The sequence below is a fragment of the Cibotium barometz genome, chromosome 51 (assembly GCF_041138505.1).
Source record: "Cibotium barometz isolate CiBa-2024 chromosome 51, ASM4113850v1, whole genome shotgun sequence".
Lineage (NCBI taxonomy): Eukaryota > Viridiplantae > Streptophyta > Polypodiopsida > Cyatheales > Cibotiaceae > Cibotium > Cibotium barometz.
In genome coordinates this window covers 42,246,670-42,309,555 of record NC_141096.1, presented here as the reverse complement: position 1 = coordinate 42,309,555, position 62,886 = coordinate 42,246,670, and the positions used below count along the sequence as shown (strand labels likewise).

Here is a 62,886-nt window from a genome sequence, read left to right as displayed (position 1 = left end):
GGGATACATTTTTTTATTTATGGCATGGCACGTTTGGATCCTTGGAGGACATGGATCGAGCATGCTGCCACTTTCATTGCTATCACAATGGTGTTCGCATGGGCCTTAAGAGCTTCTACAACTCACCCACGACATCGACTAGCTATCATCTCATGGATTCTCATTTACTTAGATCGACTCATTCATTGTATTATGGTGGAGATGATGAGGATGATGATGTATTGCACACACATACACATGATAATAGTGATACACGTGCACATGATGCCACTGACACATATGCACATAATGATGATGTATGTGATATTGATAGTGAGAGTGATGTGTGTGAGTTAGATCATGTGGACATGATCTCGAGGGCAACGATGGTAGCGAGCATTACGAGCATCATAGAGCTACCTTCTTTATTCTTAGTGATCATAGGGATCGTTAGATGACCATAGTGATGCATTCCATGATCTTGATGGGCATTTGACTAGTCATGATCATTCGGCTAGTCATGCATCCCTAGTTACACATAGGATTGACACTTCACATGTTGTTGAGCACACCATAGACCATGAGGAGCATAGACCTGAGGTTCTAGTATTAGATGTGTTGGGCTACTCCTCTAGATTTGTTACATGTGGAGAGATTTCGGATACGACCACAACTACTAGTTTTCATAGCATTCCTGGCAGCATTCATGTGGATCAAGTTGTTGTGATTGAGAAGTCAAAGATGTGCATGAGAGTAGTGATGAGTTCGTAGAGGTGAGACATCATAGGAGCATGCGTATCGATCATATTTTTAGCATATCCTATGACATTGACCTCGAGAGCTTACATTTGATCTAGGTATTTTCTTAGATCGAGTGTTATATTGGAGATTGATTTATCATGGGATTTAGGTCATGTAGTAGGGACACCATTGATGGAGATTGTCCATACTTTTAGAGATGACCTTAGTGGCCTTGGAGATTCCATTGATAGTGAGTTATTTGATACCACATATCTCTCTTGCATAGACACTTTGTCAGTGCTTAGTGATGATGATCTTTATGATGATCCAGCTTTTATTTTCGAGGGACACACACATATAGAGTGTCTTGCACATGGAGATATTGTGCATGCGTCGAATTATACTCATATATACATTGATATGGTGGATCATGCCTTTTACGTTTTGAGTGGTGCTACATGTGATGGTGGCATGAGTTCACATTTGACTCTACATGAGGCTGACCTTGCGATATGTTCTTTTGGCTTCTACGGATGTTGACACGAGCCTATGTTCTTTGGAGCCATGACATTTTCCTTTGGATGCATTCTTTGTCATTTAAGGAGCATAGTTTTTGGATATGTGGCTCGACATTTGGATGCATGTGTAGGACCATTTAACATTCTGGCCACAAGTTTCGAGCTTCTTCGACGGATACCTTTTGTGCCAGATTCACACTGTGGTCATGAGGATGGGTTTATGAGTTTTCCTTTTGATCATGGAGCTACTATCTCTTTGGAGTCAAGCTTTCCTTTTGATCCAGGAACTACTACCATTTCAGCTTCGACGGTTCGGGATGTATACCATACATATCCCTTTGATCCTAGAGGATACTCGACTAGCTTCGTCGTCGACAGTGGTTCCTTATCCTCTCCACTTACACCAAATTATCATGAGACCATTGTCTTGGATTTTGTATGCCTCGGATTTCCTTTCGATCCAAGTGGTTGCATAGATAGCCTCATCATCGACGGGAGCCCTTTATCCTTTCCATATGACCCAAGGGGTCATATGATTCATGTATGGGTCTTCCACTACATCAACATTCAGTCATGGATGTGATTTTTGGCTTTCGTACATAGCCACTTGTATATGTCTTTTCTTTGGGCACAACCACCCTTCGATTTCGAGGGCGAAATCATTGTTGGAGGGAATGGTTTGTAATGAAGTAGGTTTGGGTGCACATGCACATGGGGAATGGGGACTATGCACTTAGGCTTAAGGACATTTACATGTGTACTTTTGGGGGCCTTGGGCTATATTAGGCATTGGGCTCATGGACATTATACCCTTTTGATGATATTCCCTCTCTAGACATTCATGTCTTCTTGGTGTTCATGCCCAAGCTTTCATGGCCTCCTTGGCTATTATTCTAGGATGGTGACCCACACCCATGTTGCCACTCCATGCTTTGAGTGGCCAACCCTAGTCTCTTGCACTGACCTTATAAGCGAGGGAGCTTTGGGAGAGTTCACATCGTCAAAAAGAGGGTTGTTTCGCACCAATTTACCCAAGCGTAGGTGCATAGAAATGTGGAACTGCTATGTAGAACCCCCCTATGAAAAGTAATCATTAATATTAATCATGTCTCTTAAGCTTGTGATTAACTATGAGCCACCATAGCTCATTACGCTTCCAGAATGCACTCTCACACAATGTGCCGATCTCTCCACTTTCTCAACTTGGTATCTTAGAGCATTAGTGTAGGTATGTTTCCTCAAGCCTTCCCCATCATTTCCACTCCCAATCACTTGCACTTGATTAGGTCATTAGCCCTTAATCACTATCATTAGGTGCACTAATCACACTTCACCTACCTTTCCTAAAATTGTGGATCTAGTTACCTAGCCCTTGGAGTGCTTAGATTTCTCCATCCACCAACACTTTGGCAACAACCAAACTCCATACGCCTCTCCCTCACATCAGGGCGCTTCCTCCTAGTAACTCACAGTAGCAAATATCAGTGGTACTAGCCCGACATTGAGCTTGACACAAAAAGGCACAGTTTTTGAATTGCAGGTGGTCGTACAGCTGGCATAGCTGATCCTGAGCTTTAAACGACGAGCCCCGTGAGGAGCAGCAAGCCCATGGGTCCCTCTTACTCCTTCTAACAGGGCATAGCATTTGGTTTTGTGCGCTAACCACGCCCAACCAAAAACCAAGCCCCTATCCAATGGCTGCAGCCATAGCCAAGAAAGCTTGTTAAGAGTGGTCATTAACCACTCTTAACAAGAAAGCTTGTTAAGAGTGGTCATTAATCACTTAAATTCTTGGCTGATCAAGGCTTAAGCACTTGTGTTTGAGTTCATTCCAGGTTTTCTCAAGAGTGGACCACACCAACAAGTCATGAGCTTGGACTCAATTCATCTTCTTCTTGAGCTACTATCTTACCAACAAGCGCAAGAAGACAAAAGCCACTAGAGTTGACCAATCCAACCTTGGTGCAATGTACTTCAAGGTATGCTCAAATCTTTTTACCTCCCTCTTGCGCTGGTTATTTGCGTTTTTGAACACAACCAATATGGCTTCAATTACTCATCAAGGAAGCCCCTTGCAAGGTGTACTCACTACTTTCTTATGGTTGATAGTTACATTGCTTGTTGGCACACTGTCTACAAGCTATCTTGCTAACCAAGGAAGGTCAAATCACGCCATCATGGTCTTGTGCGCTCTTTTTACACATGTTTACTTATCATTTGTACTTCAAGATTACATGTGTCATGCTTCAGTACAGTTGCACAATCATGTTTAAAGTCAAAAAGATCAAGTTATGTCTCACTTGTACTACACTCTACATTGTTGTTATGCATTCCTACTTCCTATCAGTTGTACAACATGTCATTTGTAAATGGGGACTAGACACTGGCCATGCCAAAAAGCATGTGCTAAGACCTCCCACATTGCAAGCCACAATGTGTCACAGCTCTATTGTCTTGCATATGTCCACTTTTGCACTCACATTCATTTCTACCCATCAAGGGGAATCAGGCATGAAGACAAAGACAAAGATACGTGACAAGTAGTGTGAAGAGTTGGATCGAGCCATGATCCAATTTTTTGGCAGAAGACCAAGAGAAGATCAAGAGATCTACTTCACAATGACCTTGAGCTTCAAGGCATCTTGAGGAACTTGGGCCTCATCTATTCATGAATTTGTAGCAATATAATACCCATTGACTTTATATGTATATACATATACATAAATAAATTCAATTATATCGACCCTCCAAGGTAACAAGAGCAAACTCTCACATATGTTCACAAGGGAAGCTGCTCCTCGTCTTAACCGTTCCTAACTTTCATCCAGCTCTCTCAGAGAATCCCTGCTTCCCTCCTCATGTATGCGTTGTCGAAAAGCCCTTCCACCCATTTATGAGTTGTCAAAAAGCTGTTTTCAGCCATATGCTTCTTGCCATCCGGATCTCCACGATCATATGCAAGATTAGCTTATCATTTCAAAAAAGCAGGAAGACGCACAGCAGAAGTATATGATATGACATTAATTAGGTAACGATACTCAATTTGCGAAGTGTAGTTTGTCAAGGAATTAAAAATTGAGAAGTCGAGGACCTGCACCTATATTCATATAAGATAATGCTAATGAAGTGGTTGAGAGAGTGCCAAGTGGTGTAGGTGGAGGCCGTTAACGAGCCAAGATCAATGGATGCACATAGATTGATGGCAGGGATACATACATAACTTACAAAGTTCCACGCAAAGTATAATTAAAAAGCCTCTATAAAGACATCAAGCACCTTTAGCAAATGTCATGGAGGTTGCAGCAGCTATGGAGTAATGCAATTTTCCATTTCAATATAATTAAATATTATTACCTTGCGCTCTCATTAAGTTTCCGTTAGCTCTTAGATGGGTCCAAGCCATATCATCCTTTTGCTGGTCACAAGTGCACACAAGGATCTGAAAGAAACAGGATCCAAGTAAGGATTCATCTGGTTCTTCGTTTTTACTTGAGCGTGCGGTGCAGGTTGCCAATAACTTGACCTGACAATTCTACATGAGAGAGACGCTTAGGGAGGTAGCATTATGCGTCGCTAGCCATCCTATTGAGTCCAGTTTGCCAGTACTTCCATTGTGTGCGCTTCATGCAAAACCAGTACAACCATGCAATTGCGTAAATAATCCTGGCATTATGTTGATTTTATCAACATGCCTTGTGGTAACACTCGTCACTAGTTTGCATGCCCTCCCATCCTTCTTCATAAGAAGCACATCACATGCTAAGCTATGTGCATAGTAGCCTTTCTGACTCTTTAAATCCCTGCACGATGTAAAGCAAAGCATTACCTCATAGCATTCATTTCTTGTTCTTTTTTCTTTAAAAAAATTCGGAAGCCCCTTTCGGGTGATGCAATGCACCACTCACACACACCACGGATGTCAGGGTTTGAACCGAGGTCCATTCGTTTGGGTAGGGTAGAATGGCCCGGGCTAGACCACTCAGGCTAGAGCCTGCTAACTTCTTTTTTATATTTTGAATGGGGTTTTGAGTGAGTTTAACGTAGCATATGAAACAGAATTCTTTTATAGAAAGGACATTTAAAAGTGACAATTGGCAAAGCTATTATTCTTATAGCACCTACAACAAGATGGAATAAAACCAAAGTGAATTGCACACAGCTTCTTTGATGCAAAAGATAATAAAATTTGGACTTCGCACATGGTTGATTTCACATGAATCTTTCAACAACCTAAGTCACCGAAAGAAGGTTGACTCAAGTCCTTCCCACTCGTGTTTAATGTTGCTTGGACTGTGGAGAGTCCCAGCAGTAAAGATCTGTCCTAAGACCTGGCAGCTTAAGGCAGAAGAGGGGTGCAGTCTTTTCCCCCCCAAAAAAGAGGTCCTTCTATTAGTTAAAAAGGGACCTGCCTAGAAGACAGAGTACAAACACTGCAACAGCAGTAAAAGGAACACAACAGGGGCATTTCATCCATGGCTGGCTGCTCTCTGCAGTAAGGCTACATTGTTAATACAAAAGTAGAAAGCGACACCAGGGGCCTACTCTGACTGTCGACACCTGTAGCATGGCTCCCAACCTCCAAAGAGAGAGTGAGTGGAAAGAGGGGGGGGAGGGGGGGAGGGGGGGGTGTTTCCTGTGAGTCCTCCGACATCCCAAGGATCCACAAGGATTGTCACATGCCTGGAAAGAGTGTCATCTCAAGGGCAAAGCCTCTCTACTAGACTATGACAAAATAAATCAATATCGAACCAGCATAGGGGGCCCCCTTTGCTGAAACCTCCATCTCCTTCCTAGAGGCCGAACCAACGAGGGCAACGGGTTAGCCTGAGGCTGGAGCCTGAGGCTGGGTCGTCTGCCTCCCCACTGGGTCCAAGAAGCTCTGGAGAGATCACGAGTGGGTGACTGGTCACTGAGTCTAGGCGGATGGGGTTTGCTGTGCCAAGGTGGAGGAAGCCCGCTGAACCTCTCTGAGGAAGGACCAGGATAAGGAGGCGGCGGGAGAGGCGGTTGGCCAGAGGAGGGGGACTCCTCGTGGGGAACTTGCTGCAGGGCCAACTCCAAGGGTTGGTCCCAAGGGAGGGTGTTGGAGAATGCACAGGTGGAAGCATAAACTAAACAAAAGTGAGAGTAGAGAGAGCTTGTGGACAAGATCGCCTTTTATAATAGCAAACAACTTTACAATGGTAATAACCAGCAATAGTGTTGAACAATGTGCAAGGGATTGGATGGATACAAGTAAATATGAGGACCAGCCTTATATAGTAGAGATGTAACCTAGCTGACTGCCTTTGGAAACAGGCCGACTTGCTCACGACTCACTACACGAGAAAAATACATAAATGCCCATAAAATAGGGACAACCCAATAACACTGAGATGCACAAATTCTAACACCCCCTCTGCAGCTCATAGTGTGCAAGAGTCTGAAGAAGATAAGTTGACGAAGATGCAACCATGGATCCTCCAGCACCGCGAATACTGGAATCACCTCGGAGAGAGCACCTGCCATCCTGTTTCCTCGAAACAAAATGCCACCACAAACAGCAAGGAACTTTGCATAGCTATGAATTCCCACACAAGTGTGCAGTGAACTCCAAGAATAGATGATGAGCTGTTGGACACAACACGCCCATAATCCCCAACAGTGGATGGAAAACACATCACGTCCCAAAAGCCTCTAACAATGAACTCGAAACAAATCCAGTTCATAATTTCTGCTATAGATCCAGTTCATAATTTTTGCTACACCAAGGAAAACCATGTCCTGCGAGATGTCTAATGCTTGGAACTACGAATCACGGTTCCCATGTACAAGTAAGTGGAGCTACAATCAGCCCCCTCTCCCACCCACCACAAGCCTCCTATGGCTGGAAGCACATGGGGAGAACTGCATGTATACTAGAGAAGTACACCATCTTGGTCCTCCCGAGCCGAAAGTGCCCTGGGAGCCCTAGATGTGTCACTAGAGAAATCTATATCATTGATGTTTGTCGGGTCTTTGCCCTTGTTCTAAGATGAAGACTTGCCCTTGGTCTTGTCCTTCTTCTTAGAAAAACAATCCTTGGACAGATGTCATCTCTTCCCACAAGAGAAGCAGAAACTCCGACCTTTCTTCTGAACTGTGGAAAGCGCTTGGTAAAAACTGCTGAGAGACGCTTTCATCTTACCCTATGAGATGAGGACGGACTCTTCCTCCAAGAGTAGGGAGCTAAAATCATCAAAATCCAACTGAGTGGTTGTGACCTGGCACCTCAAAGCTCGAGAAACCACATCATACTTCGGGTTAAGCTTGGTGAGATAAGTACATCCAGTTGAGTAGAGGACAAAGCAGCACCCATTGCTAGTAATTGGTCATGGATAACCTTGGCCTTCATGAGGAACGACTGCATGGAACTGCCTGCAGGAAATAACAAATCATAGAGTTGCCCTTTGAAAGTAACTTCCCTCATTGATAAATCTCGAGCAAAGGGACCTCCAATTTAGACCATACTTAATGAGCACTGGTGAGAGTTTGCACGGCCGGTGAGACCTCCTGTGTGATGATCCGCACAAGCACTGAATGCGCCTTCAAATCCCGATTCTCCCAATCTTGTAATTCCACAAGGAATTCATCCTCTTGAATATGAGTCCACCGCCTAGAGTTCTAAGGACACTCGGGCTTCTTCTCACTGCCCTGAACAATCTCCCACAAACCCTTGTGTGAACCAGATCCGCATTTGCAGCTTCCAATGGGCATAGTTGGGTCCGTTCAACTTGTCATCCTTGTTCATAGTACAGGGGGGGGGCTATATCCACAGCAACAAAGTACACAAATCTTAGCACTCCAAAACTCCTCTCGAGTGCTTTCCAACGAAGCAAGGCTCTAGAACCAATCAGCCCCCTGTCAAATCTGAGAGGGAAAGAGGTTCGACAGCAACAAAACAGTCCTAGAACCACCAGGAACCTCCTACCGGAAGGGCAGGGACTCGTGGAGGAAGAAGAAGATGTAGAGCCACTTGTCTAGCAACACCACATGCAAGAAAAACTCACCAACAACTGATGCCGGAGCAGAAAACGCAGCCACAACTCCTCAACTTGATTCTGTAGAACAAAAATGCAGCCTTGAGGGCTGGCCAACAGCAAGAAGATGGCTAGACCAGAAACCGCAGCAAGGTACACAGAAAACGCAGCAATTGTTGATATTGATCTGCAGCCAAGAGGAGCGATGGAAGCAAACGCAAGGCACAGATGAAGAAAACGGCGAGCAGATTGCAGAAATATGGAGCAACCTGAACCTAAGTGAATGATACCATGTTGGAGAATGCATAGGTAGAAGCATAAACTAAACAAGAGAGAGAGTAGAGAGAGCTTGTGGACAAGATCACCTTTTATAATAGCAAACAACTTTACAATGGCAATAGCTAGCAGTAGTGTTGAACAATGTGCAAGGGATTGGATGGATACAAGCGAATATGAGGACCAGCCTTATATAGTATAGATGTGACCTGGCCGACTGCCTCTGGAAACAGGTTGACCTGCTCATGACTCACTACACAAGAGAAAAGTACATAAATGCCCATAAAATAGGGACAACCCCATAACACTCAGATGCACAAATTCTAACAGAGGGGTCCAGGTGCTTTAGAGGAAGGAGAAGGGGGGTGTGGGCCCGGGCCCTGCACGGTCATGTCAGGGTGAATCTATCCTATGGCGGTTCTAGGGAGGTCTCCTAAGATAATGGCTCACAACGGCTCTTTGTAGGAACCGATGCCGTGCAAGGTGAGGGCCCTCCTCTGTAAGTAAGAGTACCGTATCCATCATCATGGTGGCTGAAACCGGCCTTCAGAAATCTGACGGGCAGTGAAACAAACACTCGCACACAAAACACTTCATCACCCATGGGGACCTGGAAAAGAAAACAAACAAGGGGAGCCAGAGTGCTCCTGCGAAAAGTACATAGACACCGATTGGCCCCAAAACACATTGGCGCCCCTTGTGGTATTTCTTTACTTGAACAAAATTTGAGTACATAGTACAACTCGTAGAATCCCCTACCAATAGGATCCCTTATAGCTTTCACCCAGAACTCTCGCTTTATAGCAAAGCATTCCATAAAGAAGGCACACCTGTACGACACCTCCCTGCTTAAAAACGTCTTCTCCATCTCTACCATGGATCCCACAAACCCTTTCCCAAACAACAGTAGGGCTGTACCAAACCACATGTCCTTCCTATAGTCACAGTTTGCATGTAACCTCGAGAAAACTAGAACCTGTTCACATGAATTCCAAAGACATGTTTTCCCACATCTCTTCTAAGAACATCATCCTATGCATATGTAGCTTGATCCTCTGCATCCTAATCTCGTAAACAAAACATGCTTGCAAAGAGAGAGAGAGAGAGAGAGAGAGAGAGAGAGAGAGAGAGAAAGAAAGAAAGATTTTATTAACGTCTTCCAAAAGACCAAACTCGGCCTATGAGACAAATCGGAGTACCTGTATGGGGTATCCTCTGTCATCCCAACAAAATGAAAAAGTACTGAATAAAAAAGCTAAATCTGGGTGTGCAGGGGATGGAGCTCTATTACTAGGAGAATGCAAAGCTATATGCATGGAGTATACAATCATGATATGCAACCTAGCTAGCTCCATCCTGTACCATACTGGGGGTATAAAATGGTATACATCAGTGAAGGGGGTGTCAACAGCTCCCTGAAGAACATGCCTGGGTGTGCTCTGAAGCGAGCCAGTCGCTCCGCACCCTCTCTGTGAAACTGAGCTCTGATCTCTGTCATCTCTCTCTGGTATAGGCGTGGTGTCCGAAAGCCAGGTGTCCTCTGTCTCCTGCGGGCTCTAAGTGTCTCTGCTCTCTGGAGAGTAATCCCCTGCCGTGTAGGGGCTGGGAGGGGTATGGATCTCTGAAAAAATGTAGTAATCTGTGTCTGTCGCCCCCCCTCTGGAGCTGTCTGAGCCTGTAATAATGTCTCTCTGTGGCGCTGTATGTCTAGAATGTATCTCCCCAGTATGCGCTGGTCTGCTGTCTCAAAGATCTGGCGTAGGGAATGTGGCTCTCTGAATAAAATGGGATATCTCTCTCTGATGGCTGTATATGCTCTGCATCTGCATACATAATGCTCCTCACTCTCCACCTCCTCTCTGCACAATCTGCATACCCTCTCCTCTCGGGGGATCCGTGGCTCTTAGCCCCTTGGCTCTTAGCCCCTTGGCTCTTAGCCCCTTGGTGCCTCCTTCAGCTCGCCTCCTTCCAAGAGAGAGATAGAGTCGTGCTGTCTAACCCAACAGTCACCTGGATAAGTCTCTATTGGCTGCTTCCACACACGCAACCGCTAGCACCCGCACATGGCACTGCTCCACGCCGCAAAAGGCCTCCCACCTGGCACCTCCTTCTGGCTGCCCGTTGCTGCCCGCCTGGTTACTGGTTGCTGGCTGTAGCCCAACTGGCTGTAGCCCAGCCGCCTGGTGCCCCTCTGCTGGCTGCAGCCCGCCTAGCTGTAGCCCATGCGCACAGCAGCGCCTGCCTCCTGTGGTCAATGCGCAACAACACCTGCCGCCTGAAGCCTATGCTTGTAGCAGAGCCCGCCACCTGTAACCCATGTGCAGCAGCACCCTGCTGTAGCTCATGCGCAGCAACTACCTGGCCTTCCAAACGTACGCGTAGTAGTGCTCAAGGGGATGCGCCCGTGTAAACCACCTGACGACCTACCACCCTTCGCTCTTTATAAAGAGGCGATTCGCTTTTCATCAAAAAATGCCAAAAGCAACATAGCAAAAACGCATGCTTTATAAAAATAATATTTTTAAGCCTTCAAAGGTTATTAAACCTTATAAACTTTAAAATCCCTTTTTGTCCCCTTTCACACTTGGGCTGGCCACCATATATGGGTTTCCTTTTCATATCCAACTAATGCTTGTTCACATTGTCCATCCCGTGCCCGTGCCCACCTGCTTGTAGTCCAGAGGAAAAAACACAAGGTCGTAACATACTCCCCTGTTGAAAAATAGCAAGCGTCCTCGATTGCACTCAATAACACAGTAAGCATCCAATGAAGAAAGATTCCCCATATGACCAAAGCAATGCCCTCCAGTGCATCTGGGTGATGAAACAATCATCCTGAACAATAAGGCCATACCGTCACATCAAAGTGACAAACAACTCTTGCATATTCCTTTAGAACCTGCAACAAAAGTCTAAAACCAAGTGGAAACATGTAACCTGTGTTAGCCAAAAACAAAACCATGCATCATTCTACATATGACAAACATATGCATGACACATATATGCATTCGCAAACAATATGCTCCTCAAGATGCTCTACCCACTCCAAAATAACAGTCTCAGGGTTGCTCGCAAGCCTTACACCCACGAATATCCCTGCAAGACCCATGACTGAAGGTACAACATGAGCATATGAAAGCACTCAATGCATCCAAACAATACATCCACTAAGTACTTCCCACATATGTCCCATGGTTATCGAGCACGAGTCACACTAAGTGATGCATCCATGAACATAATAAAGTACTTGATGTATCATACCAACATACATGCATCTCATCCTGACACATCCAGAGTATTACCCATGTATTCCCAAGGGTACCAAGATCCAATGGCACCACAATACAATAATACCTCGGAAAGTGTATAAATGCATGCACAAATAGAGTTCAATCCATATATGAACCAAACCAGCTATAGGACTGCTCGCAAGACTTATGCCCTCCATAGAGTCTCGAAGTGTTAGCTCGGGTTGTTGCAGACTTTGAACTAGGCCAAACCACGCCATTCCAAAGAAGACCAACTCCACAAATAGCATCATCTCATGTGACTAGTACACAATATCATAGAAGTCCCATAAGCAGATGTACTGTCAGCCTCAGTACCTTGGGTGAATACAAAGATGTCACCAAGCGACTCCTAGATGAAAAATTGAGCCTGTCTATAACAAGGGAGCAGAGGTGCTACCCCCCTCTTAAGCATCAGGCAATGCTCCAGACCCATGCTTTGCTGAACCTGAATGAGCCGTCGCAAGAGTCGGCTCCAACTCAAAAGCATCAAGATAAAGCTGCAACACCTGAGGTGAATCTGCTAAGTCACCCTCCTCCAACCACTTCGCATCCATCAGTGTGAATAGTTCCTTAAACTTTACAAGATAGCAACGGAAAACTTTACCTAGGTCCTTTTTTGTTTTTTCCTTGTGTGCTAGTATCTGATCAGGAATAAGAACCTCATCAAGTTCCTCCACTTCCATCTGAGCCTCATCTGATACATCCACAGGCACCCAAAACCTACTTGCACTCCACCCAAGGAGTAAGCACAAGTCCCTGATGAAACATAGTAGATCACCACTGCTAAACATAGAAAGAAGCTGCCTTCCGAACCCATGAAGCCTCCGTAAAGATACCACCGGTGACAAAGTGTCGAAAGCCATAGCCTTCAACCCATCTTTTGCACCATAACACTTCAACTGCTTCTTGTTCTTGGCTGACTGCTTCCTGTCCTTGGTGTCTTTTTTCCTGGGCTTCATCTTTAGCTTTTGCTCTTCACCTCATATAGGCAAAGACTCATAATCCTGCACTGTCTCTTGCACTTCCTATTCACTTTCCTCATGTAGAAGCTTTTGATGTGACAACCACGGGCTCGCCTCCTTGAGAAAGTTGACGATATCCCGGCAATGGAACCATGAAACTGGCCTTCAGAAATTTGACGGGCGGTGAAACAAACACTCGCACACAAAACACTTCATCACCCATGGGGACCTGGAAAAGAAAACAAATAGGGGGAGCTAGGGTGCTCCTGCAAAAAGTACACGGACACCGATTGGTCCCAAAATGGAGTGGCGCCCCTTGCGGTATTTCTTTACTTGAAAAAGTACATAGTACAACTCGTAGAATCCTCTACCAATAGGATCCCTTATAGCTTTCACCCAGGACTTCCAAATAAGAACTCTCACTATTATAGCAAAGCATTCCATAGAGAAGGCACACCTGTACGACACCTCCCTGCTTAAAAACGTCTTCTCCATCTATACCATGGATCCCACAAACCCTTTCCAAAACAGCAGTAGGGCTGTACCAAACCACATGTCCTTCCTATAGTCACAGCTTGCATGTAACCTCGAGAAAACTAGAACCTGTTCACATGAATTCCAAAGGCGTGTTTTCCACATGAAACGAAAGACCTATATCCAATAAACCATAAACCTGTATCCCATAACCATAGGCCTATTTCCTGGATACCAAAGTCCTGTTTCCTCTAGAAAACCAATGTCCTGTTTCCATGACAGATAAACCCACATATGCACCATCCAATCACAGTGCCAAAAACCTAGAGAGAGAAAGATAGAGGACGTGTCAAGCAATCCCTGAATACACATAAGTCCAAGACGAAGAGCGGCAACACATCTCTTCCAAGAACATCATCATGTGCATATGTAGCTTGATCCTCTGCATCCTAATCTCGTAAACAAAACCTACTTGCGAAGAGAGAGAGAGAGAGAGAGAGAGAAACCCCTTGGCTGTTAACCCATCGGTGCCTCCTTCAGCTCGCCTCCTTCCAAGAGAGAGATAGAGTCGTGTTGTCCAACCTAACAATCACCTGGATAAGTCTCTACTGGCTGCTTCCACACACGCAGCCGCCAACACCCGCACATGGCACTGCTCCATGCCGCAAAAAGCCTCCCACCTGGCACCTCCTTCTGGCTGCCCGGCTGGCTACCTGTTGCTGCCCGCCTGGTTACCGGTTCCTGGTTGTAGCCCAGCCGCCTGGTGCCCCTCTGCTGGCTGCAGCCCGCTTGGCTGTAGCTCATGCGCACAGCAACACCTGCCTCCTGTGGTCCATGCACAATAGCACCCGCCGCCTGAAGCCTATGCTCGCAGCAACACCCGCCACCTGTAGCCCATGCACAGCACCTGCTTGGCCTTCCAAACGTACGCGTAGCAGCGCCCAAGGGGATGCGCCCGTGTAAACCACCCGGCGACCTGCTCTCGAATCCGCCACCACCCTTTATAAAGAGGCGATTCGCTTTTCATCAAAAAACGCCAAAAGCAACATAGCAAAAACGCATGCTTTATAAAAATAATATTTTTAAGCCTTCCAAGGTTATTAAACCTTATAAACTTTAAAATTCCTTTTTGTCCCCTTTCACACTTGGGCTGGCCACCATATATGGGTTTCCTTTTCATATCCAACTGATGCCTATTCACACTGTCCATCCCGTGCCCGTGCGCACTTGCTTGTTGTCCAGAGGGAAAAACACAGGGTCATAACAGTGGCACTGATTCTGGTTATTATGTTGGTGTCCCGGCCCAAGGGACTAAGATCTTCAACACACTTTTGCATGATCATCAATCAACTTAAACAGTTAAACATAAACCACATAATATTGAAAATAAAACATGTGCATAGGACACCACACTGGGACTGGAACGGCCGGTTCCCCCTTCGACGGAATTCTCTATTCCTCAAGAGAAGATGTACAACAAAGGATGCAGGTGCTCCAGCACCGGAATTTTCCACCTGTAGGTTCACTACTCCATGGACACTCTTGGTCCTCTCAAGAACCCTACTAGCTGCGCACACTGTTTACATGCTGAAAACAGTCCTACAAACAGCAAAAACAGCCTTCAACTATCTTCCGCGTCTCTGTAAAAGCTTTCCCTTTGCATACATGCACTGTATGCATTTAAGGATTGCTGTCCACACAGCCCAAGGGCTGAAAATCAGTCCCAAAACGTAAAATACAGCCCTCAACAGGTTCCAAGCACTACCATATTTCCATACATGTGTCTGGGGATCTCTATAGCAACCCTACCAGCCTCAAGATGCTGTAAAAGCAAGTCGACCAACCCTGGAGAGCTCAAAACAGCAGTCGACCAGCCCCAGAAAGAGAGAAGAACAAGTCGACCAGCCTTGAGTATGCGTATATGCAGAAAATCAGCCACGAAATCAATAGTTCTCACGACAGAACTGCTCAAGAATCAGAAATTTGACGGGCGGTGAAACAAACACTCGCACACAAAACACTTCATCACCCATGGGAACCTGGAAAAGTAAAACAAACAGGGGAGCTAGAGTGCTCCTGCAAATAGTACAAGGACACCAATTGGCCCCAAAACGCAGTGGCGCCCCTTGCGGTATTTCTTTACTTGATCAAAATTTGAGTACAAAGTACAACTTGTCGAATCCTCTACCAATAGGATCCCTCGAAGGAGGATCCCTCGAAGCTTTCACCCAGGACTTCCAAATAAAAACTCTCGTTATTACAGCAAAGCATTCCATAGAGAAGGCACACTTGTACGACACCTCCCTGCTTGAAAAGGTCTTCTCCATCTCTATCATGGATCCCACAACCCTTTCCCAAACAGTAGTAGGGCTGTACCAAACCTCATGTCCTTCCTATAGTCACAGCTTGCATGTAGCCTCGAGAAAACTAGAACCTATTCACATGAATCCAAAGACATGCTTTCCACATGAAACCAAAGACCTGTATCTGATAAACCATAGACCTATATCCATAAACCATAGGCCTGTTTCCTCGATACCAAAGTCTTGTTTCTTCTCGAAAAACCAATGTCCTGTTTCCATGACAGATATACCATCCAAACACGGTTGCCAAAACCTAGAGAGAGAAAGATAGAGGACATGTCAAGCCATCCCTGAATACACATAAGTCCAGGACGAAGAGCAACAACACATCTCTTCCGAGAACATTATCCTATGCATCTTAACTTGATCCTCTGTATCCCAATCCCGTAAACAAGGCCTGCAATCATACACATAAGTCCAGGACGAAGAGCAACAACACATCTCTTCCAAGAACATCATCCTGTGCATCTTAACTTGATCCTCTATATCCCAATCCTGTAAACAAGGCCTGCAATCCACGATGAGAGAGAGAGAGAGAGAGAGAAAAAGGTCTCTCGACTGTGTATTTCCTGCAACTCCACTTGCTTGCGAAGAGAGAGAGAGAGAGAGAGAGAGAGAGAGAGAGAGAGAGAAAACCCCTTAGTTGTTAGCCCCTCAGCGCCTCCTTCAGATCGCCTCCTTCCAAGAGAGAGATAAGGTCGTGCTGTTCAGCCCAACAGTCGCCTTGAGATGTCTCTGCTGGTTGCTTCCACACATGCAGCCCGCCTACATCCACCTGGTTCCTGTTGGCTGGCTGCAGTCCATATGCGCAGCCACCTGGTCTTCCACACGTGCAGCCTCCACCTGAAGCCTGCTTGGCTGCCCGACTGGCAACAACCCCTACGCACAGCCACCTGGTCTCCTTTTGCTGGCAGTAGCCCATGCGCAGCCACCTGGTCGCCTGCCTAGCTACCCGACTGGCTGCAGTCCTTATGCACAACCACACCTGACTGTAGCCCATACACAGCAATGCCTGTCTGTAGTCCATGCGCAGCTGCACCCGCCTGGAGCCCATGCGCAGCAGCAGCACCCGCCGCCTGTAGCCCATGATGCACAGCAGCGCCCTACTGTAGCCCTTGCACAGTAGCCTGGTAGTCGTATATACCATGCGTAGCGGTGCTGACTTCACACGGCAACCACCTCAAGGGGATGCGCGCTCCTCCATGTGCCACCCTTCGCCTTTTTAAAAGAGGTGATTCGCTTTTCTCAAAAACGCCAAAAGTAAACATTAAAAACGCATGCCTTCAATAATAATTTTTAGTCATCAAAGGTTATTAAACCTTCAATAATAATTTTTAGTCATCTCTTTTGTCCCCTTTCACACTTGGGCTGGCCACCATATATGGGTTTCCTTTTCATATCCAACTAATGCTTGTTCACATTGTCCATCCCGTGCCCGTGCCCACCTGCTTGTAGTCCAGAGGAAAACATACTCCCCTGTTGAAAAATAGCAAGCGTCCTCGATTGCACTCAATAACACAGTAAGCATCCAATGAAGAAAGATTCCCCATATGACCAAAGCAATGCCCTCCAGTGCATCTGGGTGATGAAACAATCATCCTGAACAATAAGGCCATACCGTCACATCAAAGTGACAAACAACTCTTGCATATTCCTTTAGAACCTGCGGCAAAAGTCTAAAACCAAGTGGAAACACGTAACCTATGTTAGCCAAAAACAAAACCATGCATCATTCTACATATGACAAACATATGCATGACACATATATGCATTCGCAAACAATATGCTCCTCAAGATGCTCTACCCACTCCAAAATAACAATCTCAGGGCTGCTCACAAGCTTAACACCCATCTATATCCTGCAGGACCCACGACTGATGGTACAACATGAGCATATGAAAGCACTCAATGCATCTACACTATACATCCACTACGTACTTTCCACATATGTCCCTCTTGATGCTTTACCCACTCTACTTATGGCCATCCCGTAGGAGCCACACTCAGTGATGCATCCATGAACATAATAAAGTACTTGATGTATCATACCAGTATACATGCATCTCATCTTGACACATCCAGAGTATTCCCCAAGGGTACCAGGATCCAATGGCACCAAAATACACTAATACCTCAAAAAGTGTATAAATACATGCACAAATAGAGTTCAATCCATATATGAACCAAACCAACTCTAGGACTGCTCGCAAGACTTATGCCCTTCATAGAGTCTCGAAGTGTTAACTAAGGTTGCTGCAGACTTTGAGCTAAACCAAACCATGCCATTCCAAAGGAGACCAACTCCAGAAATAGCATCATCTCACGTGACTAGTACACAATATCATAGAAGTCCCATAAGCAGATGTACTGTCAGCCTCAGTACCTCGGGTGAATACAAAGATGTCAATCGACTCCTAGATGAAAAACTGAGCCTGTCTATAACGAGGGAGCGGAGGTGCTACCCCCCTCTTGAGCATCAGGTAATGCTCCAGACCCATGCTCTGCTGAACCTGAATGAGCTATCGCAAGAGTCGGCTCCAACTCAAAGGCATCAAGATAAAGCTGCAATACCTAAGGTGAATATGCTAAGTCACCCTCCTCCATCCACTTCTCATCCATCGGTGAATAGTTCTTTAAACATCACAAGATAGCGATGGGAAACTTTACCTTGTACCTTTCTTATGTGCCAGTATGTGCTCGGGAATAAGAACCTCATCAAGTTCCTCCACTTCAGCTGAGCCTCATCTGATACATCCAGCCACCCAAAACCTGCTTGTACTCCACCCAAGTGGTAAGCACAAGTCCCTGATGAAGCATAGTAGATCACCACTGCTAAACATAGAAAGAAGCTGCCTTCCGAACCCATGAAGTCTCCGTGAAGATACCACTGGTGACAAAGTGTCGAAAGCCATAGCCTTCAACCCATCTCTTGCACCATAACACTTCAACTGCTTCTTGTTCCTAGCTGACTACTTCCTGTCCTTGGTGTCTTTTCTCCTGAGCCTCATCTTTAGCTTTTTCTCTTCACCTCATATAGGCAAAGACTCATAATCCTGCACTTCCTTTTCACTTTCCACATGTAGAAGCTTTTGATGTGACAACCACGGGCTCCCCTCCTCGAGAAAGTAGACGATATCCCGGCAATGGAACCATGAAACCGACCTTCAGAAATTTGATGGGCGGTGAAACAAACACTTGCACACAAAACACTTCATCACCCATGGGAACCTGGAAAAGTAAAACAAACAGGGGAGCTAGAGTGCTCCTGCAAATAGTACAAGGACACCGATTGGTCCCAAAACGCAGTGGCGCCCCTTGCGGTATTTCTTCACTTGATCAAAATTTGAGTACAAAGTATAACTTGTCGAATCCTCTTACAATAGGATCCCTCGAAGCTTTCACCCAGGACTTCCAAATAAAAACTCTCGTTATTACAGCAAAGCATTCCATAGAGAAGGCACACCTGTACGACACCTCCCTGCTTGAAAAGGTCTTCTCCATCTCTATCATGGATCCCACAATCCTTTCCCAAATAGCAGTAGGGCTGTACCAAACCTCATGTCCTTCCTATAGTCACAGCTTGCATGTAACCTCGAGAAAACTAGAACCTATTCACATGAATCCAAAGACATGCTTTCCACATGAAACCAAAGACCTGTATCTGATAAACCATAGACCTGTATCCATAAACCATAGACCTGTTTCCTTGATACCAAAGTCCTGTTTTTTCTCGAAAAACCAATGTCCTGTTTCCATGACAGATATACCATCCAAACACGATTGCCAAAACCTAGAGAGAGAAAGATAGAGGACGTGTCAAGCCATCCCTGAATACACATAAGTCCAAGACGAAGAGCGACAACACATCTCTTCCAAGAACATCATCTTGTGCATCTTAACTTGATCCTCTGTATCCCAATCCCGTAAACAAGGCCCGCAATCCACGATGAGAGAGAGAGAGAGAGAGAGAGAGAGAGGTCTCTCGGCTGTGTATTTCCTGCAACTCCATCTGCTCGCGAAGAGAGAGAGAGAGAGAGAGAGAGAGAGAGAGAGAGAGAGAGAGAAAACCCCTTGGTTGTTAGCCCCTCGACGCCTCCTTCAGCTCGCCTCCTTCCAAGAGAGAGATAGGGTCGTGCTATTTAGCCCAACAGTTGCCTTGAGATGTCTCTGCTGGCTGCTTCCACATGCAGCCCGCCTGCATCTGCCTGGCTCCTGTTGCTAGCTGCAGCCCATATGCGCAGCCACCTGGTCTTCCACACGTGCAGCCTCCACCTGAAGCCTGTCTGGCTGCCCGACTGGCAACAGCTCCTACGCACAGCCACGTGGTCCCCTTTTGCTGGCAGTAGCCCATGCACAGCCACCTAGTCGCTTGCCTGGCTACCCGACTGGCTGCAATCCTTATGCGCAGCCACACCTGGCTATAGCCCACGCGTAGCAGTGCCTGTCTATAGTCCATGCGCAGTTGCACTCACCTAGAGCCCATGCCAGCAACAGCACCCGCCGCTTATAGCCCATGCGCAGTAGCGCCCTGCTGTAGCCCTTGCGCAACAGCCTGGTAGCCGCCTGGTCACCTGCGTGGTAGCCGCCTGATAGCCGTATATACCACGCGTAGCGGTGCTGACTCCACACGGCGACCACCTCAAGGGGATGCGCGCTCCTCCATGCGCCACCCGTGGCCTTTTTAAAAGAGGTGATTCGCTTTTCTCAAAAACGCCAAAAGCAAACATTAAAAACACATGCCTTCAATAATAATTTTTAGTCATCAAAGGTTATTAAAACTTATAAACTATAAAATCTCTTTTGTCCCCTTTCACACTTGGGCTGGCCACCATATATCTTGTTGTCCAAAGGGAAAAACACAAATCGTAACACCTCCTGCCAAGCCACTTTCGCATGTTTGATGCTAGCCAGGTGGTGAATCACATCATCACCAAGATTTTGAGCAATGATGCCCGATGCTTTTTGGTTTTGGCTCTTATGTCTACCAGAGAGAAGGTTGATTCTTTTTCTTTGTCCTCATCCTCAATGAAACTCCATAGGCCTATGCGCATGAGCATATACATGGTTTTCATTTGCCATGTAAAGAACTCATCGCCATTGAACCTTGAGATAACTTCTACATGCTCCATGATGAGAAGGGCAACTTACCTCGAGCCGTGATTTCAATGCTCGGACAGTGTCTATCCCTTTTACAATTTTCTTTCAATTTATTGAAATTAAGTCTAATGCAAAGGAAAACTAGATACGCAATGCAAATGATGAGCTTGAGCTTCAAAAGAGCTTGAGAATACTGATAAAAAAATAGAGATTAGAGCTAGATTAAAGGCGGTGATTAAGCCATTGTGTTAGCTTAACCATAAGCCTGAAGTAAAAAACTACCCAAAGATTCCAATTTTGAAAAAATTTCACTAATTAGGTCTTAATGATAGTGATTAGCAGGCAAAACAAAGCTTAGTGAAACGTGAAAGTGGAGGCCACAATTGAGCTTACCAAGATGAATTTTGATGGGGGCTTTTGATTGCCCAACTTACCCTTGATAGGGGTTGAGTTCCCCAAGCTCAAAAATCCAGCTCAACAGCACCGAAAATCGCAGATTCGGGCAGAGAAACATGACTGTTTTTTTGCTATTCCCAGCATCAATTCTGAGCCAAATGCTTCCAAGTTGAATTGTGGACACCTCAGGCTATGTCCAAGGCACACCTAAGAGGGCTTCTCCCAATTGTGAGGAGAGAGGGAGAATGCACTGATTTACCAATGCTGGCTGTAGGGCGAAATCCGGGAGTAATTAGCGGTGCCCTTGATGCTGGAGGTTTGCCTAGGATAGGAGAGGATGTGGTTAGGATGGCTTTGCAATTTGTGGAGTGGATTAGCAACGCCAAGATCCAAAATCTTGGGCCACAAGTGGGTAGTGTGGATAAGGTTCAATAATGAGGTGTTTAGGAGCTAATGAACTGGGATTAGCCAGATGTGAGATGAGGGAGTTAAGCTAAGATTGCAATGAAGACGTATGGAGTTGAGTGGAGATGGCTTCGCCTGATACCAAGGTAAGATTCATGGACCGAGCCCTCAATGGCTATTGAGTGACAGAAAACTATGGTGGGTGAAGGTGCAGATGCCTCATGGTGAGAGTGTGTGTGCATGTAGTCAAAGTGAGCTCAAGCTAAGTGCGAGTACTCATAGTACACTTGAACACAACAAGTAGAAAACTTGAAAAAGACCTCCTTTTATATGAGGTGAGTACAAGATTGCTTGCTTTGAACATATGGGATGATTTTGGTTGTGTCAAAGATGCCATGGACATTCTCAGATGTTGGTCCAGAACAGGCAGCCAGATAAAGAGTATGGGAACCAGATAGAACCAGGATTATGGAGCACAGAGTGCAGATTAGCTAGTGTGGACTTGGAGAAGGACTAGGATGCACTGTCGGCTGCATGGCAGAGCTGTCGGCTGAACCAGATAAGACTCCAGGAGCTGTCGGCTAAGGCGGCTGCAGGCATATCTATGTTTATAGATTTTAGGCTGGCCGGCCAGCACTCCAAGAAATCCAAGAGGGTATAAAAGGCCAAGGAGCTCATTGTGTAGATTCATTCATTCCTTTATGGAGTGGATCCTTAGGATCCAAGTAGGGACTAGACTTTTGGGTGTTTATCACCTTTTCTTCAAGGCAGCCTAGGGCTGTGGACTGAGTACCTTTTTGTACTATATTAATATACTGAATTTCCAGCATATCTCTCTCTCTCTACTCTCTCTTCATATCTGCGTTTTGCATCAACATGTTTCCAGGAGTGTTTAGGGCTGAACGAAGACTCTCAGAGTTTCCGCGTGTAATAGGTTGATAGATGTGGCTCACTTCGGAGCTCTAGCATCACACTCTTTCTCAACACTCAAGACACGGGAGAGTTCCAAGTCTAGGACTCAACAATAGAGGCAACAGAAAGACAAAGACAAGGATAGCCAGTCCAAGGCCAAGGATGATAAGGACAAGGCAAGTGGGGGAGCCTCAGTGACTCACCTCACCCCTAAAGAGCATTGCACCAAGATGGCTGTTGGACAGTGCTTTTATTGTGACTCCACTGCGAGCATACTGGAAAGGACTATTTGAAGAACATGAGGAAGCAAAATGGCAAGGGCAAGGAGAAGTCCAAGGAGAAGGCCAATTCGTTTGCTGCCGCAGTCGTATGACACCGGCACTATCTAAACCCCCCCTCCTCCGCTCCCACCAGTACCACAACTGCTTTTCACTTGACCCGGTGAAACAGGCCTTCGTAAGGGCTATGGCACTGGTACTTAGCTTATCTTCAAGAAAACAACAATTTCATACGTAAACCTTGAGAAAATCTGAAAATAAACAAAAGAGAGAGAGTAGAGAGAGAAGACACCACACTAGGGGTCGAAATAGCCTTGGGTCGGCCCCCCCTGTTCTTGCATTTTTGCATATCAGCAACCTGTATTTTGATGCTTCGATGACATCCCCCCAACTTATTAGACAGTTGTCCTCAAGTGTTAGGTCTTGCTTTTCTCCCCTCCGAGTTATATTAGATAAAACTCCTTATGAGTCTTGAGTACCAGTTCTTAGAGCTAGAGATCTCTCGTCTTTTTACATATCAGCAACCTGTATTTTGATGCTTCAGTGACATCCCCCCAACTTATTAGACAGTTGTCCTCAAGTGTTAGGTCTTGCTTTTCTCCCCTCCGAGGAGTCTTGAGTACAAGTTCTTAGAGCTAGAGAGCTCTCGTCTTTTTACATATCAGCAACCTGTATTTTGATGCTTCGATGACACCCGGCCTGGGAGGATCTAGTGGTACTCGGCCGGCGATGTGCCAAGAGATGCTTCATGGACATCCGGTGTCCATACTCTTTGATGGAGGAGCCTCGGAGGACATCATTAGAAACCATGTGGTTGAGTGGTTGAAGTTGCCTATGACAGTGGACACTAGCGGCATAGTCCTAGCCACCGCCATGAGAGGCAAGCGGAAGAAATCGAACCAACCTCGGGTTGTGGAGACCTTGGAGGATGCCCCTTTGACTTTTGGGGAGTATTTTGAACGTCATACATTAGTGGCAACTTTGGATTAAGTGGATATTATTCTAGGCCACCCATGGTTTTATGATCATGCAGGCGTGGTCTACCACAAGGAGCACTTTTCAGGATACTTCCAGCTGCTCCTTAGAGGTGACTGGGGGAGTCCTTACCATCTTACACGAGCCCTGTTGCAGTTATTTCAGCCCTTCAGATGAAACAGGTGGTCATACATGTATGGTATTGTCCAAGCTATTCAGCCAGACGACTTGGAGGATTTGGCGGCAGATAGACAGCGCATTTTGGACAAGCATGGACACTTGGTGGCCCCACAAAGATGGAAAAATAGCTATGCAATGAACAAGGAAGAGCGTTGGAGGAAGCAATGATAAAGATGATAGAGGAGAGTGAAAAGGCAAGAAGGGTGGAGATTATGGCAAGTGGAGAGAGGAAGAAGAGGCTGAAAATAAAGCAAACATAAAGTGGTGGGAGAGAAAAAATGAAAGATGGGCTTGTATAAGAAGCTTGCTCTCTGGTATTCATCTTATCAAGGACACTTGTTCACATTATTGCAGGATTGTCTTGCCATTCCATCGGCTATGGAACTGATGTATGTGGACATTAAATATGTGTTTGTCATACGTTTCCTCCATTATTATACAAGAATGTTTACGTTGCTATGGAACTAACCTGTCAAGAATTATGCATCTAGGCTGAAGTTCAGTGGCCTGATGTAGCAAGACCTCCATAAGAGATTCACCCGAGTCAATTATAAATTCCAGCAAGATCTGTCACATGCATAACAGTCAATGAGCAGTCAGTAATGGTCATTTTTTGATTGCATCTTATAGGTACTTCATAGTGCTCATCATGGAAATAGCATGTCATATGCAAACAGAGAAAACACCTTATGAAGTCATTGATCGGAAAAGTACATAGCCTATTAAACTTACTGGTGTGCCATTTCACAACAGCTCAGCTGACTACAGGGACTGTGCGCTTGTCAAGCCATTCATGAACTACTAATCCCTCTCACGTTGACTTTTTCTTTTGCAAGAAAATGAACTTCTATTAAGTATGACCACTCTCCAGATTGGTTACCACCTGACTTGGGCTCCTCTACTAGAAAATTTGTCAAATGTCATCACCATCTATCTGACTTGCCTTTCTAGTGGATCAGGTACTAGCGCTATCTGGCTTCTTGAATCTTAAACCTCATGGTTTCAATCAAGTTCCAAACAGTTTCTTCACCTTCATGTCCTTTGGTCCAGTTTCATATTGCTCCATCAGCCTCTCCTCTTGTCCAATCTTCAACATGTTCTTCGTGAGAGATCAAAGATTCTCCATTTTGCAGCATATTGCATCTACTCACTAGTCGTGACTATGTAAAGTGTACCAATAGGCAAGCCTTTTACATGCCCTAGTAAGCCCATTATAATATCAAGGATAAAAGTTTTCTAGACTGTGCATTGCCTTCAGGTTCTTCGGAATGCAAGAATAAGCCAAATAGCTCTCCTAAAAATTTTTGAGAGCTCTCGGATTTCTGGGGTGGGCCTGGCAAAATAAGTGCTCTCCCCTTCTTCCAGGTTGGATTTAATTTCCGATAAATGAATACTTGTGCTAAAGAAAATCCCAAGCCAAAGTGCAAGGCTGCCTGCAGCTAACACAGATGCATGACGGTCAAAAGAAAAGGCTATATCTAACTATGAAACCCCCACTGCTGCCTTCAGTGGAGGCCTTGTCTGAGCTATCACAGTTCTCATTTAGAAGATCTTGCAAGCTCCAGTTGAACAACTACTTGTAGTCAAAGAGACGACAACTAAAGGGGTTTCCCCGCCCGTGCTCATGGATGGGAGGTGCATATCTCCTTGCTCAGGCCCACCACACACTGAAGGGGCACCCGAGTTGAGTGCCTAAAGCATGGGCATACAAAAATACACATGGGCACCCATGTTACACCCTCATAGCTGCCCATCTAAAAAGTGTTGTTTCACCCCAAAAAAAAAAAACTGAAAAGGGAAAAATTTGATTGGTTGGGAAATGGGTGCCCATCTTTGGGCAGCCTCAAGTGGCTGCCCAAGATTTTGAGAAGTTGGGCAATAGGTGGCAGCTGACTAGGATTGAAGTCCAACATTCAACTTGGTAGTGTGTAAGGGGGGAGTTTCTGCCAAGCCTTTTTTAAAACCTTATTGGCTACATCAAAAATTTCTTGGCGGGCACCCTCCAGAGTGTACAGGGCCTCACCCTAAATTTTAGGGCAGGTATGTACAGGAAAAGGGAAAATCCCTAAAAAAAGGGGGGGAGATCTCCCCTACCCATGCTCATGGATCCCCTTTATCTCCTGAGTCCTCATTCAACCTAAATTTTAGGTAAATTTTACTGGCAATCAAGACAAGCGAGCTACAGCCTACTGCTAAGACATAAAAGAGGCTATCACTAGGGCCACCATCCCAACTCTCTATTGTACTTCAACAACCTCTGATCCAACCCCACACGTACCTGACCAAAAACGCAGATCGGCATTCAAATAGAGCGTGAAACATTGATAAGCACACAATGCACATCACTCGTGCAGAGCTACGGTACAATATTTCAAGCCTGTTAGCATTAGCATTGTAGAGAGAGAGAGAGAGAGAGAGAGAGACCTGTCTCTGGTCACAAAGCTTGGCAAGTGGAAAAAGCTCTGATTCAAACTCCTTGGAAACATGCGACGTTAACCTGGCCAAGGCAATCTTGTTGGTGGCATTGAATTCGTGTTCAATGGTCGCCTTTTTGCACCCTACTGGAAACCGGCACTCGTTCAGGTGTTTGGAAAAACTCAAACTGCTTACAGAAGTAGCACAGCACAATCTGACAATTGAATGCAGTTCTCAAAAAACTGGCTGCTTATATTAAGAAGTTAGAAAGAGACTGGAGTTCTCAATCAAACAGCTAGAAATATATTCTAAAGGAAGCCATAATTTGCTGTTGCAAAAGCATCAACTTATATAGATGATGCTTTTATAGATGATTAATTGTACCCTGCAGTGATAAACCTGTGCTACACATAAATAAATGAAAAGCATGAGCTCCTACTGCAGCTGCATATGACGTACAGGGGGTGGGAATGCGATCGATGATGCCCAGCATTAGAAGCCTGTCGCCGGGCTGCACCTTTTGTTCGAAAGCATAGACGAGGGCACTCCAATCGGGTCTTTTGTAACCAGCCCTCGTTACAACCAGCACCTTGTTGGAGTGAGGTATATCGGTCGCCGCCATACAGAAGAGGGAGGGCCGTTTATCAAAAACCTCTGTGTAATATATTTCTCTACTGCGTGCATGTTTACACGCCATCTTTCGTGGATACCACTTGAGTCTCTCCCCTCTTCCTGTCCACTTGCCCACAAAATTACCGCCAGAATTTAACACTCTACTATGTAGATCTTAAAAAACGGCCCTTTCTCAGTGCATATTGCAAGAGCAGAAGGTGGCGAAGGCGGCATAACCCCTTTAAGTTTTTTTTCCATGTCGGTCATTATTTAAATTAACTGCATATAAGGACTTGCCTAGGCGGCGGCAAGACTTAGGGTATTTTTCATGGCCCAAATTTAAAAAACTGGTTGAAATGTTTGCCTGCCTTGAAAAAACTGGTTGAAGCGTCTGCCTGCCTTGAAATTAATGACTAAGATTTTGAGAATTTCGGATCTACTCTTTAATCGCATCCCCTAAAGTAGTTTGTTTGTTTTTTTTGTTTGTTATCATCGTCCTCTTTTTTTCAAGAGTACGTAGATGCCTTAGAGTTGTTTTTATGGATCATATATGTGACTAACCCATGCCATCAATTGTTATGGATGTGCATACATTGGCCTCAATGATATCATTCCTACACATTAGCTACATCCAATAATTCATTCCTATTCAAAAAAGCTTTATACTATCACTATGTTGATTGTCTTTATGACTCAAGGCAATGAGCATATGTGTAAACAAGTTTAGTTAATTCATGATATTGATAAACCTTATCATGATACATTGTTGTCCTAAATATATTATGACTTCGAAAGCTACTTGGTGTTGAACTTTCAAGGAGACTTTTTATTTTCTTTTAAATAGGCATTTCTTATTATTTTGGATACTTTATAACCATTATCATTATTATTAGACAAGGTAATGGTGAGAGAAAAGCTAAGATTTTATAAATTTTTCTTTCTCTATCAATTATGTTCCTAGTAGCACCCGCCTTGTTTTGAAATATTGTCTCCATATAGTGAGTGCAATGTTGCATAAAATATTGATATAATGATTAATAGTAAGTATATTATTTTAAATGTTTATTATGTATATAAATATATAAATTTTTAATATTAGTTTGGTAAAACCTAACAAGATGTAGGGGTTATAAATATGTGATTATTTTATCAATGTAATTTTCATTCAAGATATGTAACATAAATTACTAAAAGGAGAAAGAAAAAATATCGGAAGAAAAAATAAGACTTAACAAGGCATCCTGTTTTCTATTAACAAATTACTACTATCCAACTATATTTTTTATAAAATTAAAAGTGTCCACAAAAATCTAGATGCTACACTAATATTTTTTCACAAAAATCTAGATGCTACACTAATATTTTTTTGCAGGTCATTACTGCCGTGGTGGTAAACAAAAGCTAGTAGACTTATGTTGGTATTCACATGATTAGAGAGCAAGCTATCGAGGGTGGAAGATATGCATGATTCGAGTGTGAAAAGAGAGATGAGGACTCAAGGAGAGAGATGAAGTTCAAGCCATGACCATGGTGAAGAGAGAGAGAGAGAGAGAGAGAGAGAGAGAGAGAGAGAGATGTGATAATAGACCATAAGAGAGATATGTTGCACAACTCAAAATGATACTCCTATGATTATAAAAACCACCCTAGGACATGATTTTATAGGCATCAAGCCTCATCTTTTGACCTAGACCTTAATAAGGGGGTGTTCAACCAATGGTGGCTCAGAGGCTAACTAGCAAATAAGCATGGCTCAGAGGCTCATGTAGCATGGCCTAGTGCGAAAGACTCAGAGGTCATGTCCTGCCTTGGGGACAAAAATAACCTACATCAATGTATCAAGACAAACAGGGGTAAAAAGTTAATGATGGAGTGTTACAAAAAGGAAACAACATATTTAGATTTCAAGGGACTTCTTGGGTAGAGAACCCATGACTACAAGATATTCAAATTTTGGAGGACTTCCAGGCAAAGAACCCATGGGACTAATAACTAGATATAGATAAATCTTTGGAAGTTTTAACAACTCCCCATAGCAAAATGTCAATGATGATATGATGTCATCTTCTTATGCTTATGTTTCCAAGATCCCAACACTTATTGATTATCAAGTGTGGGAAACGTACTTGCAAAGAACAAATATGTCATGATGATGCTTTGCAATACTCACAATTACAATCATTTTTCACATGATAGTGAGTGTAGAGAACCTAAGGGATCGTTTGAGCATGTCATGATATTTTAGCTTGAAAAGATAATGATATGATCAACAAAGTACCTTGCTGATATGTGGTTGCCATTACAATGATGAGAAGACTTAGTGCGGAGGTGTAGATCTGGGCATAAGTACTCAAGAGATTTGGGACTGTACTAGGGACTGTTTGGTTTGATTTAGCCTGCCCTATATGGTGCCCTATAGTAGCCGCGCCACTGTTGCGTTGATGTGACATGTATTTGCTATGTTTTGCTGCACATAGGCCTCCTATGATGGGTTAATATGATGAAGACACCTTGCTAATAGATGACCTTTAGCCTCCTCGATTATAGTGTGTTTTGCTTTCTCGTTAGCCCTTAGCTGATATGAGACCCCTACTCCTCTATCTATGGTAAAAAAATCATATTAAGGATAGAGCGACTCACTCATGGCCTCAATTCACAATGTTTTAATGCTTGGGTATTCCATTAGCTCCTCTCAAACTGACAAGAATAATCCATGTCCTAAATCTTCGATTATGAAGATAACTCTTCTATCCTTATTATGATTTACCAACTAAGCTATTTGTCCTAGGGTTTTTTTGTTCTAATAACACAATTTTGTTTTCGGTTGGAAAGTACCCTCTTCTCATGTCCACTTCACTGTTCAATTCTTTTTCTACTTCAACCAAACTCAAAGGCTCAACCTAGCCCCATCCAATCTCATGGGTCTAGCATTCCACCCCCCACTAGACCTAAGGCAAGTGATATGATTTCATTGCTTGTATCCAAGATAATTCATCTTAGTGTCTAATTGTACAAGCCTAAGGCTATTCAAGCAATGAAATCATATCACTTGCGTTTATCTCAAGTTTCTAAATTATGTATCCAAGTTAATTCATCTTGGTGTCTAATTGTACAAGCCCAAGGGTGTTAAATGAAATCATATCACTTGCACTTATCTCAAGTCTCTTTATGTATCCAAGCTAATTCATCTTGGTGTCTAATTGTGCTTGAGTGTATCTTAACTAGCACACACTCAGTATGAGTTTTCTTCATTTCTATCCACCTTAGATTAGTGATGTGATTAGTGTAGGATTAGTTAACAATTAGGTCAATGTCTTGTCATTAGGAGAGCTTGATTCATAGTTTTAACATGGTATCAGAGCCTAGAACTAGCTCTCCTAATTACAAGACATTGACCTAATTGATTCATAATTTAACATGGTATCAGAGCCTAGGTCAATGTCTTGTCATTAGGAGAGCTTGATTCATAGTTTTAACATCGTATTAGAGCCTAGATCTAGCTCTCCTAACTTAGCTTAGATATAGCTCATTAGCAAGTAATTAGGAAGATTAGGTTGTTAATCTCATATTTGAAAAGATGCAAGGAAGAAGAGAGTTTGAGCTCTTACAAGCACACACACACTCACACAAACCCTAGAAGAGAACACACAAGGTGAGAGGCTGAAAATTCTTTTTCTTCTTCACACAAAAAAAGAGGTCTACAAAGAAGATAAAGTGACTAACAAACATAATAGAGTATATACAAGCGGTTCATAATGTGAACACACAAAGAGGAGTGAGTAGATGTGGACTAGTCGGTGTAGTCCAGCTGCTACAGAATCTCTAGCGAAGATATGTCAGTGCTGGCTACCAAATTCGCTAATGATATAAATGTCGAACGGTCATGTAGATGCCTCATGACATGTTGAGCTTGACATCTCAACACTTCCCCTCAAGCTCAACTCTAGCTCATGAACTCTAAGCATATCTCGAAATCTGCGGAGCTTCTCAGCTCCCAAGGCCTTCATGAAGATATCAGCAACCTGATCGTATGTGTTGATGTAGGCCAAGTCGATGTGGCCTACTGTGCCAAGACTCTCTCCCTGATGAAGTGGTAATGCACCTCAATGTGTTTCGTCCTTGCATGAAAAAGTGGGTTCCTAGTCAACTGTATATTGCTAAGATTGTCATGTAATATATGACAACCTTTCTCTCCACATACTGCTAAGATTGTCATAATATATGCACCTCAATGTGTTTCGTCCTTGCATGAAAAAGTGGGTTCCTAGTCAACTGTATATTGCTAAGATTGTCATGTAATATATGACAACCTTTCTCTCCACATACTGCTAAGATTGTCATAATATATGACAATCTTTCTCTCCACATGCAACCCCAAATCAGTAAAGTAGCTTGCATAACCAATCTACCTCACATGCTACCACCATAGCTCCTCTGTACTTGATAAGGCAATTGTGGGATGCTTCTTGCTGCTCCATGTCATAGCAGCACTCCCCAATGAAAACATAAATCCACTGGTAGATCTCTTGTCTGAGATGCTACCTGCCAAATCTACATTTGTGTACCCATATAGCTCCAATGGTACACCTGCTGCATAAAACAATGCATAATCAACAGTGGCCCTCAGGTACCGAAGTGTGTGTTGCACACTATCAAGATGTGGTTTACGTGGAACCTACATAAACTGGCTCTCTAAGTCAACAGTGTAGCTCAAATCTGGCCTACTGATTGTGACATAGATCAAACTCCCCACAACCTTCCTATACATAGTGGGATCCTCCAACACATAACCTCTGCATCCGCACTAAGCTTGCCATTTTGATCTAATGGCACTGAGATTGGCTTACAATCAGCTATCCCATACTTGGACAACATGTCCAATGCGTACTGTCTCTGTGATGACAGCCAAATACCCTCAGGTGTGCAAATGACCTCAATTCCCAAAAAATAGCGCAGATCTCCCAAATCCTTCATCTCAAACTTCCTTTTGAGAAGACTTTTCACATGCTCAATCTCTTCCAAGTTGTCACCCCCAACAATAAGATTATCTACATATATGGTGATGATCACAATACCCTTATCACTCTTGTGCACATACAAAGAGTGACTTGCATCTGCCATATGAAAACCAATAGTGATAAGATACTCACCAATCTTGTTACGCCATGCTCGTGGAGCTTGTTTCAACCCATACAAGGCCTTATGAAGCTTACATACATACTTTGGGTGATTTGTATCCTCAAAACCTAGTGGTTGATCCATATACACCTCTTCTTGCAAGTCACCATACAAGAACACATTTTTTACATCCATCTGATGTAAAAACCAGCCTTTAGCTGTAGCCACCGCAATCACAACTCTCACAGTTGCCATCTTTGCAACTAGGGCAAATGTCTCCTCATAATCAATCCCATGTGTCTGCGCATATCCTTCGGCTACTAATCTAGCCTTGTACCTGCTTATGCTACCATCGCTGTTATGTTTCACCTTATACACCCACTTACAGCCAATAGCTTTCTTGCCTTCAGGCAATGGCACCAAATCCCAAGTCTCATTTCCATACAATGCATCCATCTCCTCATCCATTGCTTTCTCCCAACACACATTTCCAATAGCCTCATCAAAACATGTGGGTTCTACAACCTGCATAACTTTTGCCATATAAGCATAGTGATGTGCCACATAACCATCATAAGTCAACCTATGCACAGGGTTTTTGACTCTTCCAGATCTTTGTAACTTTGCATTCACAGCTTCCACAGCCTTCTTCACACATGTGTCCTCATTGCTGGAATCCCAAGCTCCTCATCAATGCTCATCTCCGAGCCACTAGAGTCTCCATCAACAAGAGAATGCCCTGTAGAAATATCACGCATACCAAGGGGCTCAACCACTTTCTCTTTGCCTTTACGTGATGTACCAACTGCATTTCAGGACTGGTATTATGACGCAGCTTGCCACTCCATGGTCTACCAACAAAACCGCTAGATGAGGACTCTCCTAGTCCACTCAATGACTATGATTGCTGACTTGCATTATGTGAAACCACATTTCCACTTACATCAGTCCCAACAACATCTTTTTCAGTAGCATACCATCTACTCATCTCATCAAATACAACATCCATGCTTACCCTCAATTCACATGTAGCATGATTATAACATCTATATCTCTTTTGCTCAAGGGAATATCCAATAAACACACATTTTTATGCTTTTGGATCTATCTTGGTACGTAACTCATCTGGCACATGCACATATGCAATACATTCAAAACTTTCAAGTGAGACAGATCAGGTTTCTTGCCAGTAAACTTCTCCTCTGGCGTTACATCATTTATGGCTGCAGTAGGAGTCCTATTCATGATATAAAATGCTGTAGACACAGCGTCAACCCAATAGCTATGTGGCATATTCTTCTCAGCCATCAATGCTCATGCTATCTCTGCAATGTGTCTATTTTTTCGCTCAGCAACTCCATTTTGTTGTGGAGTGTATCTACATGTAAATTATCTACGAATGCCATTCTTCCGTAAGAATTCTGAGAACTCATTGGAGAAGTATTCACATGCTTTCTTGTTTGTTTTTTAGCCATAACTCTGAAATTCTGAAAATGAGTGAACACCACTCTTCTCCTTCATGAAGTACATCCACACTTTTCTCGTGTGGTCAATGAATGTTACGTAGTACCTGTAGCCACCCATAGACATATTATTTGTAGGACCCCATACAACTGAATGCACAACATCTAGTATTGTTTGCTTTCCAAATTGACATGCTTCACAAACTTTCTGCATACCTTCAACTTTAAACTTAGGCAGCCCTGTCACAATTTCTTTAGTCTGCATAGACTTCATTCTTTGCACATTTACATGCCCAATTCTCTTATGCCAAATGTATGTATCTGCAACAAGTCTTGAACCATTTGCAAACATTACTGCACTCACTTTAGGTATATTTACATTCAATGTAAACATTCTGTCCACTCTGTTGCCTTTTGTAACTAACCTGCACTTATCTTTAAAGTCTTCTATGTAACAGCCATCAGGGTTAAACAAACCGAACCTACAAACCCTGATCAATCATCTGGCCAACAGAAAGTAGATTCTTTGTAATGTTCGAAACATGAAGTAAATCTGCAAGGTATGTCACTTTACCATCCTGTATTAGACAATGGCACATCTCTAACATGGGCAATCGGATAAGCAGTATCATTGTTGGGAAGGCCTATAGTTTGTGGTTGTTAATTCATTGCAGTGTGAATTTTTGGGTGAAGCTCAGGCTTAGAGAGAGTAGTTGATGGGGTCTTATTGTTGTGAAGGATCCTCAAGTTTTTAGTGTGTTCTTCTAGTATATTTTAACCCATGTCTCCAGGGTGTTGAGACAAAGTCTCCCTTTGTTTTCGTGAAGAGAGATGAGTTTAAAGCTTGAATATGTGTGGTGTGATTGATGATAATTTGTACATGACAAGTCATGGTGAGTGGTTCAAGGAAATGAAGAGTCTTGAAAAACCAAATTTTGTTGACCGGTAAAGTTGTTGTGAGCCGTGATATGGTGTTCGACGAGACTCCTACATCTTCAGAGGGGGGTGGTGAGTGTTTCTTTTGAGGGCATTCCAGCCACTCTATGGGGTCCTTGGTAGAGAAAACACAGAAGAGATGGTTTGCTTGTGGGTGCACCTATAGTGTGCACAAGTGGTTTAGGATCTATGTGAGGCACTGACAAAGGGAGATGAGGTGTTAAGGGTTCTTTGGGGAATGCGGAGCGCATGGGCTCCATAGGTTTAGCAATGGACCTAGTTAGGATATTTCCATGAACAATAGGGTGTGCCTGGAGAGGCAACGGTTGGTATTGGAGAAGGTCGTGGTGGCATTGGGGTGTGAGTAGCTAGTTTGGGGTGGTGCCACTAGTAAGGCTTGGGGCCCGAGAGGAGAGGAAGGTAATGTTGCAAATGAGCTTTGGGTTGTCATTGGCACGGTGGCCAATTGCGTGGAATAGCTTTCTTGCATGGTGTCATCAAGAAAGATCACCCATTTGTAGGCCTGATCAAAGGTGGATGGGTCCTTGACCAACAGGTGGTCGTGAAGCCTTGGATTGTGCAAGCCCACGAGGAAACGGTCCATTAACTTCTTATCACTCAATTTTTCCCTTACTTCACAACATGAATCAAGGTACTTGATGTGTGCCCTGTAGTCGAGTAATGTTTCCTCGTGCTTCTATTCCAATTGGAATAGTTGGATGATGGGGCTCCATTTAGGCTCGTAGGGTGCAAAGCCAAATATGAAAGCGCCTTTGTGTCAAGCGTCCAAGGATTGGAACCATTGCACGGCCTTGCCTTCAAGGCTGAGTCCAAGGAGATGGACTTTGGTTACGTTGTCAAAATCCCCATGCTTAAACTCCTCACCAATTAGGAGTAATTAGAGGGCAAAGAAGAGGGTTAAGGAGTGATTAATAGTGGGACTAAGGAGATTAATCTTTAGTTAAATTAGAGTGCCTCTAAATTAATAAAAATCCAATAATTTAGAGGTAGCCTCTAACTTTAGCCCTTTCCCACCTACTTGCATTAATGAGGGGATCTTAGTTGTCACCTACTCCCTTCCCTCGAATTTAAAATTCAAATCTCAAATTCAAATTTCAAAAGTTGCTACAACCGTTCCAGTCCAAAGTGCCGTGGTCATTCCATTTCAAAGTGTCATGGCCGTACCATTCCAAAGTGTCGTGGGTTGTTCGATTCTAAAGTTGCCACACACGATCGTACCATTCAAAGTGTCGTGGCTATACCATTCTAAGTGTCGTGGCTGTACCATTCCAAGTGCCCCAGCTATACCGTACCTAAGCCCCGGCTATACCATACCAACCTAAGTGTACGAACGTACCATTCCGAAAAAAAAGTACTTTAAAAAAATCCAAATCTTTAAAGGTACTTATGGTCCCCTTCCCCGATTCACTAGAGTCGTTTTTACGCGCATAAACCCCCTCAAAAGACCATTTTTACCTTAAGGGTGCGTTCATGTGAGAGATAAAAGTGAGCCAAAACTCCTATTTTAAGCTTGCACACGCACCATTAAATCTTTTCTAAGCTTCCCTACACACCATGGCCACCTTTTGGTCATGGTTGCATGCCCCCAATGCCACCATTCCATTCTGCGGCACCTCGGCCTCAATTGCATATTCACATGTGGTCGCCATACCACAAATGTTTGGCCGTGTAAGATTCCTCCCCAGCCTCTCAAGATGTCCAGCATCTTCCCCCTGTAATCAAATCCCTCTTCATAAATATAAAAGATCTTGTTTCTACGTGTTTTGGCCTAGAGAGAGAAAATATTTAGAGAGAGAATATTCAGATTTTGAATATTTTTGGATGGAAAAATATCTCTTCTTATTAAAATAAGTTCCCCCGAAACATAAGTTCAAAAAGATTTTCAGAAGGTGCATTAGAAATTAAGTATAATTTATTCCAGAGCCTTATCCTAGGGTCCAAATTTTTTTAAAAAATTAAATTAAGGTTTTGAAGGGCCAATCAAATTCATCCAAATGTATGAAGAAGATAAATAGAAGAAATAAGGAAAATCACCCCCAAAAATGAATAAATACTCACATAAGATGAAGAGTGGACTAAGGACCAAAGGAAAAGCTAAAAAAATGGATTTTTGACCCTCACAATGGGGTTTCCCCCTCATGAATGAGACACCTACTTCACATGTGCAATTGAGTTTTAAATCTTCAAAAATTGAGATATTTCATCTCTCCTCTCTCCTAATTCAAGTCTAGTTCCAAAAAGTTAGCTCAACTGACCTAAAAATGGTCAAAAATTGACCAAACTGATTTGGAAAATTCTAGAATCAGTTTGTTTGGTTAGGAGCTCAATTTTTTCTATAAATAGAAGCCTCCCCCTTTGTTGAGAAATAATAGTGTTTATGCACTGTTACTCTACTCCTCCCAAGCCAAGAACTGTGAATTTATTAATAATTCACTAGTTTTTGACGTTTTCCTCTTCCAAAGATTGGTGGCCACTCTTGTTACAAACAAGAGTAGAACCCTCAAATCATCAAGCCAAAGGAAAGCTCCCTGAAATTATGTAAGTAGAGATCTTGTAGTTTTCTTTATTGATTTTATGTTTTCCTAATTTTTATGATTGTTTGAAGTAATAAATGGACGCTATGCCTTGATCGAAAGGCTTTTCCCCTCTCTCTTCTTAGAATCAACCCTTCTTTATCCTAGTTAAGTGATAATTGTTGGAATTAAACTTTTCATAATGTTTTCTCTTTTATAAGTGAATTTTGATTAGTCTAGATTACTTTAAATCAATTACAGTTAATTTTTAAGACAAATTAAGTAGGAAAATTTAAAAAATGGTCAGCCATACAAAGGAGGTTATGGTGAAATTTTTGGAAATAAGTATTATCTTTTATTATGCTAAAAGAGTAATCCCTATCATTCTCTAAAAGTGTCATTTTCATGCATAGAAGATGCATATTGATTATTATTTTTTTATATGCATAAAAGAATAATTTTTTTATTATGAAAGTTTTACTTTCATCAAAATGGATTTTTATGCATAAAAGAATAAATTTTTTTATATAAAAGTGTTACTTTCATCAAAATGGATTTTTATGCATAAAAGAATATATATTTTTTAATTTTATGAAAGTGTTACTTTCATCAAAATGAATTTTTATGCATAAAAGAATAATTTTTTTATTATGAAAGTGTTACTTTCATCAAAATGGATTTTTATGCATAAAAGAATAATTTTTTTATTATGAAAGTGTTATTTATTTATTATAAAAGAGTTACTTTCATCATTATTGATTTTTATGCATAAAAGAATTTTTTTTAAATTGTAAAAGTATCACTTTCACTAATATCGATATTTATCCATTAAAGGATGCATAAAAGAATTTTATTTTTATATCAAAATAATAGTTCTCTTAATCCTATGTCTAATTTCCATGAATATTGGTAAATGATTAAGTAAATACTCTGTGAAAGAAAATCCTACTCTTTTATATTCTCTCAGTGAAGCTATCGAAATCGGAATTTTAGATAAATGATTTCTCATAGGAATTTGTGTGATTAGTTTTAAATTCAGTAAAGTAGTAATTGAAATATTTTCCTTTGATAAAGATAGTTCAAGAAGAACCGTTCCAGACTCAAAACCTGAATTAGACTATAACCAAGACATAACTCCTTCGTCAATTTCAAGAAATGACGATGTGACCAGTTCCATAATCTACACTCAAATCACCCACCGAATCTGAAACTAAGTTGAGACCTTTGATTTTGATCTAAGGATTAAGAATTCAGAATTCGAGGAATTCTGCTTGAGAATCCAGTCCTCTGATCTAGAAGTCTTGGATACGGAATTAAGATATACTCATTGTATTCAAAAGAAAATCAAAACTGAAAACTTGCATAGAAACCCTGTTTTCTTAAAAGACTGTCTTACGCCATAATGCTGGAGGGAGCATTTGGTATATGTGTTTTCTGAGGGAAGTTCTGTTTTTGCAACAGCTGGCGGGGAGTGGTCAGGGGACAGCTCACGCGGCAAAGCCTGCCCAGGTCTTGACCAGCCTCGGTATGGTTAAAATGATGCGCTTCCGATACGATGGATGAGGGCCGACGAAGTGGTCCCTGAGTGAAGTGCCAGGACACCTAAGGAGGATCCTGGAGGGTTCTGACCAGGAGATGCACGGGCTCGCGGTGCTGAGGATACCCATGCATATGTCAAGGAAGATATTATATAATGGACCAATGTTTATTGTAATTTGTTACTGGATCTCGTTGTTGACCCGCTGGTCTCAACGGAGAGTCCAGAGTGATACTGTTTTGTGAGAAACAAAGACACATAAGTATTGGGATGAGCCCTTTCAAAGCTTTGTATGGACAAGATTGCTTAACTCCATTAACTTGGTCCGACCCATTGATTAGAGTCAATATGTCTAGACAGATGCTTGATGACATGGAGCAGCAAATGCAGGCAATTTGTAAAGATATAAAAGCTACCCAGGATAGACAGAAGCAGTATGCAGATAAGAAGAGGACAGACAGAGAATTCGAAGAAGCAGATATGGTCTTCATTCGAGTACGCCCCAAAAGAATTTCTCTATCTCTTGGGAAGTACAAGAAGTTATCCCCCAGATATTGTGGGCCATATCTGATTACAAAGAAAGTAGGTGAATTAGCCTACGAGCTTCTTCTGCCTCCTCATCTCAAAGTACATAATGTATTTCATGTCAGCATTCTTAAAAAGTATATACCAAGCCCGAATCATGTGCTTGATGATGAAATCTTAACTTCTTCAACCCAAGGGTAGATGGAACTCCAACCTGAAGAAGAAATCCTTGATGTTCGAGAAAAGATTCTCAGGAACAGAACTCTGAGAGAATTATTGGTTAAATGGAAGTTCTAGCCTTTTGAAGATGCCACTTGGGAGAAAGAAGTCGATCTGTTGTGAGATTACCCCCAGTTTGCGAGATGAGGACATCTCGCGTTTTTCAAGTGGGAGAGAATGTAAGATTCCTCCCCAGCCTCTCAAGATGTCCAGCATCTTCCCCCTGTAATCAAATCCCTCTTCAGAAATATAAAAGATCTTGTTTCTACATGGTTTGGCCTAGAGAAAGAAAATATTCTAGAGAGAGAATATTTAGATTTTGAATATTTTTTGTTTGGCCTAGAGAAAGAAAATATTCTAGAGAGAGAATATTTAGATTTTGAATATTTTTGGATGGAAAAATATCTCTTCTTATTAAAATAAGTTCCCCCGAAACAGAAGTTCAAAAAGATTTTCAGAAGGTGCATTAGAAATTAAGTATAATTTATTCAAGAGACCTTATCCTAGGGGTCCAGATTTTTGAAAAAATTCAAATTAAGGTTTTGAAGGGCCAATCAAATTCATCCAAATGTATGAAGAAGATAAATAGAATAAATAAAGAAAATCACCCCCAAAAATGAGTAAATACTCACATAAGATGAAGAGTGGACTAAGGACCAAAGGAAAAGCTTAAAAAATGGATTTTTGACACCTCACCATGGGGTTTCCACCTCGTGAATGAGGCACCTACTTCACATGTGAATAATGTTGATGTTCCAATTTGGTGAAAAAGATTTTATTGCCACTCAATGACAATGTGGTCGAAGTAGCTAGTGAAGCCCAAAACTTGCCTTTTTGAAGACCCATTTGAACAACCCTTTAAGGAAGGACCTTTACACCAAAAAAAAACTTAGAATATTTCTTCTTTTTTTAAAAGAAAAATCTTCAACCTTATCTTTATACATATCGGCAGGCTGCTGCAAGTTAGAAGCGGTGCATGTGCTACTAGCTTCTCTTCGGCTTCGCTGGCTACAGGTCGCTCTTCTTTCTACTAAAGGTTTTCATGACTGCCTACAAATGCTATCTTCTTCGCTTGCGAGACAACAAAATTGGTTTGATGGAAGGTGTGCTGCACCTCTGATGTTTCCTCTTCGGACTGCTATAAGCAAGCAAACTCTTTCTTTATCTTTATGCTTCCCTTCACGTATCATGACGGGGGACCATGATACAGAGATCTTTGATGTAAAGATCTTGCTTAGACAGAAGTTTGAGATGAAGGATCTGGGGGAGCTCAGATATTTCTTGGGCATTGAGGTGATTAGGTCACCACATGGTATTGGATTACTGCAGAGAGTATGGATTGGACATGTTGTCCAAGTATGGTATGACAGGCTGTAAGCCTATTTTCGTGCCATTGGATCAGAATGGCAAGTTAAGTGCAGATTCAGGAGAGATCTTGGAGGATCCTACTATGTATAGGCGCATAGTAGGAAGCTTGATATACATGACGATCACCAGGCCAGATTTAAGCTATGTTGCTGGGTTGGTGAGTCAGTTTATGCAGGTTCCACGGAAACCGCATTTTGATGCATTGAGACGCATACTGAGGTATGTGAGGTCTACTTTGCATTGTGGACTATTCTATGAGATTGGGACAGAGATATGTGTACATGGGTACACAGATGCTGATTGGGCTAGTAGTATCTCAGATAGAAGATCTACCAGTGGATTCATGTTTTCTTTGGGGAGTGCTACTGTGACTTGGAGCAGCAAGAAGCAGCCTACGGTTGCTCTATCCAGTACAGAGGCCGAGTACAGAGGAGCTGCTATGGCAGCATGTGAGGTAGCTTGGTTGAGAAAGCTACTTGCAGATTTGGGTCTATCAGTGGATAGACAAGTTGTCATTTTCTGTGACAACATTAGCGGCATACAGTTAGCCAGGAACCTAGTTTTTCATGCTCGCACGAAGCATATAGAGATCCACTATCATTTCGTCAGAGAGAAGGTCTTGGCAGGAGACCTTGACCTTGTTTATGTCAGTACAGAGGATCAGGTAGCTGACATCTTCACCAAAGCATTGGGTACAGAGAAGCTCCGCAAATTCATAGGTTTGCTTGGTGTACATGAGATGGAGTTGAGCTCGAGGGGGAGTGTTGAGATATCGAGCTCGTCTAGTGAGGCGGTGGACACTGATGACCCGCCTGGGGGATAGGCCCCACACTTACACCACTGGCATGGTTGGTGAGATCTTGGGTGATATGCGGCCAGTGGGATGACAGGCTGTGTGACAGCCATTCTAGAGACTGGCATAGTTATAGCGCCGGCTCATTTAGTTGGGTTCACACTATAGAGAACCCTCGTATGTATTGGTTGAGTACTTTTCATATTGTGTGTACTCTTATCTTGTATATGGTGTGTTGAGTGTTGAGTGAAGAAGAAGAAGATTTCCAGCCTCTCACCTTGTGTGTTCTCTATTAGGGTTTTGTGAGGGTGTGTGTGCTTGCAAGAGCTCAAGCTCTCTTCCCCCCTACATCTTTTCATGGTATCAGAGCTTGGTTCGTGCTAAGGGCTGAGCTGAAAGCAAGAGAACCACAGGAAGCGGTACGAGGGTAAGAGCTTCAACTACTCGTCCCTATTTGTGTTGGTGACTACACCCTTGTCGTCGGGAGCTCTACGGGAGGCACCGACAAACGATCTCTGATTGAGGAGCTTTCTTCGCAGGAGTAAAGCTATAGGGCAACTATAGTGTCCTATTGGACACAATTTTCTAGGCCGAAAACGTGTTTCAGGCACGTCTGGACCTCCGTTTTTCAGAAAGCAGGCGATTTCGAGCACTGCGGGTAAGTCATCGATTCTCTGCAGAACTCTGTTTTAAGAACTGCATGAAGACATATTGACTGTGCAGACACTGTGGGTGCTGCAAAGAGGTCAACAGTTGCCACATTGGGTGTATGTATGCACATTGAAGTCACTGACATTTGAGAGTACTACAGTACCGCTGACTGCAGAAAATACAGCAGTTTGTGCAAGACAAACCAGAGTGCTATTTCTGGTAAAATTGTGTGTCTGGCAAGATGTCAAATGATGGCATAACCCAGATTGTGGCTGAGAAGCTTGATAAGAATAACTTCCATGCTTGGAGGTTTATGTTGACGAATTTCCTGATGGGAAAGGGCTATTGGGACTACATAGAAGGTGAGCATGAAGAGGCACCGGAGATACCGGACATAAATCCGACTACTGCAGATGTGAAAGAGTTTAAAGACTGGAACCAAAGAGCCAGGAAAGTTATGTATTGGCTTTCCATTAGTATACAGGACACCATGATTGGGCACATTCAGGATGCCAAGTCCCCCAAGGAGGCGTGGGACACCTTGGTAAAACTCTATGAAACAAATACCAAGGCACGCAAGATACAGTTGAAGAACAAACTTCATACAGTGGAGAAAAAGAGCATGTCTGTGAATGACTATGCGTTGAAGATAAAAGGGTATTGTGGAATCCCTTGCATCTATTGGTGTGTCAGTAGATGATGATGATAAGGTGGAGGTCTGTCTACGTGGTCTCGGGCCACAATACAAGGCATTCAAGACGTCTATTCAAACTCGAAAAAACATTCCCAACTTTACAGATTTGGTGTCTATGCTGATTATAGAAGAGAAAAGCTTGGGTGAAGACCAACAGTCTTCACAAAACAAAAACAGTTCAGAGCAACAGGCCTTCTACACAAGTTCAAGAAGAGGACGAGGTAGAGGAGGCCGTGGACGCGGTCAAGGAGGTGGCGAGTTCTCTGAATTTTTGAAGAAGAGTGGTATTCGGAGACAGTTTACATGCAGATACACTCCGCAGCAAAATGGAGTTGCTGAGCGGAAAAACAGGCACATTGCTGAGATTGCACGAGCATTGATGGAAGAGAAGAATATGCTGCATAGCTATTGGGCTGAAGCTGTTTCTACAGCAGTATACATCATGAACAGGACTCCAACTACAGCCATACATGATGTAACTCCAGAGGAGAGGTTTACTGGTAGAAAACCTGATTTTTCATCTGAAAGTCTTTGGATGCATTGCATATGTGCATGTGCCAGATGAGCTGAGAACTAAGCTGGATCCGAAAGCTGAAAAATGTGTGTTTATTGGATATTCCCTTGAGCAAAAGGGATACAAGTGTTATAACCCTGCTACATGTGAGTTGAGGGTAAGCAGGGATGTTGTCTTTGATGAGATGAGCAGCTGGTATGCTGCTGAAAAAGAAGCTGTTGGGGCTAATGTGAGTGGAAGTGTGGTTGCACAGAATGCAGGTCAGCAATCACAGTCTTTGAGTGGACGAGGAGAGTCCTCATCTAGTGGGTCTGCTGTTGATAGACCATGGAGTGGCAGGCTGCGTCATAATACCAGTCCTGCAAATGTGATTAGTACATCACGTAAAGGAAAAGAGAAAGTGGTTGAGCCCCATGGTATGCCTGACATTTCTGCAGGGCATTCTCATGTTGATGGAGAGTCTAGTGGCTCAGATATGAGCCTTGATGAGGAGCTTGGGATCCCAGCTATGAGAACAACTGGTGTAAAGAAGGCTATGGAAGCCATGAATGAAAAGCTGTGAAGATTTGGGAGAGTGAAAAATCATGTGCAGAGATTTACCTATGATGGTTATGTGGCACATCACTATGCATATATGGCAAAGGTTGTGCAGGTTGTTGAGCCCACATGCATTGATCAGGCTGCTGGAAATGTGTGTTGGGAGAAAGCTATGGATGAGGAGATGAATGCACTATATGGAAATGAAACTTGGGACTTAGTGCAATTGCCTAAAGGCAAGAAAGCCATTGGATGCAAGTGGGTGTACAAAGTAAAACATGAAGCATAAATAGGTATAAGGCTAGGTTGGTAGCCAAAGGGTATGCGCAGACATATGGCATTGATTATGAGGAAACTTTCAGGTTGCCAAGATGGCAACAGTGAGAGTTGTGATAGCAGTTGGCTGCGTCAAGCAATGGTCTTTACATCAGATGGATGTAAAGAATGAATTCTTACATGGGGATTTGCAAGAAGAGGTGTATATGTTGCAGCCACCTGGTTATTAGGATGTGAGTCACCCCGATCATGTTTGCACGTTGAAGAAAGCCTTAAATGGCTTAAAACAAGCACCAAGAGCATGGTCTGGCAAGATTTCTGAATATCTTGTCACTATTGGCTTTCATGTAGCCAATGCAGATTTCTCGCTGTATGTGAGACATGGTGATAGAGGGGTTGTGCTTGTTATCATCTATGTAGATGACTTGATCATTACGGGTGACCATGATGCAGAGATCTTTGATGTAAAGATCTTTCTTAGACAGAAGTTTGAGATGAAGGATCTGGGGGAGCTCAGATATTTCTTGGGCATTGAGGTGATTAGGTCACCATATGGTATTGGATTACTGCAGAGAGTATGGATTGGGAACATGTTGTCCAAGTATGGTATGACAGGCTGTAAGCCTATTTCCATGCCATTGGATCAGAATGGCAAGTTGAGTGCAGATTCAGGAGAGATCTTGAGGGATCCTACTATGTATAGGTGCATAGTAGGAAGCTTGATATACATGACGATCACCAGGCCAGATTTAAGCTATGTTGCTGGGTTGGTGAGTCAGTTTATGCAGGTTCCACGGAAATCGCATTTGGATGCATCGAGACGCATACTGAGGTATGTGAGGTCTACTTTGCATTGTGGACTATTCTATGAGACTGGGACAGAGATATGTGTACATGGGTACACAGATGCTGATTGGGCTAGTAGTATCTCAGATAGAAGATCTACCAGTGGATTCATGTTTTCTTTGGGGAGTGCTGCTGTGACTTGGAGCAGCAAGAAGCAGCCTACGGTTTCTCTATCCAGTACAGAGGCCGAGTACAGAGGAGCTGCTATGGCAGCATGTAAGGTAGCTTGGTTTAGAAAGCTACTTGCAGATTTGGGTCTATCAGTGGATAGACAAGTTGTCATTTTCTGTGACAACATTAGCAGTATACATTTGGCCAAGAACCTAGTTTTTCATGCTCGCACGAAGCATATAGAGGTCCACTATCATTTCGTCAGAGAGAAGGTCTTGGGGCAGGAGACCTTGACCTTGTTTATGTCAGTACTACAGAGGATCAGGTAGCTGACATCCTCACCAAAGCATTGGGTACAGAGAAGCTCCGCAGATTCACAGCTTTGCTTGGTGTACATGAGGTGGTGTACATGAGATGGAGTTGAGCTCGAGGGGGGGAGTGTTGAGATATCGAGCTCGTCTAGTGAGGCGGTGGGCACTGATGACCCGCCTGGGGGATAGGCCCCACACTTACACCACTGGCATGGTTGGTGAGATCTTGGGTGATATGCGGCCAGTGGGATGACAGGCTGTGTGACAGCCATTCTAGAGACTGGCATAGTTATAGCGCCGGCTCATTTAGTTGGGTTCACACTATAGAGAACCCTCGTATGTATTGGTTGAGTACTTTTCATATTGTGTGTACTCTTATCTTGTATATGGTGTGTTGAGTGTTGAGTGAAGAAGAAGATTTCTAGCCTCTCACCTTGTGTGTTCTCTATTAGGGTTTTGTGAGGGTGTGTGTGTGCTTGCAAGAACTCAAGCTCTCTTCCCCCCTGCATCTTTTCATAGTATCAGAGCTTGGTTCGTGCTAAGGGCTGAGCTAAAAGCAAGAGAACCACAGGAAGCAGTACGAGGGTAAGAGCTTCAACTACTCATCCCTATTTGTGTTGGTGACTACACCCTTGTCGTCGGGAGCTCTACGGGAGGCACCGCGACAAACGATCTCTAATTGAGGAGCTTTCTTCGCAGAAGTAAAGCTATAGGGCAACTATAGTGTCCTATTGGACATAATTTTCTAGGCCAAAAACGTGTTTCAGGCACGTCTGGACCTCCGTTTTTCAGAAAGCAGGCAATTTCGAGCACTGCGGGTAAGTCATCGATTCTCTGCAGAACTCTGTTTTAAGAACTGCATGAAGACATATTGACTGTGCAGACATTGTGGGTGCTGCAAAGAGGTCAACAGTTGCCACATTGGGTGTATGTATGCACATTGAAGTCACTGACATTTGAGAGTACTACAGTACCGCTGTAGAAAATACAGCAGTTTGTGCAGGACAAACCAGAGTGCTATTTCTGGTAAAATTGTGTGTCTGGCAAGATGTCAAATGATGGCATAACCCAGATTGTGGATGAGAAGCTTGATAAGAATAACTTCCATGCTTGGAGGTTCAGGTTGACGAATTTCCTGATGGGAAAGGGCTATTGGGACTACATAGAAGGTGAGCAGCATGAAGAGGCACCGGAGATACCGTACTGCAGATGTGAAAGAGTTTAAAGATTGGAACCAAGGAGCCAGAAAAGTTATGTATTGGCTTTTCATTAGTATACAGGACACCATGATTGGGCACATTCAGGATGCCAAGTCCCCCAAGGAGGCGTGGGACACCTTGGTAAAGCTCTATGAAACAAATACCAAGGCACGCAAGATACAGTTGAAGAACGAACTTCATACAGTGGAGAAAAAGAGCATGTCTGTGAATGACTATGCATTGAAGATAAAAGGGTATTGTGGAATCCCTTGCATCTATTGGTGTGTCAGTAGATGATGATGATAAGGTGGAGGTCTGTCTACGTGGTCTCGGGCCACAATACAAGGCGTTCAAGACGTCTATTCAAACTCGAAAAAACATTCCCAACTTCACATATTTGGTGTCTATGCAGATTATAGAAGAGAAAAGCTTGGGTGAAGACCAACAGTCTTCACAAAACAAAAACAGTTCAGAGCAACAGGCCTTCTACACAAGTTCAGGAAGAGGACGAGGTAGAGGAGGCCGTGGATGCGGTCAAGGAGGTAATCAAAATTATGGCCAGCAGCAGCAACAACAACAGTCCCAGAATACACAACAACAACAACAACACGCAGGTGGAAGAGGCAAATTCAGAGGCAGGGGGAGTCAAAGAGGCCGTGGAAATTGGCAAAGGCAGTATAATGATGCACGTGAATGCTATTATTGTGGTAAGCCTGGACATGTGCAGGTAGAATGCTATAAGAAGCAGGCTGACATGCAAAATGGGAAAGTGCAACAGAACAACTATGCATCCTCAAATAGAAACAATGAGGATAATGAAAGGTTGTTTGTTATGCAGCATGTCGTGAATGCCATGTCTGAAAATGTTGAAGCAGCACAAAAAGATGATGTATGGTATGTGGATTCAGGTGCTTCGAACCACATGACAAGTCATGGGGAGTGGTTCAAGGAGATGAAAAATCTTGAAAGACCAGGTTTTGTGGAAACAGGGGATGACACTGCTCATCCAATTGCCCATGTTGGAGATTTGCCATTGTCTATGCAGGATGGCAAAGTGAAGTACCTTGCAGATGTACTTCACGTTCCAAACATAACAAAGAATCTAGTTTCCATTGGCCAGATGATTGAGCAGGGTTTGCAGGTTCGGTTTAACCCTGATGGTTGTTATGTTAAAGACTTTAAAGACAAGTGCAAGTTGGTTGCAAAAGGCAACAGAGTGGGTAGAATGTTTACATTAAATGTAGACATGCCTGAAATGAGTGCTGCGATGTTTGCAAATGGTTCAAAAACTGTTGCAGACACAGACATTTGGCATAAAAGAATTGGACATGTGAATGTGCAGCGAATGAAGTCTATGCAGACTAAAGGAATTGTGACAGGGCTGCCAAAGTTTAAAGTGGAAGGTATGCAAAGAATATGTGAAGCATGCCAATTTGGAAAGCAAACAAAGCATGTATTTCCACATAATAGATATGTGAGCAGAAATGCACTAGATGTTGTGCATTCAGATGTATGGGGTCCTACGAAGTCCATGTCTATGGGAGGCTGCAGATATTATGTGACATTTATTGATGACCATACAAGGAAAGTGTGGATATATTTCATGAAGGAGAAGAGTGAGGTGTTCACTCACTTTCAGAATTTCAGAGTTTTGGTTGAAAAGCAAACAGGAAAATATGTAAAGTGCCTAAGGTCAGATGGAGGGAGAGAGTACTTCTCCAATGAGTTCTCTGAATTTTTGAAGAAGAATGGTATTCGGAGACAGTTTACATGCAGATACACTCCGCAGCAAAATGGAGTTGCTGAGCGAAAAAACAGGCACATTGCTGAGATTGCACGAGCATTGATGGAAGAGAAGAATATGCCGCATAGCTATTGGGCTGAGGCTGTTTCTACAGCAGTATACATCATGAACAGGACTCCAACTGCAGCCATACATGATGTAACTCCAGAGGAGAGGTTTACTGGCAGAAAACCTGATTTCTCATCTGAAAGTCTTTGGATGCATTGCATATGTGCATGTGCCAGATGAGCTAAGAACTAAGCTGGATCCGAAAGCTGAAAAATGTGTGTTTATTGGATATTCCCTTGAGCAAAAGGGATACAGGTGTTATAATCCTGCTACATGTGAGTTGAGGGTAAGCAGGGATGTTGTCTTTGATGAGATGAGCAGCTGGTATGCTGATGAAAAAGAAGCTGTTGGGGCTGATGTGAGTGGAAGTGTGGTTGCACAAAATGCAGGTCAGCAATCACAGTCTCTCAGTGGACCAGGAGAGTCCTCATCTAGTGGGTCTGTTGATAGACCATGGAGTGGCAGGCTGCGTCATAATACCAGTCCTGCAAATGTGATTAGTACATCACGTAAAGGAAAAGAGAAAGTAGTTGAGCCCCTTGGTATGCCTGACATTTCTGCAGGGCATTCTAGTGGCTCAGATATGAGCCTTGATGAGGAGCTTGGGATCCCAGCTATGAGAACACCTGGTGTAAAGAAGGCTATGGAAGCCATGAATGAAAAGCTGTGAAGATTTGGGAGAGTGAAAAATCCTGTGCAGAGATTTACCTATGATGGTTATGTGGCACATCACTATCCATATATGGAAAAGGTTGTGCAGGTTGTTGAGCCCACATGCATTGATCAGGCTGTTGGAAATGTGTGTTGGGAGAAAGCTATGGATGAGGAGATGAATGCACTATATGGAAATGAAACTTGGGACTTAGTGCAATTGCCTAAAGGCAAGAAAGCCATTGGATGCAAGTGGGTGTACAAAGTAAAACATAACAGTGATAGAAGCATAAACAGGTATAAGGCTAGGTTGGTAGCAAAAGGGTATGCACAGACATATGGCATTGATTATGAGAAAACTTTCAGTCTAGTTGCCAAGATGGCAACAGTGAGAGTTGAAGGCAGTATAATGATGCACGTGAATGCTATTATTGTGGTAAGCCTAGACATGTGCAGGCAGAATGCTATAAGAAGCAGGCTGACATGCAAAATGGGAAAGTGCAGCAGAACAACTATGCATCCTCAAGTAGAAACAATGAGGATAATGAAAGGTTGTTTGTTATGCAGCATGTCGTGAATGCCATGTCTGAAAATGTTGAAGCAGCACAAAAAGATGATGTATGGTATGTGGATTCAGGTGCTTCGAACCACATGAAAAGTCATGGGGAGTGGTTCAAGGAGATGAAAAATCTTGAAAGACCAGGTTTTGTGGAAACAGGGGATGACACTACTCATCCAATTGCCCATGTTGGAGATGTGCCATTGTCTATGCAGGATGGCAAAGTGAAGTACCTTGCAGATGTACTTCACGTTCCGAACATAACAAAGAATCTGGTTTCCATTGGCCAGATGATTGAGCAGGGTTTGCAGGTTCGGTTTAACCCTGATGGTTGTTATGTTGAAGACTTTAAAGACAAGTGCAAGTTGGTTGCAAAAGGCAACAGAGTGGGTAGAATGTTTACATTAAATGTAGACATGCCTGAAATGAGTGCTACGATGTTTGCAAATGGTTCAGGAATTGTTGCAGACATAGACATTTGGCATAAAAGAATTTGACATGTGAATGTGCAACGAATGAAGTCTATGCAGACTAAAGGAATTGTGACAGGGCTGCCAAAGTTTAAAGTGAAAGGTATGCAGAGAATATGTGAAGCATGCCAATTTGGAAAGCAAACAAAGCATGTATTTCCACATAATAGATATGTGAGCAGAAATGCACTAGATGTTGTGCATTCAGATGTATGGGGTCCTACGAAGACCATGTCTATGGGAGGCTGCAGATATTATGTGACATTTATTGATGACCACACAAGGAAAGTGTGGATATATTTCATGAAGGAGAAGAGTGAGGTGTTCACTCACTTTCAGAATTTCAGAGTTTTGGTTGAAAAGCAAAGAGGGAAAGTGCCTAAGGTCAGATGGAGGGGGGAGAGTACTTCTCCAATGAGTTCTCTGAATTTTTGAAGAAGAATGGTATTCGGAGAAAGTTTACATGCAGATACACTCCGCAGCAAAATGGAGTTGCTGAGCGAAAAAACAGGCACATTACTGAGATTGCACGAGCATTGATGGAAGAGAAGAATATGCCGCATAGCTATTGGGCTGAGGCTGTTTCTACAGCAGTATACATCATGAACAGGACTCCAACTGTAGCCATACACCATACAAGGCTTTCTTCAACCTGCAAACATGCTCGGGGTGACTCACATCCTCATAACCAGGTGGCTGCAACATATACACCTCTTCTTGCAAATCCCCATGCAAGAATTCATTCTTTACATCCATCTGATGTAAAGACCATTGCTTTGACGCAGCCATTGCTATCACAACTCTCACTGTTGCCATCTTGGCAACTAGACTGAAAGTTTTCTCATAATCAATGCCATATGTCTACGCATACCCTTTGGCTACCAGCCTAGCCTTATACCTGTTTATGCTTCCATCACTGTTATGTTTTACTTTGTACACCCACTTGCATCCAATGGCTTTCTTGCCTTTAGGCAATTGCACTAAGTCCCAAGTTTCATTTTCATATAGTGCATTCATCTCCTCATCCATAGCTTTCTCCCAACACACATTTCCAATAGCCTGATCAATGCATGTGGGCTCAACAACCTGCACAACCTTTGCCATATAGGCATGGTGATGTGCCACATAACCATCATAGGTAAATCTCTGCATAGGATTTTTCACTCTCCCAAATCTTCATAGCTTTTCATTCATGGCTTCCATAGCCTTCTTTACACCAGGTGTTCTCATAGATGGGATCCCAAGCTCCTCATCAAGGCTCATATCTGAGCCACTAGACTCTCCATCAACATGAGAATGCCCTACAAAAATGTCAGGCGTACCAACGGGCTCAACCACTTTCTCTTTTCCTTTATGTGATGTACTAATCACATTTGCAGGACTGGTATTATGACGCAGCCTGCCACTCCATGGTCTATCAACAGACCCACTAGATGAGGACTCTCCTGGTCCACTCAAAGACTATGATTGCTAACCTGCATTCTGTGCAACCACACTTCCACTCACATCAGTCCCAACAGCTTCTTTTTCAGCAGCATACGAGCTGCTCATCTCATCAAAGACAACATCCCTGCTTACCCTCAACTCACGTGTAGCAGGGTTATAACACCTGTATCCCTTTTGCTCAAGGGAATATCCAATAAACACACATTTTTCAGCTTTCAGATCCAGCTTAGTTCTCAGCTCATCTGGCACATGCACATATGCAATGCATCCAAAGACTTTCAGATGAGAAATCAGGTTTTCTGCCAGTAAACCTCTCCTCCCACCAAGAGCATGGTCTGACAAGATTTCTGAATATCTTGTCATTATTGGCTTTCATGTAGCCAATGCAGATTTCTTGCTGTATGTGAGACATGGTGATAGAGGGGTTATGCTTGCTGTCATCTATGTAGATGACTTGATCATTACGGGGAACCATGATGCAGAGATCTTTGATGTAAAGATCTTGCTTAGACAGAAGTTTGAGATGAAGGATCTAGGGAGCTCAGATATTTCTTGGGCATTGAGGTGATTAGGTCACCACATGGTATTGGATTACTACAGAGACAGTATGGATTGGACATGTTGTCCAAGTATGGTATGACAGGCTGTAAGCCTATTTCCGTGCCATTGGATCAGAATGGCAAGTTGAGTGCAGATTCAGGAGAGATCTTGGAGGATCCTACTATGTATAGGCGCATAGTAGGAAGCTTGATATACATGACGATCACCAGGCCAGATTTGAGCTATCTCTGTTGGATTGGTGAGTCAGTTCATGCAGGTTCCACGAAAACCGCATTTGGATGCATTGAGATGCATACTGAGGTATGTGAGGTCTACTTTGCATTGTGGACTATTCTATGAGACTGGTACAAAGATATGTGTACATGGGTACACAGATGCTGATTGGGCTAGTAGTATCTCAGATAGAAGATCTACCAGTGGATTCATGTTTTCTTTGGGGAGTGCTGCTATGACTTGGAGCAGCAAGAAGCAGCCTACGGTTGCTCTATCCAGTACAGAGGCCGAGTACAGAGGAGCTGCTATGGCAGCATGTGAGGTAGCTTGGTTGAGAAAGCTACTTGCAGATTTCGGTCTATCAGTGGATAGACAAGTTGTCATTTTCTGTGACAACATTAGCAGTATACAGTTGGCCAAGAACCCAGTTTTTCATGCTCGCACGAAGCATATAGAGGTCCACTATCATTTCGTCAGAGAGAAGGTCTTGGTAGGAGACCTTGACCTTGTTTATGTCAGTACTACAGAGGATCAGGTAGCTGACATGTTCACCAAAGCATTGGGTACAGAGAAGCTCCGCAGATTCAGAGCTTTGCTTGGTGTACATGAGATGGAGTTGAGCTCGAGGGGGAGTGTTGAGATATCGAGCTCGTCTAGTGAGGCGGTGGACACCGATGACCCGCCTGGGGGATAGGCCCCATACTTACACCACTGGCATGGTTGGTGAGATCTTGGGTGATATGCGGCCAGTGGGATGACAGGCTGTGTGACAGCCATTCTAGAGACTGGCATAGTTATAGCGCCGGCTCATTTAGTTGGGTTCACACTATAGAGAACCCTCGTATGTATTGGTTGAGTACTTTTCATATTGTGTGTACTCTTATCTTGTATATGGTGTGTTGAGTGTTGAGTGTTGAGTGAAGAAGAAGAAGATTTCCAGCCTCTCACCTTGTGTGTTCTCTATTAGGGTTTTGTGAGTGTGTGTGTGCTTGCAAGAGCTCAAACTCTCTTCCCCCCTACATCTTTTCACTATGCAAATGTGTTGTCGGTCTTAGACAATACAATACTCACCCTCGTACTTAGCCCAAAGGTGAAGGCAACTTTGGAGAGTGTGTTCCAATGCTAAGTTGCTTCTCTTCAATACAGTAAGTAGGTGATTTGAGGAGTTGTTATCTCTTTAGCATATATAGTTTAGAAACTCTGTCTTTAACATTTTTACTTCATCAACATGTGTAGTTTTGGAACTTCCTCTTAAAACTTCTTTCTCTCGCAGATATATGGCACTCTAGAGTTTTTGAACATCAACAACATCTTGCTTGCAAGAACTTGTGAGATTTGTAAGTCAAGTTAGGTCAAACGTCTTCGAGATAGCACTGGACATTGCCTTGTGTGTAATACAAACACTAAGATTATAGAGGTGCCATGCTTGCAAGCAAAGGTGACTTAAAGTGATCGCCCAGTTTTCAAAGTAAGCTTGGTTGGTTAGATTGTAGACAAAGTCCTTTCTTTGCAAACTCCATTTAAGGTTCTCTATCACCAAAATGTTATAGAGGCTCGTGACACTCTAGCTTCTATAGCTAGAGTTGGCACATTTATGATTGATCACTCTAGTGAAGTGATTAACTACAAAGAACTTACCCTTTGATTGCAAAGACTTTCATTTATGTAATGGGGAGTCCAAGTTCTAATTTGCTATTTGATGTTGAGTTCGCTGTCCGGTTTAATATTAATCATGCTTTGGTTTGTCACCACCCTGATTATCAAGATGTTTTTTTGGTCTTGAAATCACTTAGAAGATTTAAGTGTGGCTACCTAAGTCTAGTGAATAAAATTGCATCTCTTTTTCTAGATACGACCCTGACATCATGTCCTTGCTACTATCGATGTTATGCTTGCCCTACACTTACATTTAGTTAATTGATGAAAGAGCTCTTAGTAAATTGCTTTTGACTGCAAATAATTCCTTGGCTTTAATCATGGTTATAATAAACCTATTTGTAGAAATCTTTAAATGTATACATATATAATTCTGTTGAGGCCACACCTAAAATAATTGGGGTTGGTAATGGAAATTTAAAAGAACTATTATGGTTCTCAACTCAAACAAGGGTTTTTATGTCTATTTGATGGATAAATCAACCTTAGGCAAACGTAAAAGAGTATATTGGACTAGGAGCAACAATTTCTACAACTCCTAGATGGTAGTCAACTAGCCACTTGAGAGCTTGCAAGCGCATTTCTCTTGTCCAATCCTGCATGCATGCATGACATTAAGGCTACTATCTCTAAAATCAATACTCTCAAGTGCACTAAAACAAAGAACTCTATACAACTAAAACAACAAGAGCTATAGTGGCAATCAAAGAGAAATGCATTCCAAATTATGCATGTTTAGCATGTGGATGCTTAATGTTTGCTTCTCAATTGGCATTGTCGCTTCTTAAACTTGATGTGAGCACCGTTTCATTGGCCTTAAGTCACCGTAGGAGCTGCAAACTACATAACCCCAAAAAAACCACGCTAAGTTTATCAAGGCTCAACCACATAGGGTTTAACACTCCACTTGACACAATTAAGAGGTTGAACTCAATTGAGATGTGATAAGTCTCAGTACGCATACCTTTTGCAAAATCAGAGAGCTAACTTTTGATGGGCAATTTGGCTTGTGTGGTAGTGTCATAAATGTTATGGCTGACATGGACAAAGCCCAGACATATCTTCCTAGATTTATTAATGAAGAAGCTTTTGTGCTGGTCAGTATCAAGTGTAAATTATCGTTCAAGCATTGTTACATGAGTGGACTGGTTAGGCCTACTTTGACTATGTTGGCAATGAAAGATCTTCTTACAACCATACTTTATAAATCTAATAACATAACATTAAATACAAATTGGGGGTGGCTAGGTCACATTCATAAGTTGCAATCCATGCAATAAATAGATAACAAGGATGTAAATGCAACAGTTGAAAATGAAGATAATCCATTTACTGATGTTTTATTGCATGGAATTAATACTGTTCAAGTAGTTGATCTTAATGACTCACGGATAAACATCGTGCCAAGTGAAGGAAATCATCCTCTGAGCTTATGAGCATTGTGAGGAACTGTCATTCCCTTTTATTTTCTACGGTGAGCCACGAAAATATCACGCTATTGCCATCAAAAATTACCAAATTATATCAGTTGAAAATGAAGATAATCCATTTACTGATGTTTTATTGCATGGAATTAATACTGTTCAAGTAGTTGATCTTAATGACTCACGGATAAACATCGTGCCAAGTGAAGGAAATCATCCTCTGAGCTTATGAGCATTGTGAGGAACTGTCATTCCCTTTTATTTTCTACGGTGAGCCACGAAAATATCACGCTATTGCCATCAAAAATTACCAAATTATATCAAAATGGAAATTATTGCACAAGGATAGACGATTTGCTCAAAGTATCAAAAATCTATTTTTTAAGGCAGTGAAAATCATGACACAAAAGGTGTTGTCTTCAATATGAATACGAATGCGCAAAGGAAAACTCAAAGAGCACTTCGTACTAAAGATGTTGCACAAGACACCAACATTGAAAAAATACTGCATTCAAGACTAGGCTCTACAAAGATTTTGATGCTTTGCAGACCTCACCCGATACAAAGAGAAAGTAAAGAAGATTTTGTTTGCAATGATACGATAGTCTAGGGGTTCCCACATTTTTTGTTACTTTTTCATTGGCCAAAAAGCGATGGGAACCGTTGATAAACTGCTTCATTGCCCTTAACCCACAGGTGGATACCAATCAACCTAGAGCATCACTTTTGCAAGACTTGGTGCACTCAGATCCAACCACAACAACAAGATATTACGTCCACCGATTCTAAGCCATGAAAAAATTACTTAGGTCAAAGGCTCATATCTAGGGGAATTGTTTGACTATTTTTTTGTTACTAAGTTTTAAATTCGAGGAAGCCAACATGACCACGGTTTACTTTGGGTTGAGAATGCTCCTCAACTGGACAAGAATAGTGACAAAGAAATCACAGACTTCATTGACGACTACATCAGTAAAACCGACATTGGCCTATTGCCGTATGCCATTCAAGAAGCTCAAACCCATAGACATCGCAAAAACAATGTTTGGGCAAAAAAAAAGGCAATGTCGCTTCGAGTTCCCAAGGTTTCCAATGCCTTGCACTATGATCATAAGACCTTTGGAAGAAACCTTCATGCCAACTGAAAGACTTAAAATTATACATAAGCTTATTAAGAAATCCTTGGAAAAACTAGCCCTTCCCATTGCTCTTCAATTTGAGGCATGGCTCGCGCGAACATGGACATAACGCTTGATGAATATATTGTATACCTACCTATGAAGCAAAGTCTCCACACCAAAATTAATGCTAAAATGAGAAATCAAAGACATTTACACAAATAACTTCAATAAAAATGTCAATGTTTTTTGGGATGCAAATACCGACATTGAATGCCCATGGTGCAGCTTCGTATTGCACGTCATATATACTGAAGTTTGATAGCACACTAATTACAGCCATAAAACTTGAGCTAGATTGGTGCGTCCAAAACAATGCAAGTACGCTTGAAAGGCTTCGCAAAATAGTTAACACCATTTTAAACACTCAACAAATAAGTTCATAGCAAGCTGTTTACATCGCTCCTTCACTGCCACTTTGCAGCACAACCAGAGAATTTTGCTTCATCAACACTAGCCCACAAAATCAACGTTCTCTATTACTTAAGAGTCATCATATGTTGGCAAAACTTGAGCCTGACAACACTTGTATCTTCTTTGATTCTATTATAGAAAAGTATATTAAGCATCCTTCGCATTTGCATCATGTCTGTTTGGCACAATATGCTGCTTGCTATAACTTGCAAATAAGGCATATAAATTACATAGAAATAACAGGATAATACGCTACGTTTGGTACAACATAGTTAGAGACCCTGAGAACTATTATAGAGAGCAATGTCTTCTATTTCTACCATTGCGCAATGCTAAAAATGAACATCTTGAAACCCACGGCACTTGGCATGACGCTTGTGTGGACCATCAAAAACTAATTTAAAAAAATGAGAAAAAAATTAACCAGGAAATCTTGGTTTCCACCCCAAGAAATGCTTTTTCTTTGACATCTAGCGCTAGCTCTGAAGCAGACACCTCAAATGAAAGCGCCTTGTCAAATCTTGACATTGGCGTGGGCATGCATAAAAAGCATGAGTCAGGAACCAATTTAATGCTACACACTAAAAACAATTGGTATCAATGCCTAACATAGAATACCACACAAGAATACGGACCCTTAATTCTCAACAAAGACTCATCTTTGATGACATTATGCTAAAGAAATGCTTGGCCCCTCAAGAAACGATCCACTTATTTTTACCAGGAGAGGTGCAGGAACATGGAATACACATACCTTACTTCTAATGGTTCAAGGTCTTATTAGAGTGTACAACCAACGCTCTAATGGTTCAAGGTCTTATTAGAGTGTACAACCAACGCTCTAATTTCACCTATGACTCACCCTCTATACTTATGTTGGTGTATATGAGCAAGGCCGCATTTAACATTGGGGACACCACTATACACTTAGCACTGCATTTGCCTTTGGTAACTACTTCACGTATAACCTTTGCTCTTGAAAAGCTGGACACGCTCTCCAGATTGTACGAAAACTTGCAATGTGTCGTCTTTGATGAGGTTTCTCTCATAGGAAGTAACACCTTTTTTCCTGGTTGACCAAAGGTTGTGAGCAATTAAACGAGTTCACGACAAGCCGTTTGGAGGTCTTAACGTGATCCTGTGTGGTGACCTTTGCCAGGCTAGCCTAGTTTGTGAGAGGACCATTGGATCTTCACGAAGAAAAATGAAATTTTAGAAGCGCTGACACCTTCTTACTGGCACACCTATCCTCGTTGATTATGAACTAAAAGAAATAATGAGATAAGACAATCAAAGATTCATAAGCCTTCTTAATAACATTAGAATTGGCTTACAAACAATTGAGGATCTTCAATACTTGAATTCCATGTAATGTTGCTTGCCGGTGGTGACACAACAAAAAATTGCCTACCTATATTACGCTAATAAAGATAAAGATATGCATAACCAAGAGGTATATAACCGCAGTTTCGGTGTGCCGTTTCAGCTAGAGCTATAGACAAGCAGCATAAGAGCTGCTCTAAAAACACTACAATCCCCAGCGACTCAAAGCTAACATCGGGCTTGCGCAAAACTATACATTTAAAGCCAGATATGATTGTGGAGCTGTGTGCCAGAAACCTGGATATAGATCATGGCCTCGTTTTACTGGTGTAGATGCTATGTTTAAAGATGCAAATCTAAATCACCCACTTCCTTACATTTGCCTCGATTTTCATAATCCAAAAATAGGCCATACAACAATGCTCACTTATACTCCACCACCAATAAACATAATTGGACACCAATAAACACTTGATTACAAGAGAGTTTCAAATAGGCAAGAACATATTGAACACAATAACTAAAACACAATTTCCAATACAACCGGCTGCCGCACGAACAATCCATAGATCTCAGGGGATTAACGATGCAACATTGATACAACATTACAAACGTCTACTTACCAAAAACTAGCCAATTTTCTAAACAAGTGGGGATTTTACCAGCAAGTCAATCAAACAACTACAATATACGGTTCTACACTTGACCATATTTGGGCCAATGCTGGTATTGTCAGATAGATAATTGCAACAAATTATTACTATTGGTTTGACCATTCAATTGCCTACATTCTTGTGCATAGTGATAATCATGATTCTTCACCTTGTTTAATAAAGGGGTGAGCTTTTCTTTTTTTCAAAAAAACAGGCAGATAATATTATGGAGGAAGGAGAGCGGATACAACGTTTAGAAAATCTACCATGCATTTGTATTTTACACTGTACATGCACCTGCACGTGTCCATGCATGTTAACAGTACATCTCTTGTTGGTTTAGAGCCTCTTCCAGAATCTTCGTCTTCTTCCTTGCAGGTGGCGCCCAAGATCAGACAATGGAGGACCAACACAGGTATCGTTTTAGTTTATCTCCATTGTTGTCGTACAGCCTCTCCAAGCAGCATGCATCCTTGTCTATGTCCTCTTCATTCAGCCTTGCAGGTGAAGGTGAAGCGCAGAGGTCCTAAATAGCAGTCGTATCTTCTATTTGAATGGAGAGAGACTTCTTGCATCCAATGTGAATTGATGTTCCTGAGCTCGATTAATGTCGTTTTTGGACAGATAAGTGACCGAGGGGGGCGCCTGGGGGCCTCTTTTATTAATCCGAGGCCCCTTTGTCTACGTCCTCTTCTTTCAGCCTTGCAGGTGGTTCCCACGAATAGCAAGTGGAGGATCCATCGGCGGCGGCAGCCAGTTGAAGGGAGGAGGCAGGCAGGATTTGGTCTTCCTAAATGCTGGTGCCTCACGACTGCCAACCAGGTCACATTGGCTTATCTTTATCTTCAGATGGTCTGGTATGGTTCCTGGTTCTTGTCTGTATGTCGTTCCTCTTCTACACCTCTTGGGCTATGGGAGAGAGGTTTGATTACTGCTGCATGTTGATTGCTTCTAAAAGAGCTCTATCCTTAGATAGGATGATAATAATCTTGTCTCTGGTTTTTTCTAGTTTTCCCAGGGTGTAGTTTGAGGCTTTCTTTTGGAGTTTGAGCAATAACCTACTCTCCAGTCTGAAGAGGGCTTGGGTTTGTTTAGTCCAGTACCTGTTGCATGTAGTTATTAAACAAACTGTGAGAGGGGGACCCTTGATTTCAGAGTTGTTGAAAGTAGCTGATACCCTCTGTATCCAGGCATGCCAGAGATACTCACATCTGATATAACATTCCAGAGTGTTGTTGAACATCCTATGTTTTCCCCTAGCATTAGATTCTTCCAGTTGACATCCTTACCCCACCTCAGAATAGTGGAGTGTAGCTCTTTGAATGTGTTGGAGATGTGCTTACAATGGATGAAGATGTGGAGGTCGTCCTCTGGTAGACCGCATCTTGCACATTGATCAAAGGAGATGTGTAGTTTTGCAGCCTTGCTCTGTGTCCATATGGCTCTGTAGGCTATCAGTCAAGCAAGGCATGATTTCTTGGGGTCTATATGTGTGCTCCACAGCTCACTGAGGATGTTATACCATTTTTTCCTATCCCAATTGGTGTTCCATCAGCGGTTGAGAGTGACGTGGATTGCAGGAGATCTTTCGAATTTAGGGATTGGGAGTAGAGGTTTGTTCTCTACCCATTGAAAAGCTAAGATATTGAAGGATGGAGGTCTACTAATTTTCCAGATTTCTTGTTGGTTCCATTGAAATGCACTGCTTTGGATAAGATCCAACTCTGGTGTTCTACTGTCGAATTTGGCTACAAGTTTTGCTCTTGTGTGTAAGATCCCGGTCTCCACCGCGCAACGGATTCGGGGTACTAGCAGCGGAAGTAGCACATCATGAGTGGGTACGGGTCTCACACTTGGGGCCTCGCCCACCCACGGATATCCGGACAAGAGACTAATCCGTCGGTTTGTCCAAAATCGTAACCGGAAAAACTTCCTTTACCTGGAAAGCATGGGCGATTCCACCAGGATAACTCTTTACTCTAACGTAGTCAAGATCATTACGGATCAACTGATCTGACTGCACCTTTAACGGTACTTGGTCAAATCAAGGAAGAAACTTGTACTTGGATCATTGGGATCAACGCTTTTTTCCCCATCAAGAGGCACAGTCGTTGATTCCTATCCATAGAACAATTTCTATCCGGGATTTACTTCATCTATCGTAACAATAGAAATTAAATCTCGATTTACGGATCCATCAGTCCAGCCTAACCCCATCCAGTCCCATGGGTTAGCCAACCGCCCAACCACTGTAGTGGTGGGATCCAATTAATAATTTGGTTAGGTTTTGTCCCGGGTACCAAGGAAAAGAGTTCCAAGGCCCCTTAGCCGGAAGTTCATGCAAACATAAAACTAGTCACACCACTTACACACCCAATATGAAATTGCCTTTTTCTTAGCATCAACTAGCTTTAAAACAATCCTTTAATAAAACCATTATGTCACTGATGACAATCCTCAAAGTCTCTGGTTGAATCGTTATTTCCAGTCATTCATTCATTGGTATACTTATGGCATCATTGGCAACCAGAACGCTCACCACCTGTTCGCTCTGGCCTTTTCCATAGTTCCTAGCTCATAGTAACCAGCAATATATTCATATAATAGAATGGAATCTCCGTGGAAGATCAGCTAGATCAACCCACAGATCCATATAAAAGAGCCATGGACTCATCCGTTGAGGACCAACAAGGTCAATCAACTAGATCCATGCCCGGTTTCAGAAAACAACTCTTACTCCTTTTCCAATATCTTCCACGATGTACATGTGGGTATCTTCGGTGACCCAGAGCCCGAGCACCGTATGGTCAGCACCCTCTAGGATCCTTCGCAGGTGACCTAGCGCTTCACTCATAGGCCGCTTCCTTGGTCCCTCATCCACCGTACCGGAAGCTCACCATTTAAATCGAACCGAGGCTGGTCAAGACCTCGATCGACCTTGCTACGCGAGACGTCCTCCGTTAACTCTCCGTCTCAGCAGTTGCAACTTTATCAGTTCGGTCTTCATGACCTTAATCCTCAAGACGGTCAAAATGCTTCTCCAGCATTCTTGACATAAAATAGTCATTTACAAACAGTCACAAAATACAGTTTCTATAACGAACTCGTCTTTCCATATTATCCACTCTCGGACCACATTACTTATTCTACATTCCATTCAATGTGTACTCGTTCTCATCCATTCACTCATATAGACTACACATTATCTCACATACACCTTCATATTCATTATTCTACATACATATCCATGTTCGTACGTCCACATCATACATCCAATTTCACATTCATACATACGCATCTACATGCATACATCCACATCCACATTCATACATCCATACCTCCATTTCCACATCCACACATCCACATTCATATTCATACATCCACATTCACATGCATACATCCATTTTCACATCCTCATTCATACATCCACATTCACATACATACATCCACATCCATATCTACATCCATACATCCACATCCACCTCTTCATTCACATTCACATCCATACATCCACATCTACATACATACATCCATACATCCACATCTACATACATACATCCATTTTCACATCCTCATTCATACATACACATCCACATACATACATACACATCCGTATCTACATCCATACATCCACATCCACATCAACATTCACATTCATACATATACATCTACATGTATACATCCACATCACATTCATACAACCATATTACATCTATTCTCGTCCTAACACATCCCATATACATCTTAACACATCCTAACTCATCTTAACACATTCTATCACATCTCATACACATCTTATCACATCTTTTTACATCTAATACATTCTCTTATCACATCCTATCACTTTCCATACGCATCTTATCAAATCTTATCACATCTCATACACCTCTTATCACATCTTATTACATTTCATATCTTTTTTAAGAGAATTCTTATATTTGATATAAGATTTCTCTACACATTTATTTATGCATAAATTCCAT

General features: G+C 42.7%; 1 protein-coding gene across 2 annotated transcripts; it reads right to left on the bottom strand.

Annotated features, from left to right (window-relative positions):
* Positions 1-4,514: 4,514 nt before the first annotated feature.
* LOC147609651 (uncharacterized) lies at positions 4,515-27,334 on the bottom strand. Of its 2 annotated transcripts, none has more exons than XM_086787599.1 (4): positions 26,719-27,334; positions 26,269-26,402; positions 24,314-24,411; positions 4,515-5,038 (listed from the first exon to the last, which is right to left on the bottom strand). In XM_086787599.1, exons 1-4 carry the CDS (start codon positions 26,954-26,956, stop codon positions 4,861-4,863), a joined length of 648 nt encoding a protein of 215 aa, XP_086643725.1. In that variant the 5' UTR covers positions 26,957-27,334; the 3' UTR covers positions 4,515-4,860. The 2 variants fall into 2 exon arrangements, with proteins under 2 accessions (XP_086643725.1, XP_086643724.1); XM_086787598.1 differs by having other exon boundaries at positions 26,269-26,405; positions 26,719-27,332.
* Positions 27,335-62,886: the final 35,552 nt, after the last annotated feature.

Excerpts from the sequence above, each read along its gene's own strand:
- LOC147609651 (XM_086787598.1), bottom strand. The coding sequence starts at position 26,956 with ATGGCGTGTAAACATGCACGCAGTAGAGAAATATATTACACAGAGGTT. Across the intron at positions 26,406-26,718 it reads CGATCGCATTCCCACCCCCT|TAGGGTGCAAAAAGGCGACC; the intron begins GTACGTCATATG and ends GCCGGTTTCCAG. Across the intron at positions 5,039-24,313 it reads AGATGCATAATTCTTGACAG|GGATTTAAAGAGTCAGAAAG; the intron begins GTTAGTTCCATA and ends TACATCGTGCAG.